Source organism: Equus asinus, chromosome 5 (genome assembly GCF_041296235.1).
Source record: "Equus asinus isolate D_3611 breed Donkey chromosome 5, EquAss-T2T_v2, whole genome shotgun sequence".
In the NCBI taxonomy this organism is placed as follows: Eukaryota; Metazoa; Chordata; class Mammalia; order Perissodactyla; family Equidae; genus Equus; species Equus asinus.
This window is the reverse complement of record NC_091794.1, coordinates 99,347,081-99,417,623: the sequence shown is the minus strand read 5'-3', so window position 1 is coordinate 99,417,623 and position 70,543 is coordinate 99,347,081. Positions and strand designations below refer to the sequence as shown.

Below are 70,543 nucleotides of genomic sequence, written 5' to 3'. Positions count from 1 at the left end.
ACCCATTACATAAACACTAACTTTGATTCACATAATCTTTATACTTTTACATTCAAATTTATCTATATGGGCATTTTCCATTGAATACTTTACGAGATTCCAGTGAAGACCTGTCACACGTGAAATCTCATTTTATCCTCACATTACACTTTGATGGTGAATAAGACAGGTATTGCCTAATTTGCTGAAGCCCAGAGAGAAAGCTGATCTGTAAATGGGCCTTTTGTGGCTCTTTCCTGTGTCCTGGGAAGCCTAGGTTGGGCCCCATGCTGTTCTACTCAATCTTTTTTTGTTTGGAGGAAGATTAGCCCTAAGCTAACATCTGCCAATCCTCCTCTTTTTGCTGAGGAAGACTGGCCCTGAGCTCACATCCGTGCCCATCTTCCTCTACTTTATATGTGGGATGCCTGCTACAGCATGGCTTGCCAAGCAGTGCCATGTCCGCACCAGGGATCTGAACCCGCGAACCCCGGGCAGCTGAAGCGGAACGTGTGTACTTAACTGCTGCGCCACTGGCCAGCCCTATCTACTCAATCTTGAGATTGGTTATCAGCACTTCCAGCCTCATGGTTTCTAGTGGCCTTAAAATTTGCAAGCATTTTGCTTCTCTAACTCTCATTCCTTTGATCTGCCTTGCTGTATGTATGTGAGACTACCCCACGCCCTGTTTCTGTCCCCCATCCATACTACATGCCTGGTGGTTATCCCCATCAGTTCTAATCTTCTCAACATGGGGACACTTCTGTTTCTTTGCTTCAACAACTAGTTCAGATCTAACAGACATATAATGAGCACCTGATGTGCGTCAGGCATCTTGCGAGGCATTCTCATATGCTACTTCATTTACTTTCATGTGGGAGGTATAACTATGCCTGATTTTTAGATGTGAAATCTAAGGTTCAGAAAGGTTAAGGAATGTGCCCAAGATCACCCAGCTAGGAAGCGGTGGAGAAAGGTTTAACATCTTCCCTTACTGGGTCTGAGTCTCTGTTCTGTGCCTGATCCCACTTGGTCTCCTTATACAGTTCCCAGGTTCTCCAACCATTTCCAAATAGAAAATAAGATCAGTGTTAAAAGAAAATCTATGCTGTATTTCTCTGAATTCCAGCTTGAATGTTAGTACCTGCCCTGATTTAAGTCACCCCAGAAGTAGGAACTCAGTTTTGCCTATGATCTTAGACAAACCGTTACAACAGCAGCCCGCATTCTTGCGGCTCAGTGTTCCAAAGTGAGTCCCACGGAACTGCTACGGCTTGGAATGTTTTGTGAACAAGGGGTTCCACTGGCAAACAAGTTTGGGAAATGGGATGTTAAGTAAAGTTAAATAGGATTGGCTTCTGCCTTTCTTCTTATACAAACAGGTGCCTATGAATTGCCAAGTGATGTATGGGGTGGATATAGACGACATTGTTTCCCAGACTTATCTGATCATGGAACCTCCTCTCCCCTTCCTAGGAGGACATCCTCCAGGACTAGGATTCAGCAGAGCATCGTTTCAGAAACTCAGCTGCAGTTTCATTCAGCTGAATACATTTCAGCTTCTCGCTACATGGGCCCTGACAACCACCGAAGTCATCCTGGTCTCCAAAAACAGCCAGAGGGAAACTGAGCTGATGTGCCTTCCCTAGCAGGCAAAGTCCCTTTCTTCATATGCCAACATGATGGAGGTGACAAGCCACCACTGGACACTGAGGATCAGAGCAAACGCTCGTCTCACAGAAGGGAAAGCTGAGCCCAGAGAGAGAAGCCAACTTGTCCTAATGCACCCAGCCAAGACTACAATCCCTACAATTAACCGAGGGGTTAAACTTTATTGAGTACCAGGCACTTTACAGACTTTATCTTTAGGTTTTAAGAAAGATATGTGCACAGACTTTGTATACCTTCATTTTATGGCACTTGTAACTGCCTGTACAAGGTCTGATTGCCGATCAAATTCAGGATGGCCAGTTTAGTTTGAACCTCGGATAAACAACAGATAATACTTCTCCAAAAAAACTATTCATTACTTAACTGTATTTTCATTTGATAAATCTTACAATCTTGCATGAGCCCAAAGCCCTTAGGGAGCTTTTAGCCATAGGTAGTAGAAGGCGTGGAAAGGTTTTGATATTAATTGCACCTCCTAATTTGGCCACCTACAGACTTGGTGACCTTGGACAAGTTACTTAACCTCTCTGAGCTGCAAAGAGCTGTAGTAACAATTAATCAAAAAAATATATAGGAAAGCTCCTAGCACAGTGCCCGGCATGTAGTTGGCACTCAAAAATGGCAATTATTATTACTATCATTTGCTTAGAATAACACTCTTTCTGAGGCCCTTGTCCTCACCGAAAAAGCATAAATGTAGATCCTGAGGGAATTCGTTGAAAATGTGTACTTGACTTGGGAAACCCAAGCACACCATCACCCACTATGACCAGAAAGACTCAGTGATAAGCAGAATGTGGCTCTGGCACGTGTGACGGGCACTGCTAGACGCCTACCAGGGGTAGATCTGAAGTTTATGCTGTTTTGGGGGGTGTTAAGAAAAGGAACATAAGATTAGGTGTAGGGCATTGGAAGGGGACTGATAAATGAGATATCCTGAAGCTTAATTAGATGTTCGGTAAATCTATTCTGATGTCTACCCAATATCCATTCTCCACTTCTTAATTTTTTTTTTTTAAAGATTGGCACCTGAGCTAACAACTGTTGCCAATCTTCCTTTTTTTTTTTTTTTTTTGAGGATTGGCAGCTGGGCTAACAACTGTTGCCAATCTTTTTTTTTTTTTTTCTGCTTTTATCTCCCCAAAACGCCCCCCCTCCCGTACACAGTTGTATATCTTAGTTGCAGGTCCTTCTAGTTGTGGGATGTGGGACGCCACCTCAACGTGGCCTGACGAGCAGTGCCATGTCCGCGCCCAGGATCCGAACCCTGGGCCGCTGGAGCAGAGTGCACGAACTTAACCACTCTGCCATGGAGCCGGCCCCTCCACTTTCTTAATTTTTAACAGAAACCAGATTTTATTTTGGTGGTGCCGTGAGCTGATGGCTTACATCCCTCCAAAATTCATATGTTGAAACCTAATCCCCAAAGTGATGGTACAAGGAGGAGGGGCCTTTGGGAGGTGATTAGGTCATGAGGGTGGAGTCCTCATGAAGGAGATAAGTGCCCTTATAAAATAGGCCCCAGGGAGCTGCCCTGGACTGCTTCTGTGAACTAGGAAGCAGGCTCTTGCCAGATACAGAATCTATTGGCACCTTGATCTTGCACTTCCCAGCTTCCAGAACTGTAAGAAATGAATTTCTGTTGTTTATAAGTCACCAGTTTATGGTATCTTGTTACAGGTGGCAATAGCCCCAGCTGAAAAAATAACAAACAGCCTCCATTTTCCAGATTCTCTTGCAGCTAGGCACGTCCATGTGACCTACTTCTTTCCAAGGAGATGTTAGTGGAAATCTATTGGATAACTTGTAGGAAAATAACTGTTTTCCTGATTAAAAGGCACAGATTCAGCCGACACACTCTTTTGCCTTTGCTGTTTCTCTTTCCCCTTCTTCCTTCTGGAACTGAGGACAGATTCTAGGAGGTGCAGCAGCCATCTTGTAACCAGGAAGACAAAAGCTGATCAGAAAGACAGAAGGCTTCTGGATCCTTGGTGGCATCATGGAGCCACTATACCTATACTGGATGACCTATCGCTAGAATTCTTAGTATCTGAGAAAAATAAACCCCTTTGTTTCAGCCACTGTAGTCTGGTTTCTCTTATATGGAGCCAAATACAGTCATAACTGGTACAGCATCAGACACACTTGGGTTCAAATCCTAACTCTGACACTTACTATTTGGGTGACTTTGGGCCGTTTACCAAATTCTCTGCAATTTAATCATCCTATTTATAAAACAAAGGTATTGGTGACAATTAAATTTCAGAATAGAGAACTCAGAAACAGACTGCATATATGTGATGTTGATATATGATAGAAATGGCTTCACAAATGAGTAGAGAAAGGACAGATTATTTAGTAGATGGTGTTGGGGAAAACAGCTCTGTCTACCCCCCAAAAATGTTGGATCCCTATTTCCTGCAATATGAAAAAAGAATCCTCCAATGGGCTTAAGATCTACCTATGAAAGACAAAAACTGTAAAGCTAATAGAAGAAAAGTGTAAGATTATACCTTGGACACACTGGCCTGTGTATAGATTTCAAAAACAAGAGCCTGAAACACAAATTTTAGGGGGCAAAATAATGGACTTAGTTACACATAAATTAACATTTTTTTAAACAAAGGACATCATAAACAAAGCTAAAAGGTAGATGGACCAGAGGAAGAGTTTTTTCAACCCAAACCAACAAGGAATAATTACACAGAGTCTAGATACTAGGCCTGCACTATTCAATATACCACTAGGCACATGTGGCTATTGAAAACTTTATATGTGACTAGTACAAATTGAGATGCACTGTAAGTGTAAAATACATATGAGATTTCAAAGACTTAGCATGCACAAAGGAATGTAATGTATTTCAATCATTTTTATGTGGATTATATGTTGAAATTATAATATTTTAGATATATTGGATTAAATATATTGTCAAAATTAATTTCACTTTTTTCACTTTTTTAATGTGGCTATTAGACAATTTTTAATCACACTTGTGGCTCACGCTGTATTTCTATTGGACAGCGCTGTTCTCGACTATCCAAGAAACTCTTCTATATCTGCAGGAAAAAAGAGTGGAAACCCAAGAGAAAAATGGGCAACAGGGCAAATTTACAGAAGGAAAGGGAAACCCAAATGGCTAAAAAGTGTGTGAAGAAATGTTCAGCCTCATAACCAGTGAAATACAAATAAGTACCACAATGAGAGTGACTCGACACCAATCAAGTTAGCAAAAATTAAAAGTTGGTTTCCAATGGTGACAATATGAGAAAAAAGAGGATCTTCATGCACTGCTAGTGGGAGTGTAGACTGGTAGAGCCATTCCTGAGTAAATCTAGTTGCACTAATGAAACTATATGTGTGCACGTGTAAGGCAGACATCCAGTTTGTGCATACCAACATGGCGCATGGGCAGTGTCTGTACTGTGTGGTCAGTGCCTGTGTCTTAATGACTGTTAAATATTTTGAATATCATACATGTGTATAGTCTATGAACAAGCTATCCTACTCCTAATAAGCCTCACACACATCTGTAAGATAACCAGAGAAACACAAATAAACACAACAAGATTGACTTGACTCCCATAACATGTGCACATAGTTTGACCCTGAATTGTTTGTGGAACCAGGAGTTGAAAGCTACCTACATGTCTACCACTGGGGAACTGGTGGGCAAAACGTGGTCTATGCATTCAACAAGTTATTATATAGAATCCAGAACTCATGATTCAGACGTATATATAGCAACATGGACAGATCTCAAGAAGAACATGTTGAGGAGAAAAGTAGGAACAGAATGAGATTTATAGTACATTCCATTTTTGTGAATTAAAAAAATCAATATGATACAGTTTCAAATTTAAGTACATGTAAAAATAAACACATGGGAGGTAAATTAGATGGACACATTAAGTACAGTCAATTTGGGTGGAAATCGAGGACGAAGGGGAGGGAAAAAAAGAACCAAAGGGAGGCCTTTTATTAGGGTTGCCATATTTAGCAAAGGAAAATACAGGACACCCAGTTAAATCTGAATTTCAGGTAAACAATGAGTAATTTTTTTAGTGTAGATATGTGCCAAATATGCCCAGTTAAGTTTCAGTTTCAGATAAAGAACAGATAGCATTTTAGTGCAAGCATGTCTCCATACTTAGACATATACCTATAATGTTGACAGTGGTTACATAAATGGCTAAATTCTAATTTAACTGGACATCTTGGATTTTGTCTGACAATCCTAGACTCCAGACGTGGGTAAATTCTCTCCTCTACCTGGCTCAAATAGCCAGGTGGTCATAAAAGTGATATTTGTTAGATTAGAGTTCTCAGTAACTCAGTCTGTGCCTCCCACAGTGGCAGCCCTGGATGGACCCTGACACTGTCCACGCCTTTCCAGTTGGGTCACTGGATAACAGAAAGCTATCTCCTTGGCAAAAGGGTGGTACGAATCAAGGGTCTCTTTGGCCATTTACAGCAATAACCACACCTTACACGTGTTTAACCCTTGTACTGTGTTGAAGGTCTGTCTTTAGGACCCCCTGGGAAGAGACAGCCCGTCGTTCCTCACGCACATCCCATAGTGAAGAACACCTGGGAAACAGAGAGAGCAGGTGATAGATGAAACCATGGGCATTATTGCCAGTCCAATGTTGGTTCAAATCCCAGCTCCATTATTTATTAGCTCTATGACTTTAGGCAACTTACCTCCTGAGCCTCAGTGATTTCATCTGTAAGATGGGAGAAAAAACCAGATACCTCCTAAATTTGCTGTGAGGATTATAAGAAATAACAGTGAGAGGAAGGATAATAAGAAAACATATGTAAAGGGCTTAGCACAACTATTGGAAATATTATGTATCATGTATAGAAAAAAACCTGTAAGGAAATCTGAAATACTGACAGTGGTTAAGTAAATGACTAAAAGAGACAAAGGATGTAAAGTGATTAGCACATGATAATCGCTCAGTAAATGTTAGTTACCATTTCCTGTTACTATTTCTTGGTGATGGGGTCATGAATGATGGTTATTTTTTTCTTTATACTCTTTGGTGTTTTTTCCCTATATTTCCTAAAATGAAAGCATAATTGTGTTTGAACCAACAAGTATTTGTGGCCCCGTATTGGATGCTTGGTGTAGATTCAGAACAGATGAGGCCACAGTGGGAAATCCAGGCTGACATGACAGGGTGATATCTCTACTGGTGCCATTCTCCCTCTTGCTCTTTGTGTTACATGATCTGTAGATTAGATACAATGCATGTGATGAGCAACATAGCCCTCATGGGCTCAGCATCTTCTTTTAGGCTTTCGGACCACTCCTCACCATCACATACCCTCTTTCTTGTCTCTTTACTACTCTTCCATCATAGAGCACTAGAAAGGGGCATTAAAAATCATCTAGCACTGCCCATCAATTTTAGAGATGGAGCACCAACCTGCGGCTTCTCTCCTCTCCCATCCTCTTTCTTCTCTCTTTTCCTTTCTTTCCCTGCCACTCCACTTCCACGTTCACCTAATTGTATGTGCTCTTGGTGAGCTTATGACAAGGGAGAAGTGTCCGGTTGGTGCTGTTCCTCTTGCTGGCTTGCTGTGTGCTCTGTGCCCTCAGGCTGCATGGAGGTATTTACTATCTCTCCATCAGTGTTCCTGCTCTTAAAGAGACAGAATTGGGTGGTATTAAAATATTCTAGACCAAATATTAAGAGTCTCTAAGTTCGAGTCTCCAAACACCAATAATAGCAGTTGCAATATATTCTGTGCTTACTGTGCCAGACTCTGTGCTGAGCTCTTTCAACATGTTTTCTTGCTAATGCTGAGACACCCAGAAAGGTGTTTGAAGAAAGACAGCTTCACAAAGTAGTTTATTCTAAAGTGTGAATGAATGCTAGCAGGGCCAATCACCTGAATTCAGTGGTTTAAAAAATTGTTCAGGTGCAAAAGCAACTTTAGTCACAGTGCTCTTTGTGGAGCATCACAAAACTTATTTATACTCCCCTTAAAAAACAAGTTAACGCAATTATGTTATATGTACAACTCAGTTGAAAAAGGGAGAGAAGTTTGCTGAAGCATGGCTTTCTTTAAGCTTTCTCTCTAATTTTAGGCTGCTACTTGTTTATTTGCTTAGTCATTTTTGAGCATTCATTAGATAGTAAATAGATACTATATTAATTGGGGGCCTTTTACGGGTGAGACTCTCAGCAGACAAATCGTAGAAAGTTCCAAAAGTCTGGGGAAAAAATCTTTGTATGAAACAAAATTAAGATGGACAAAAATTCAGAACCCCTTCTGGGAATGATTACATTTTGAAAGAGGTTTCATTTCTTTTTTACCCAAAAGGACAGCTCTTACGGTGAAATTTCAGCCGGTGTGACATGTCACGATAGGAGATCTATCTGGGGGCAGAGACACCCTTCTGAAGCCATTCAACCCATGCACTTGAGGCAGCACTTTCCTTGCCCAGGCAGAGGCCATTCCAGTGGGTGAGCCTCAGTGCCAAAACGTTCTCCAAGGTTTATCCTAAGATAAGATGGGGATAAGGATCCTTGGGAATCCCCTTGATGGGGCTTGATCTTTGTACAACTCTGCAGAGATGCGAAGAGAAGAACAACGGAAAGAGCATGACCCAGTGGCACCTGCCTCATCAGGCCTTCCAGGCGGTGGAGCAGGTATTTCCAGGTGTGTCCAGATTGCTGTGTCGATAAGCATGTCAGTCTGCACCCACCCTGCTGTTTTCAGAGGAACCCTCTCCTCTTCCTGGTGTCCTTTGCTCTGGGGTTCAGCTTCCTTGGCCACGACTCTGAGTGACCCTGGACCCCAGGGAAGCCCTCTGTCCCCGCTCTGGCTCTCGGTATCTAGAAACATGTCTGTAGGCGGAGAAGAAAAGGCAGCAGAGGACCACTGACTTCAGAGTGTCAAACCATAGACCTGCTGCTTCCTAACTCGGTGGGCACAGCAGGCGTCATAACCTCCCTGGCTCAGTTTCCTAATCTGAAAGTGGGGACAATGATAGAATCTTCATTCGAGGGTTGTGCGAAGATTAAATAAAATAATACATGAAAGTGCTTCAGCACAGTGGTGAATGCTCAGTTAATAGTAACTTGGATGGTTATTAATGTCCTGAAAATTCGAGATATGGGATCAGCCGATCCTTCGAGAGACTCACGGACCTGGCACGCACCTATCTCCTATCGCCCTCTCTCTGGAGGCCCAGCGTCTACTTTGCATATTTCTCAGAAGAGACTTGGCTTTCTCCGTGGGGTAAAGTCCCGCAGTGCAGGAGAGAATTCAGGGAAGCGGAACAAACCAGGCGATCTCTGCGGGTGACTCAGCTGCTTTGGTTTGGAACCGAAGCAGGAACCTGCCTTTGTGAAATGGGGACAATAAAAACATTTCCCCCTTCACTGCCCCACCCTTGGCTCTCCACTTACGAGGCTGGCGGGAGCGCTCATTAGCCTGTAAACTACTTCTGGTCTTCCTTGGAGAGTGACATCTGATGGAGGTGAGGAGGATGGTTGCAGTTTACAGAACTGAAGGTCTGTTTTCAAAGCAACCCTTCCCGATACCTAGAACTGATGACTTTGTTCTGTCTAGACTCAGGCTGGTGAAGGTAGAAATAGCGTGAAGCTCAGTCTTGGAGAACGAGTGGTCCTGGGATCGATATTTGTGCCTGAATCCACGAGGTAGGATACATGATTCTCAGACCCGTGGCAAGAGGAAAGTTTTGTTTAAAACTTTGTGATTTGAGCACAGGATCTGGAGTTGGACTGTCAGGTTTGAACCCCACCCAGTTCAACTTTTGCTGGCTGGTGACTTTGGGCTAGTTTACTTAATCTCTCTGTGCCTCACTCAGTGTCCTATCTTTAAAATGGGAATAGTGATAGCACCTAACTCATAAGATTGTTGTGAAGACTGAATGAGTTAAAAAACCTAAAGCTTTTTTTTTTTTTGAGGAAGATTAGCCCTGAGCTAACATCTGCTGCCAATCCTCCTCTTTTTGCTGAGGAAGACTGGCCCTGAGTTAACATCGTGCCCATCTTCCTCTAGTTTATATGTGGGATGGCTACCACAGCATGATGTGCCAAGTGTTGCCATGTCTGCTCCCGGGATCCGAACCGGTGAACCCTGGGCCACTGAAGCGGAACATGCACACTTAACCACTGTGCCACAAGGCCAGCCCCTAAAGCTTTTAAAACAGAGTGCCTGACAGAGTAGGGGCTTGATAAGAGTTAGCTTTTATCTATCTGTCTGTCTATGTGTCTATCTACCTACCTACCTACCTATCATCTGTCTATCTATATCATCATCATCTGGACCAAGCAGTGCAATGGAGAAGAAAGAATCTGGGATTGTAAATAGATCTGCATCATTCCAATCCTGCCTGTCGTATTCAGAGGCTCTGTGATCTCTGGGAGCATACTGTTGTTAAGTTTCTGTATTCAGTAGTGACTGAAAGCTGAAGATACTTAAATGAACTTTATAAAATGCAAAACCATCTTAAAAGTATCAAAGAGCTAACAAGAAAGTGAGGAGTACCGGCTAAGATCTGGGAACAGATAGGATCCCAGAGAGATGAGCCCTACACTCAGGACCACTTTTGCTCAGGAACATTTGTTAATATTGAATAGGCAGCTGAAAGATTGAGCTGTACTTTCGGCAGTCTCTCAGAGCTGGGGGAACTACAGTAGGGTTTTGAATTCCATCAAGCATAGGGATCCTGGTAAACCATTTCCATTTTTAGCCGAGACTCAAAAGAACCGTGCCCTTGGAGAAAGGATGAAATGGAAGTAAACCAGCTGTAGCTCAGACTGTAGGCAGGCTTCGAGTCATCAAGGTGGCCCAGAAAACCTCAATCTTTTGAATTTGATAAAATTGTCCTAGACAGTTAATACCCTGAGTTGTTTGATAGATGCTAGTGAAAATCCCCTTTGGAAGAACATAACATCATCTTAGGTAACAAAGTATTTGAACGATTATGTTTAAAAAAATACAATATCCAAGAAGTAATTAAAGATAACTAGGCACACTAAAAGGTAAAACACCATGATCAAGAGTCAACAGAAACAACAGACAACAGAAACAGACCCATAGGGACTACCGTTGTTCGAATGATCAGAAAACAACAATAAAACAACTACACCCATGAGGTTTGAGGAGATACAAGCTAAGCCAGAAAATTTTGTCAGGAAACAGGAAGTGATAACAAGTGATGTAACAAATTGAGAAAGAATCAAATAGAAATTCTAGAGCTGAAAAATACAAAAAAGAAAACTAAGAATGCAGCGAATGATTTTAACATCAGATTAGACACAGCTAAAGAAAGAACAGCAGTGAATTATAAGACAGAAAATCTCCAGAAAAAAACATGGGGAGTCAAAAAGATGTGAACTATGTAAGAGAGGTAAGTGGCGTAGAATGTCTATTTTAGGGCTAATTAGAGTCCCAGAAAGAAGCACAGAATGGAGCACAGGTTATATTTGAAGAAAAATTTCCAGAAATGAGGATACTTCTCTTCACAGACACAAGAAGCCCAACAATTCCCAGACTAAATAGAAAATCCACAGAATAAAGAGAAAGAAATCCACCCTGGACATCTCACGGGGAAGCTGCCCCAGTAAGGTCCCTGTTTCTGGAACATTCTTCCACAACGCCCAGTGTGTAAATCCTATCCAGAAGTCACATCTTGTTTTGTAACTAATGTAAATTAAAATACTTCATGTCCCCTCCTTCTGTCCCCAATTCTGGGTTAGGTGGCCCCTCTTCTTTGCTTACTCATAGCATCCTGGGCTTGCTCAGATTTTTTAACTTATTATACCTGAAATTACCTCTTTATCTGGCTGTGTCTCACACCAGACTGTGAGTTCCATGAGAGCAAGGAATGTGTCTGTATCGCTTCTTGTTGATTCCCAGCCCCCCAACACAGAGCCTGGCACACAGAAAAGTACTAAAAAAATGTTTGTTGAAGAAGGAAAGTTGTCTAAATTCGTTGAGCCACAGTTTTCTTGTCTGGAAAATGTGTACAATAAGACCAGTCCCATGCATTCCATAGATGGTTGTGAGAATTAAATCAGATAAAATACGTACCAGATTCTATCAACACAATAGTGATACATATTTGACCTCCCCGAGCCTCTGTTTTCTTATTTGTCCAGTTAGGAAAAATAATACCAGTTGGGTGATTTTTAGTAAAGGCTAAGACAAGCTATCAATCACGTCATAGTTGACAGTGAGCTAGCAGGAGTTAAATGAGCTAAAGGGAGGCCAGGCCCCATTGTCAGATTCCTACTATGTGCCATTTGCTGTGCTAGGAGCTTTGTATGCAACATCTCATTTTAAAGTGGATGAAAACATGAGGTGTATGGTTCTCTTCTTCTTTCTCAGATGCTTGGGAACTAAAAGCCTTGTAGGGACCTCATGACAGAAGAACTCGCCTGGAGGAAGAGCAGGGAGAAAGAGGAAAAAGGTTTTATATCCTGGGGGAAGCTCCTGATTTTCAAACCCCGCTGCAAACTCTGAGCTCCAGGAGGAGAGACTACTGTGTTGAGCAAGATTCTCTCCCCCTCTATCCCCAGGCAATTAGACATTTTTTTTTTGGTAACACAAGTCTGCAATGTCCTAGGTGCCTAATATTTCCCTTCCTATAGAAACTAACCTTCGCAGAAATAAACATCAAGTATGGTAAAAAAAAAAAACAACCCCTTCTGAAAAGATGAGAAGGGACGGGGGTCAAAATGTTGTGAAGTTGATTTGAAAGCCTCAAAGCCCTGTGCCCGGTTAGGCTCAGTCACCTTGAGCAGGCACTGCGCAACACACTAATTCATTTTCCACAAGACTTTAAGGTTGTAGGGTTAGCGTAATGATGCTAGATGCTATAACACATAGACCCTAAAATTTCAGAGGTTTAATACGATCAAAGTTTTTTTTTTCTCAAACTCAACAGTCCAATGAGGTTGTTCCAGGCCTGGAAGGGACGCACAAGACTTCTGTTCACATCTCAGTGGCAAAAATTCATCTTTGGCTACATCTGGGCATAGGAGGCGCTGGAAAAAGGAATGCATGTTTGAGCAGCTGTCTTTTATCAACAACTTCACACTGTGGAAGAGGAAACATGATTTTTGGTGGGCCGATAGCCATCTCTTTTGTAAAAGTATCATCATCATCATCCCCATTTTTGGATGGGGAAACTGAGGCTCCAGTGCTGAAGTAACTCACCCAAGGTCTGTAGCTGGTAAGTAGTGGAGGCAGGATTTGAACCCAGGTAGTCCAGCTGCAAATCCCACGTGCTTGCCACTGCATCCAGCTAGCTCACAGCGACGAGTAAGGCGCTATACCTTCCACTGTCAAGAAAAAGACGATGTCAGACACGTCCTTGACATTTTATTTTCAAGAATATAGCACTTGAAACAAGCTAAATAAGCACTTGAAAGCAGTGCTTTCACAGTCCTTCAAAGTCAGAGCTCAATTGCCACCTTTTCAGCGGGGCCTTCTCTGCTCCCCTTGTCTTCTAGCCACCCCGCACTCCAGGTGCTCCATTTCATGTAACCTTGTGTATTTTCTTCATAGAGCCATCGCCGTCTGAAATCAGGCGCATGTTTGTTTCCTTGTGGATCTGCTATCTCCCTGACTAGAACATAAACTCTCTGAAAGCAGGGAGCTGGTCAGTCTTGCTCACTTTGTATCCCAGTGCACACTGCAGAGCCGGGTACATAGTAAATCCTCAATAAATTTTTGTGAAATGAATGAGTAGGCATATTTACAAAGTGCTGTGGGAGCAGATACATTCATTTATTCATTCTCATATTCATTCACTCACATATTAGTTACCCATTTGTTCATTCATTCATTCATAGACTTTCTCAAATGCCTGATCTGAGGATAGAGGGATGATAGTCTATGGTCTAAGGGTAGCTTGTGAAACCCTGGAAGACTTCCTGTAGGTGGTGATGTTAGAGTTGGAGGGAGTATTGAATTGTGAGTTGGGGAAGAGGTTGTCACGTTACGTCTTTTGACACTTTTACATCTTCACTTGACCTGTACCAAGCGCATTGCTGCCACTGGCTTTGTAAATGACCATCGGTCAGTAAGGAGACCAGCCTGGCTGCCACTTTATGACTGCAAACCTCCTGAACTGCATAAACAGGAGAATAAAGAGCAGAGAATGGACTCACAGCGGGACAAGGTGGGTTTGTCCTTTCTGTCCCACTTGGAGGGGGCCAAGGTCAGGTTCTAGGGTCATAGGAAAGGGCTGGCGGCTGTCTTTAGCCTATAAATAAGATGACCCAGCCATCCATGTGATGGTCAGCTCATCCCAAATTCCTGATGCCACAGCAATGCCAATGTTACAGCTGTAAGCATGAGCGTCCCTAAGGAGAGGTGCTCAATGTTTTTCTCAAAAATCTGAATTCTTACTCTTCAATTTTCTTTTTGGGCAAGTCAAACCAATAGGTATGGCAGCTACCCCATTTCTGATACTGATGAATATGCTCAGATAACGTCACAAGTGGCATGCCTGGCATGATCAAAATGAGAGTCAGCTGCTGGAGGAATGAAGTATTTGACCTTTCCCCAGAAGAGGCTGCTCCAGTCCCGGCATTGTGAGTTCTGGCGCTCAGGGAGCTTTAGGAAATAGGTCCAGGTGTTCCAGGGCTGTTCACATCTTTTTGGGGACATTTTTCTTATTACCATTGTAGTAAAATTTCAGTGTCTGAAAACTACAAAAATACAAACGTGCAACAATGCAAACAAAAGAAAATAAAAATCACCTCCATTTTTCAAGGGCCCGGAGGTGATCAACTTAGCATTTTGACATGTTCTTTCATTCTTTCTGTGCATGTATGTGTGTGTCTTTTTATACAGAAATGGCACCCCTACCTCTTTACAAACTGCTTTTTTCACCTAATAACACACTGTATACATTATTCCAATCCATTTCTTTGTTTGTTTGTTTGTTTGTTTTTTGAGGAAGATCAGCCCTGAGCTAACATCTGCTGCCAATCCTCCTCTTTTTGCTGAGGAAGACTGGCCCTGAGCCAACATCCGTGCCCATCCTCCCCTGCTTTATATGTGGGACACCTACCACAACATGGCTTGCCAAGTGGTGGCATGTCCACACCCAGGATCCGAACTGGCAAACCCTAGGCCACTGAGAAGTGGAACGTCCACACTTAACCACTGCGCCACTGGGCCGGCCCCCCAATCCATTTCATTTGATGCATGGCCCTCCATGAGGCTATTTGGAATGGCTACATATCATTCTGTGGTATGACAACATCCTAGTTTATTTGCAAAACCCCTGATCGGTGGACATTTGGGTTGTGTACCACTTTTCCCATGATAACAAATGCCATAATGATTATTTTTGAGCTTACAGTTGGGTCAACCGGCATGCACATTTTTAAAGTGTGACTTATTTTCCACCAGCAAAATGGAGAAATCCCAGCAGGTCTAGCTGTGCAAATTAAAATAAAGTTTAATTAAAATAAAGTTAAGTGTTTATTTCTTTGAGTAGATTTACTTTAAGGGAGTCATTCTGACTTCAAGTCCTTTTTCTTCTAACTGAAAAAAAAAAAGAGATGTTTGCCTGGGGAGGAATAGCTATGGTGGAACCACCAGATTCTCCTTTTTCAGGATGCTTTTGAGTTTGTGATTTTGCGTCTAGAGATTTCACAGGGGACTCAGGTGGACTTGGGAACATTCGACTTTTTTTGAGAGATCCTCTCTCTAGATCAGGGTCTCTCCTGAACTTTGCTGATACATATCCTTTTATTCCCTCCATCTTCTCCGAGAAGAGAAATGGACACGGAACCAAAGGCAGCTTCCTGGGATGTCAAAGATGCAGCTTTTTCAAGGGACAGACATGTTCTTGAAGACGGCTGAGAACAATGGTTCCCGGCTGCCATCCAGGACCAGCGGCTTGCAGCAGCAGTGACACTGAGATTCTGGGTTTTCAGATCTGTGAGCAGTTTTCATTCTCTCTTAACGGCCGTGTCCAGCATCAGTAGTCAAAGGCAGTTCTGTGCCAACCCAGCCTGCTAACAAAAGTTGCTCCCCTTTGTAGGATGCGCACCATAGACCAAGCAGTTTATACCCGTCAACTTGCAAAGTGGGTATTAGTATCTCTATTCTGCCGGCAAAGAGACAGAAATTGAATGAGGTTAGCTAACTCTCCTGGGGTCACACATTCAGGCAGTGGAAGTCAGGATTCTTAATCGGCTCTGTCTGATTCCAGAGCCTCTGAACTCTTGCCACGGTGCCTCATTGCTTCTGCGGTTTATTGTTATCCCTGTGTTTTACAGTTCAGTTTATAGGTAAACTTTAAACTCATCATGGTTAGGAAGATTTTGACTACTAAAGGAATTTTTTTTGGTTGTCTGTGTTTTAAGGCTCCAGTGATGCCGTTTCCTACCAATCATAAATTTTAATTGTCCGAAAAACTTGGAGATAAGGTAACCAGAGAATCCTGAGAACGTGTCCGTGCATTTACCTGAAAATGGGAGCTTTTGGTTGCCATGGTGAAAGGGACCTCCCCTCTTTCAGGAATGGGCTCAGGACCCACTGGCAGCTTTTCCTGATGCTTCCACCCGTCCCCTGCAGTTCTGGATGGGACATTCTAGCACCCTGAGTCTGGCACCAGAGAGGTGACATCATAGCGCAATGTTCAGCTTCTATGTCTGCCTTTCCCAGACACAAGAGCCTTCTTGTCATCAGTGATCTCCGCCTTGGGTACCACCAAGGAGTCTGGGCTTGACTTGCTAGCACAATGTTTTTCACTCTTTCACCTCCTGCATTTGTCTGTTCCACTCAACACCCATTTATGGGGCTGTCAAGCCACACAGAGCTAAGACAGAGTCTCAGCCCGGAGGAGCCCAGAACAGTGGAGAGAGGTAGAGAGCAAAAAAAAAAATGAAAGCATATGAACACAAGCTACATGTATCAATATGGATAAATTTTTAAAAATATAATGTTTAGTAAGCAATAAAAGTCACAGAATGACATATCCACTTTGGTGTCATTTATATCAAGCTAAAAATGCTAAACAATCCTGCATATTGTCGGTGATACAAATCTGTGTATGATAAACGCCAAATTTATGAGAATGGTTACCCCCAGGAGATGAGGAGGCGGTGATTGTTGGGGAAGGGCGTGTGTGGGGCTTCAGTTGTATATATGATATTTTATTTCTCAAGGGAGCAGCGTTAGATCTGCTGGCGTACACTGCATTAAACTCTACACATATCATTAATATTTCATTTAAAAAGGCGGGCTTTAAAGATACACATATGCACATATAACCCCATCTTGATTTTGTACTTAAACATGCATTTATATTCATCACAGAGAAAAGATGAGAGGAAATGTTAGGTTAAGCCACAAGAAATTGTCATTTTTGTTGGTTAAAAATGGTCGATTATCAGCAATCTCATATGATTCAGCCTAATACCCCAAAATGGCAACAATCACTATTTCTGAGAGGGAGATTGTGGATGATTCTTTTCTTTTTTATTCTTTAAAGTCTTTTAAAATTTTCTCCCATGAACATTTTTATGTTTTTCATAGAAAAATTTCGATGAGTGTCTTTTGAGAGGCGAGAGAAAGCCGTGTTTCTGCCGCCCCCTGCTGAGCCCTACAGCACACGGCTCCTCTGCCCGTCCCTGAGCTTTAGTTAATCTGGGCCATAGGGTGGGCTCCTGGTCCAGGTGTCACTGGTGCAACTGCAGGCGACTCGTGCAGGATGACTATAATGACAGACCCTGTGGGCGATGAGGATCTCTGGCACAGACACATCAGACAGAGAAATTGTTAGGGAGCTGTGAAGATAGATCCAGCAGCTCGAGGACTAGCAAAGTCATTGAATGAGGATGCGCATCCAGAATCGAGCCCAGGGATAGGAGCCCCCATTCCCACAGCTCACGACCTTTTCCCCCATCCAAGGCCATTGAGGAAATGCAGAAACGAAGTGAGAGTCACATGAAAACAAAACCGATGTCTTTTGTTCCCCTCGGGAGCAGTGTAAAATGTTCTATTTCGTTGCTGGAAAAGAAACAATTGAGGATATTAAACAATTCATTTTGCATATATAAATAATTTAGTATATGTAATAGATTTTGATTTTATAGCCACTTAAGGGAAAGAGGAGAGAATGGGCAATGGCGAGGCAGAAAAAAAAGAGAAATAAAGGAGAGAGGAGGAAGGAAACTAATATTTATTGGATCAGGTACTTTGTTAGAATTATGATTTTAATACCTCAGAACAACTCTGGGAAGAGGCCATGACTGCTCTCATTTTCCAGATGAGGAAACTAGAGCTTGGAAAGATTCTGGGAAATACCACTGGTCGCACAGGTTGTAAACAGCAGAAATGGGATTTGGACTTAATTCAATCTGACCACTCCCAAACTCCTTTCTTTCTGGTCCATCATATGCTGAGTGGGCAAGACAAAAGGGGCACTGGAAAGAGAAAGAGGATGAAGTCCGAGAGGGAAAATGGGACAGACAGAGGCATGCAGTGGGACCAACCACCACTAAGAGCAAGAGCCACAATGGAAAGAGCCAAAGGAGTGACAAAACTCCACTGGTGTGCCTGCACATGTGCAAACACACACGCACGCAACACACACAAAACATGCAGAAACAAAGAATGACTGAGAGAGAGAAAAGAAAGACTTTTGTTGAATAACATTCTTCCCTGTGGCCTAGTATGGGACTGCCACAGAAGACAATCAAATGGTGTTGCATTTTTGCAACGTTAGGTACAAATGATGAAATTAAAGACCTGGCCTTGGTGCCAGAGACTCCCTGCCCTGAATTTGTCCTTCTCAGAGTCTCTGCTCTGCACAGAGCACTCATCCTGGCCATGGTCACTTGTGGAGTGGGTCTGAGTGGTGGGGTGAAGCGATGCTCTTTGTCCTGAGTATTTGATGTTTGTGTATGTCCTGTATGCCCATCAAATAAAGTGACATATCATTAATTCAAATTCTAGTGCTACATAATCTGTGATAGTGTGATGGTCTGGACATGGCTGAGTTGATATTTAATTTTGCTTATAAAGTTCTGTCCTCACAGAAAGAGCAAATTGGCAGTAGAACAAGACTGACCTGAGGGTGATACGGGGAAAGAGGCAAGAGAGTAAGATGCCAAGAACTCTTACAGACCAGACATACCCCCTTCTTGGGCAAAGCAATATGCTTGTTACAAATTCATGCTAGTGGAGCCGGGTACCTGAGGGGCACTGTAGGTATTAAACCAATTTGCTCTTTTTCCTGTTTAACCTGAGGGGCGACTCAGGGGTCTGGAGGATCTGTGAGCTTGTTTTGCAGAAGAAAGAGAATGCCTGTGGGGAGATTGCGATCACCGATGGTGATGGCGGATGGCCGGCCAGCCCTCAGCAGCCGTTGAAGTCCAGAAGTCAGATTGCCCAGGGGCTTATCAGGAATGACCCCTTTGTTTCCCCAAAGGCCCTCCTGCCAAGGCCCTCAGCTCCATAAAACCCCCCTGCTTTCTGTTCTTGGGGAGGCGGATTTGAGCAAACCCAGGCTCCCACCTACTCGTTTTGGCCGATGGGAATAAATTCTCCTCCATCTCCATGCACCGATGTCTCAGCGCCTGGCTCGCTGCGCACTGGGCATGCGAACTTGAGATTAAGAGGGTCTGTACCATTAGCTGACAAAGCAGGTCCCCAAGAGAACTCTATAGGGCTTCAATCTGAAGGAAAGAATAGATTTTGTTAGTCCAGTAAAGATCATTTTATTAATTTAATTCTATACATAATACACAATTACATTGCCCTCATTAAAAAAAGTACATATAAAGATAAGGTCACTTTTACTCTTTTTTTCTCTCCTCACTCTTATCAATTTGGTATTTATCTTTCCAGACCATATTCTACATATTTAAGTATACATATATACCTCCAGAAAACATACAGTTCTTTTTTTTTGGTGAGGAAGATTGACATTGAGCTAACATCTGTGCCAATCTTCCTCTATTTTATGTGGGATGCTGCCACAGCATGGCTTGATGAGCAGTGTGTAGGTCCACACCTGGGATCCAAACCCATGAACCCCCGGTCACCAAAGTGGAGTGTGCGAACTTAACCACTATGCCACCGGGCCAGCCCCTATAGCTCTTCTGTTTCATTTTCTGTTGTTGTTGGTCTGTTTCACATAAAGGCTACGTGGAATGCATCACTATGCCACATATTTTTTCATTCAACCACACGTCCAGGAGAGCTGTCCACGTGAGTTCATCCAGATTACCTCATTTCCCCTCCACCTCATCTTTTTAAACTGTTATGTAGTATTTAATAAGTGGCTGTTTCATAATTTAAGAAGCCATTTTCCTATTGACGGATATTTGCATTGTCCCTAATTATTTGCCTTTACACACCATTATGCCTTAGACACCCTTGGACATAGCTCCTAGGGCATGTGTGCAAGATATGTCTTAGGAGAGATGATGAGATGTGGCATTTCTGGGTTGTCGGCCTTTTAGGATGATACCACAGACTGCCCAACTGCCAGACTAGTTGACCTCCCAACAGCAGCGTGCGGAGCTCTCATTTCCCCACTCCCTTGATGGTGTGTTCTTACAGGACCTAAAGCTGCATTTCTTCACTAAAATTCTACTAGTCACACTGTTTTACTAATTTGTGCTACATGCCACCCAATGAGGTTTGATGATTCTTTTAATTAACTCTGGTGAAGTTGGCATCCATTTAATTTAAGAACATCCATTGAATTCACAAGTACTCCTTCCCTTTGGCCGTTAGATATAATTTATAAGTGGTACTGATTTGCACTCAAAAGGAGACATTGTTTAACACAGGCCTCTGCTGTGAGAAGAGAAATTAGCTCAGCCAAAATTCTAGGCATGGGCTGACCGGCCAAGGGCTTATGCAAGCAAAGATTTTTACAAGAAAGGCAAGTGTTTGCATTTATGTCAATATTTCCACACGTTTTGGGGTGACAAACCTTTCTTCCCTGGCTTCTGAAGTTTGCAATGTCAAGTCTTTGCTCCTGAGCCCACCAGCTTCCCACAATCAGAAGAATGATTCAAACAACTTCATTAAGCTGGTACTTAGCGCGGGCCCGGGGCTTCACATTTTTATTGAATCTTTACAACTCCCTCTCATTCTTACGTTATCGTTGTCATTTTACAGAATAGAAAGCGAGGTTCAGAAGTGAAAGAGCTCATCTAAGGGGAAACCAGGATGGAAACCCTGGCTTCTCTGGCTCTAAATCTTTGTGATCTGCTTTAATGCAGAGAAAATCAGACAACAGTGACATGTGACAACAGAGATGGTGGAAAGACTATATCAGCAACAAATGTGGGATGTGTAACAGAGTTAACGATGAAATAAATTCATGTATGATGTAGAGTTCTTTGCAGTTTATGAAAAGTCATACGTGTAGCATCATATAGTAGTTAAGAGCATGTACTCTAGAGCCAGATGGCCTGGCTTCAAATCCTGGCTCCGCCACTTACTAGCTGCGTGACTTTGGGCAAATTGCTTAACTTCTCTATGCCTCAGTTTTCTCATCTCTAAAGTAGAGATTAAAAATAGTACATATTTCATTGGGTCGTTGTAATGATTAAATCAGATGGTATTTATAAAGCAATTAGAATAGTGCCTTTCACACAGTAAACACCATAAAAATTTGTCATTATTACCACTATTATTTCATTTGGTCTTCACTGTTGTTCTCACCATTTTACAGATGAGGAAAGGGAGACTAGGGAGGTTAAGCAACTCACTCAAGATCACGGAGTCAGTCAGTGATAGACCTGGACCGGAATCTGGGTCTCTCCATCCTGTCCAGGGGGTTCTCCATTCCTAACACTGCCTCCAACTTTACCAAATACAAGCAGAGGGGCCACAGCAGGCCTTGGAATGTCTGTGCAAGAAAAGTCAGGGCCGGGCACAATTCATGCTCTTTCTTTCCGCGAATGAAAGAAGGATCTGCAGAGCAAGAACTTGAGGAACTACGTTCCATAACAACTCAGTCCAATTCCATTTCATGAACTTTTTTTTTGGTGAGGAAGATTGCCACTGAGCTAACATCCGTGCCAATCTTCCTCTATTTTGTATGTGGGATGCCGCCACAGCAAGGCTTGATGAGCGGTGTGCAGGTCCACGCCTGGGATCTGAACCCACAAGCCCCAGGCCACCAAAGCAGAGTGTGTCAACTTAACCACTACACCTCTGGGCTGTCCCCCCATTTCATGAACTTTTACTAGCACGTGAATCTATCTTTCCAATCTGCTTCTCTTCCCTTCCATCTCAGACGCAGCATCACCAACACCATCATCTGTCTTGGGACATCTGCAGCAGCTTCCTACCTCTTCAACCTATTCTCCTCACTATAACCAAAGACATATTTCTAAACATAAGCCTCATCATGTCGGTCCCCTAATTAAAACCCTTCAATGGCTCTGCGTGGCTCTAAGGACTTGGGCTAGAACCCTTCATATGGCCTAAGAGATTGGGCGAGAGCTGGGCCTTCCTCCCACTTCCTGCCTCATGGCTCAAGCCCTGTGCTCCTGTCAGACTGCACTTCCTTCCGTTCCTCAAAACCACGTTCTGGTGTTGGATACACAAGCCTCTCTCTGAACTTTCTTCGTCTGGCCAAGTCCTACTCGCCCTTCAAGCTTCAGCTTAGAACTCAGCTCTCCTGGGAGGCCTTTTTGCAATTCCCCCCACAGCACCCTGTACCTCCCCCCCAGGAGTGCTTGTCATCCAGCATTGTCATTTCCGTGTCCTTGCCTATAGGTCCCACTGGAATCGGGTTTCTGAGGACAACCACCACGTCTCTTTGGTTCACTGTCACACCTCGCACCTAGCACAGGGCCTGAAATGAGAGTTACATATGGAAGATAAATACAGATGCTGGTTGAAACTGAGGAAGCAGAGACTATTACCAAAGGGGAACTTGTAGGGAGAGCGAGACAATAAATCAACAAGGGCAGAAACATTAGGCACATTCGCAGGGATGGTGAAAGAGATTGCTTAGAGGGCCAAGAGGAGGAGAAGCCAGTGGCATCACCACGGGAAGAGAGAGGGTTAAGAAAGAGGAGCCAGGATGCGGGAGAAGAGGGTGTTGAGGTAACTAAGCGACGAGGCCATCAGACTGGGGGGCTCTGATGCCTTGTAGCCTAGGTAAGCGAACCAAACCCAAGCCAGAGTCAATGCACTCGAATCTGAGAAGATGAAGTCTAATAACAACCAATCACAAACAACTAGGTTCTCCAAATAAGGCAACTGCTTAAGCTATAGCCAATCAAATCATTTCCTTGCTTTGCTTCTGTCTTCTCTTTGAAAACCTCTACCCCAGCTCCCGTTGGTGCACTGCTCCTAGCCACGTCTGGCTTGGCACTGCCTGATTCCAATCGATGTAGGCTCAAATAAACTCCTGAAAATGTTACTGTGCCTCAGTTTGCCTTTTAACAAGGGGGTTATTGCAGAAGAGAGGGGATTACTGACCAGGCAGGTACCAGAGTAGCGGGGTATGGATTACAGTGACCAACTATCCTGGCTTGCCTGGGACTCACTCAGTTTTCACACTGAAAGTCCTGTATCCCAGAAAACTCGAAGTCCAGGCAAACCTAGGTTGGTCACCCTAGGGTAGACTCAAGATGACCAGAGGAGCCAGAAGTTTTGGACAAAGGCTACCTCTCCCCCGAGTTACGCGGGTTGGGAGAGAGGTAAAGCAGAGCAGGATTAAACAAGGTGTAAGGGCTTTGGAACCAGGGAAAAACTTTGCTTCTGAGCTGTGTGATCTTCTTAAAATTACTTAACCTCTCAGATTCAACTTCCCGTAATTTGGCATAATTAAACAAGAACGAGCGACGTGAAAGCGCCTATTCCAACTGTAGGCTCACAACTAGAGCTAAAATGCTGTTTCCTTTGTTTCCCCACTCTTGCCGCTGCTCCCCTCTCCCACTTTCCTATCACTCTCCGCTTCCCTCCTTTATCTTTTTCTGCTGTTTCTCTCGTCTCGCCGGCTCCTCACTTTGGGTACCACCCACCGCTAGGTGGCTGACCGGAACAAACGAAGATGGGTGCCTCTCTAGCTCCCGCAGGTGAGCTCTCTATGGTGCCTACCCCCCGCCCCCCAGCCCGTGCCGGGGGAGAAGGGGGTGGGGCCGGGGTCCCGTCACGTGAGCGGGGTGCCCGGCTCCGGCGCAGGCGCGGTGGTCACCTCGCCGTCGCCGGGCTCTGTCGCCCGCGCGGCTTCGCCTTCTCGGCGTGCGAGGCGGCCGCCCGGCGGTCCTGCGGGGTTCCGTGTTGCCGCTGCGGGCCGTGGGGCCGCGGCCATGTCCCGAAAGCAGGCGGCCAAGAGCCGGCCGGGCAGCGGCAGCCGGAAAGCCGAGGCCGAGCGCAAGCGGGACGAGCGGGCGGCGCGCCGGGCCCTGGCCAAGGAGCGGCGGAACCGGCCGGAGCCCGGCGGCGGCTGCGAGGAGGAGTTCGTCAGCTTCGCCAACCAGCTGCAGGCCCTGGGGCTGAAGCTGCGGGAGGTGCCGGGGGACGGGTGAGGCGGGCCGGGAGCGCGGGGGCTGCGCCGGGGGCGCGCCGGGCCGGGGACCGTCGCCCGCTCGCGTCCCCATTCATTCCGGCCGCTGCCCGGTGCAGGGCTCCGGCGGCGGGCGAGGCGGCGAGCCCCCCCTCTGGACGCCCGAGTATCCCCCTTGCCCTGATGCTGGCAGAGGCCGCTCGGGACTGGCCAGTGGTCCACAGATAGGATGCTGGAGCTGGTGTCCTTTAGACGGGTGCCCAGGGAGGCCTCTCCGCAAGGTGACGCTTGAGCCGAGCCCCGAAGGGACGGGATGGGGCCAGCCCTTCCAAGACCAGGACGCACGTAGAGCAGTCCTAACGACCATCACACGAGTAGACAGAGGCGGAGGCCCCGCCGGGGACCGAGCTCTGCCTCCTTCCTGCTGGGTCCTGCCCTCCGTTTACACTTGGGATGTTGGGGCCGTGAGGGCCTGTTGTTTACCGAGCTGCAGCCAGCTTCTCTCATCCTTACTTCCCTGGGCCTCAGTTTCTCTTTTGCAAGTAAGGGTGCTTACCCAAGCTTGCTTGGGGCTTAGACTGGAATCCAGGTTCAGCTTTTTTAGGGAACACGAGGTAAAGAAATGGGGTGGGAGGGAGAGGATGGGGGAAGGGAAGGAAAAATGGCCTCAGGAAAGGTGATGTGGATGCAGGAGGACGCAGGGAAGAAGGAAAAGGTAGGGGCCAGGGGCGGAGAACGGTTAGCATCCCCATTGCAGGGTGGGTCAGAGGGCATCTGGTGGCTGGGATGTCACTCCGGAGGAGGCAGAAGTAATAACTGCCTGGCTGCTGTTCCTCCCTTCCATTGAGGACTCAGATAGGGTGGAGGGAGGAATAAGATGAAGCTAAGGACCATACGGAGTTGCCTTAGCTATTAAGCTTGGAAAAGAGGGAGGAAAAAGTGTTTTCTGTAATTTCACATTACATCGCAGCTTATCAATGAAGACTTTGTGAACTGGCCCTAATTTACCTTTCCCACCTTTCCTACATATATTTGCCCAATGCCCCAGGCGCATTGGATTTAGAGCATGATTGCATTTTATTCACCACCACCTAGTACAGTGCCTGGTATGTTGAAGGCATTCAGTCCATTTTTGTTGAATGAATGAATGACAAAAATATCACAGAGGGAGGCCAATTAGACCCTTAGCAGGGCTTCTCAAAGGGACATTTTCTTGGTGGAGTCACTCCAGATAAAGGCTTTCTTTGCTAGGTCTTGCTTTAGTGCCTTGATTTCGTCAAATATAGTTTATTAACTATTCAGGGCCTCACTGATCCTAATCAAACTCACAAGCACAAGAAGCTGCTGTATAAACCAGTTGGACACTTTACAGTGAGATTAAGGTGGGGTTGTCCCTGCAAATGATGGGATTGCATGTGTCTGCTCTACCGGGCATGGTATTGTCAACGTCGGGGGGTCCGGGAAGCTGCAGGACTCAACAGGACGTTGCTTACGGGCAGGAATCGCAGCACAAGGAGTTGTAAAATCTTGAGGGAGCGTTCCTAATGCTGTGGGAAGCTTTCAGGGTACTACCTGTGTTCTCCCCTCAAAGACAGCATGCTTCTTCAGTTGTTCAGCAAACGCTGGTTGGTTGAGCAGGGTGCCGGGAGCTCACTGATGACTAAGACGCTTACAGACTTCGTAGCCTAGTGAGAGAGACATACAACAGCGGGGCTCAGACACTGGTCTTAGGAGTCTTTACGCTCTCAGAAATTACTGAGGACTCCAAAGACCTTTTGTTTATGTAGGTTATAGTTACCAGTGTTTACTGTATTAGAAAGTAAAACAGAAAGATTTAAAACACAAGAAAATGCACACACGTTCCATTAGCTCTCAGAGCGATAACCTCAGGTATCAGGTAGCTTCTGGAAGACTCCACTGGACACTTGTGAGAGAATGAGTGAGAAAGAACGAACATCTTAGTTTTGAGCTCACAGATGCCCTGAAAGGGTCTCAGAGACATTCCTCCCCCAAACTGGGCCACACTCTGAGAATGGATTATATAGATAATTAAAATACAGTTTGATGTATTCTTCACGGTGCCTGATTATAGTGGTGCTGTTGAGAAGGAAGTGGCTGACTCTCCTGAAGTGGTCAGGGCGGCCTTCTCCTCCGTTCAGCAGATGCTCATGGGAACGTGCGCTGTGCTGATGCCCCTCAGAGGAGGTCTTACTCAGACCGGGTCATGAAGGCGCAGTGGGAATATGCCAAGAGGACCGTCTAGGCTGAGGAGTAGTATGTGGAAAGACACAGGAGCACGTTGTTTTTGAGAGATCTACAGGTTGTTTAGGATGACAGGAGTATAGAGTAGAAGGGTAGAGGTCAGGGGCCCCGTTGACTGGAATGCTCATGTCTCTCACTCCTGAGGTCTCCATTCTTTGGACAATGTTAGATAAAACGACAATGGTAATTCCTCTTGTACGAGCTCCACGAAGCTAACCTCCTGTTCACGAGGTCTTGCCGTGGGTACCAGGAGATGGACGGGGTTCAGCCCTCTTTACTATCGTGGCGCTTTTGGATATGGTGATGATGGGCGTCATCACTGCAGTGGATGGCGTTTCCTGTGTATGTGATCAGTTGGCAGGTATCAGCAGATTCTTTTATTAATATTTATTGAGTACTCTTGGTGGAATCTAATAAAGTTATGGTAGTATAAAAGAATTGTTGACAGTCTCCGCTCTTCTGTCTTTCCATTCTGGTCTGATTACAATATTGAGTAGCCTGAGAGAGCATCTTGCTGTATAGGTGTATTCCTTGTTGGCAGGATGGGTTCTTGTAGCATTCTGGAACCTCTGGGTGCTTGGGGATAAATTAGCTGGTATCCTCTAATGTAGCCTTTCCATGAATGAGTCAGTTTAGCATAGATTAATCAGGGAGCTACTATGGGGTTTTGTGATGCGTCATGGGTCGCCTTCATATTTGTCGTGTTGTCTGGAGGGTGGACCCACATAAATTGGATTCAATTTCAAAACAAGAAAGATGTTTTACCCTTGATATTGTCCTTAAAAACATGATTGGCTATAGGGTGAAAAGAATCGCTAATAGGATTAGGCAATACAATATTAGCATCTCTGAACTGTATTTAGTTGTATCTTGCGAAATGTAGCCCTAAATTACATTACTAATTAGTAGTGTTCTAAAATTAAAACATTAAAGAATGCTTAATTTTAGCCATTTGTCTCTAAAAAAGTTGTTTTATTTTTTAATTTTGTGTTTGTGGTCATAGGATCTTAGCGATGGAAGGGCATTCATACATTGTCTTATCGAATTATCCATTAGTTACCTGCATCAGCGGTACGGCAGCCTCATGTTTTGTGTCTAGCTCAGTAGTTTTCAACGCTGAGGGCACGACAGAGTCGTTGGGGAACTTGGAAAGAAGTACAGTGCCTAGGCTCTCTCCTAGATCAGCTAGCACCAGAACCCCAGGCAGCCGGGCCTGGTTATTGACCATGTTGTAAAAGGTTCACAGGTGATTCTAATGTGCACCCATAATTGAAAACCACTGATTTCGAGTCTAGGTTCTCAACTAGTGTTTCTCAAACTTGAGCATGTAAGGGACCCACCTGGAGGGAGTAGATTGCTGGGCTCCAACCCCAGGGTGTCTGATTCATCAGGCCTGGGGTGGTCCCAAAATGTTCAATGTGAACAAGTTCTCAGGTGATGCTAGTCAGGGCTTATGCTTGAGAATTAGTGATCTAGACCAGCGCTGTCCAATAGAAATAAAATGGGAGCCACATACGTAATTTAACGTTTTTCCGGTGGTGAGGGAACCATAAAGAAACAGGTGAAACTAATTTTAATATATATTTTAAGCCACTTTATCTAAAATACTATTTGAGTATATAATCAATACAAAAGTTTTTAATGAGATATTTTACATTTTTAAAAATACTATTCAAAATCCAGTATTTTACACTTACAACACACCTCAGTTTGGATTAACCACATTTCAAGTGCTCACTAGTCACACGTGGCTAGTGGCTACTATAATTTACAGCACAGATGTTGACAATTCCTGAGGATGGCCAATAGAAATTTACAAAACCCTGAGTCTGTACAGTCTGTAGTGCTAAAATAAAATTTCCTTTTATTTGCCAAAATCTTTGTCTCAGTAGGTCTCATGTTTTAGTTTTAGTTTCGTTGTATAACATGCCTTTCACCATAACAAATTGTTGGAGGCAACTGTCGTGTCCCCCTGAGCCGCCTTTAGGCTAAACGTCACTATTGTTTATGTTCTTCATGTTATGCATTTTAAAACCACGTCATCTCTTCTGAACACGTCTCTCTTCAAGTACAGTAACCAGGATGGTACCCAGTGCTTTAGCTGATGTGATCTCAGAATAGAACGAAACATGTCCCCCTCCTTTTCCTGCACATTTACTACTGTTACTGCAGCCTGGGGGCCCTTTCATTTTGTTATGTCTGTGTGTAATATTGTCTCATACTGAATGGTCGGGCACTGAAAACCATTAGATGCTGCTTATGTAACGTGTTGTTTTTGTGAACTCAAATGCAAGACCTTATATACATCCCTGTAGCACAGTGGTTCTTAAGTAGGGATGATTTGCTCCCCAGGGGACATTTGGTAGTGCCTGGAGACATTTTGGTTATCACAACTGGCAGGGAAGGACGTCGTGGTGGTGCTACTGGCATCTTTTGGCTAGAGGCCAAGGATGCTCCTGAACATCCTGCAGTGCACGGGACGGCTCCGACAACAAAGAGTTATCCCCAAAGGTCCACAGTGTGGGCATTGAGAAGCCCTGCTGTAGTGTGATGGGTGAGGCTGTGGCCTCAGGAAATAGCCTGATCCCTTAGAGGTCCTTTGGGCAATGGTTGCTCTGTTCTCCATGGGTGCTCTTGCTGGGCTCCCTGCGGGAACCCAGGTCGGCTGTTTGTTCACATTTCCTTTGTCACTACCTTGTAACTCTGTCAGAAGAGGAAGGGATTTGTCTATCTTGATATTTCATTTTGACTGTTTATTTTTGGTGAGCTCAAGGAAAGTTTGGTAAGTATAGAAAAGTATATTAGAGTAGGTTTAATAGTTACTCCTAACTCCACTCCCTAGAGATAACTATGGCTAAAGTTTTGGTGCCTGGGTTTGCATCCTGGGTCCACCACCTACTAGTTTTGTGACCTTGGGCAAGTTCCCTTACAGGGATTGTAATAGTACCTATCTCACGGAGTTGTGAGGACTAAACATGTTTAATACATGTGAAGTGTTTAGAACAGTCCCTGGCACATTCTAAGAGCTGTCTAAGTGCTGGTTTCAGTGTTTTTTCTTTGCATACATTTGTGTATCTCTCTGTATGTATATACTGCACAGATGAACATGGTTGAGCTCATGCAGTGTACACAGTTTTCTATCAGTTTTTGGCTTGTATAGAGAGCATTTGCCCGTGTTACTACAAGTTTTTTAGAAAGCATGGTACTTTCTGTAAAACACCCTGAGTTTTGATATATTAAATGTAAAATAACTAAATACATAATTTTGGGCTAAACCACACCTCCCCTTAAACTAGATTAAAGAATAGACTAGTGGTGGCAGATGCAAAAGGCTTAAGAAAAGTTTGAGAGAAAAATTGAGAATGCTTTATCTTTTAGCTGACTTTTTTTCCTGTGGTTGAAAAAAAGACTGCCATTGTTAGATTTTAGCAACAGACATCTCAGTCTAGTGTATAGAACTGCTATATTCCAATCCCTTCTAGAATCTTGCCCCAGATTGAGGCAAAGCTTCTTAGTTTCTAGTTTATAGAAAATTAATCTTTAAATTCTTCCTTGCCCCTGCAAAAAAAAAAAAGTGTAAATCTTTGTATGTTTGGAGAGCTTCCTGCCTCTCTATAAATTCCTGTTGAAAACTCACTTTTCTCAGTTGAAAAACAAAAAACCTCTTTCTCCTACACATTTAGGTCTGAAGTCTTTCTGGAAGTGATGAGTTTATATTTTGGAATTAGAGTATCAGATTTTCATGTGGAAGAGCAAACAGTTTGCTGTGAAACTGGGCTACTGTTTGCCTTCAGAATGGCGTATTTCCTTGGTTTAAGGATACTGATACCAGACTGTGTTTGTATGTTTCGTTCTCTGTGTATCTGGGTTCTGTGTCTGTGATATAGTTTGGATTTTTAGAAGCTTTTGAGGGGTTTGAAAGTAAAGATAACTCTTAAATTTTATTGCCAGTATTTAATTTTAGAAACAAAACAAAAAATGGTGTTTCATTTGGCAGGAGTAAAAATAGCATTGTGGTTCCCTGGGTGAGAGGTTAGGAGCCAAGGAGGGGAAGTGTCATTGCAAGTATCACTCCATGTTGTCCAAGTGCCCTCCTTCTCATGGCCTTCTCCACTGTGTTCTTAGGACTCAAACTGTATGTCGAGTTCAGTTGTTTGTATTGGGAGCTTGACAAATTGCTCTCTTTTGGGTATTGTTTGTTACATGAATGATTAGTTAGCTGGGCAGCTATAGTGAAACTTGTTTCAGAAAAGAGGCAGGAGATAGATTTATCATTTTGGAAGGGAATCTGGAAATCATAGCCCTTAGGTGTGCAATGGCCTATAAGGTCTGGACCCTGTGTTCCGGTGGATAACGTGTCACAGCTTCACTTGTTGAGGCAGCTGAGGCCCAGGGAAGTTTAATAACTTTCTGAGTCAGCCAGCTGGTAAGTGGGAGGTAGGATCCTTGTTTATTGCTCTCGTGAAGGTGATGTGCTTGGACATCTGCCCTAGTGCTCTCCCCTAAGTGTCTGGGAAGAATTCTGGACTGGAAAAGTGCAGACTTTCTGTCTGCTCTGTGAAAGATTTCCCGTGGAGGGCCTAGCGTGAAGCATCATTGTTTTGTATGAACTAAGTTCACTTTTAAATGGTCTTGACCAACATTTTTGTTTTGATAGCAATTGCCTGTTCAGAGCTCTTGGTGATCAGTTGGAGGGACACTCACGAAATCATCTCAAGCACCGACAAGAGACCGTGGACTACATGATACAGCAGCGGGAAGATTTTGAGCCCTTTGTAGAAGATGACATTCCTTTTGAGAAACATGGTAGGTTCACCGTGGAACACTGGATCCTCCAGGAGGAATGCATTGGGTAATTAAATCCATCAGAACCCCTACTCTCCCAGCCAGGGGTTTGATTACACAAATTATGGCATTCATTTATTCAACAATATTTATTTGCTTGCTCTGTAATAGGCAGCATGCTAGGCACTTAGGAATCAATAGGTTTAGATGTGTATGCCCTTAATAAAGTTGGTAATGTTAATTGATCTGAAAAGCTATTCATGACTTCTTATTTAGTGGGAGGAAAAGCAGGCTATGAAATAGTGTATATAGGCTGGTCCTATATTTAAAAGGTAGACACACACAGAAGCACAGTAGGGAAATTTTGGAATGATACTAACATTTTATGGTGGTTAATTCTTGTCTCCACTTATTTTTCAGAAACCACTCATTCTCTTTAAACTTCTTCTATAAAGGGGAAATAGTAAGAGCACATATTTCACAGGGTTTTTAAATGAAGATTAAATTAAGTAACACAAGTTAAATAAGCTCTTAATAAGTATTAACCCTCTGGGGATAGTGGGACCTTGAGTATTTAAATTATCTTCTGCAGATTTTTCTGATTTTAAATGACCATGTATTACTTTTGTAATCAGATCAATAGAGTCATTTTAATTTCTCATCAAAAACCCAAACACAACCTGTTTTCTTTGAGGTTAGTCAGTTAGTGATTTTAATTAGTTTCTTAATAGGCACAAATCTAGTAAGAAAATATAGATGAGCTTTTAAACTTTAATATTGACAAATATTCACTGAGGATCTACTATGCTAGGTGCTGATACATTTATGTTTTGCAATAGCATTTTCATCACAGGGCTCACAGTCTTATCTGTCTGTTATCAGGAAAGAGACTATTTCCTGTGTTTTAGAGAGCTAACTCTGGAAACTGTCAAGAACGCATGGGGAGAGAGACTGAGAAGGGAGCCGAGTTAGAAGGCTCTCCACATTGGCCATATGAAAGAATGAGATGTTCTCCACCAAGGCAGCTACTAGGGATAATGAATAGGGTCCAGCCCAGGACACAGTTTGGCAGTATAATTGACAGGACTCGTTGAAGGTGGGGAGGAGGGGAGAGTGAGGAGACAAAGGTGATTCTGAAGTTTCTGTTCGGGGAAAGGCTAGGTGGCTGTACAGTCATGCGTCACTTAACGATGGGGATAGGTTCTGAGAAATGTGTTGTTAGGTGATTTTGTTGTTGTGTGAACATCATAGAGGGCACTTACACACACCTAGATGGCATAGCCTACCACACACCTAGGCTGTATGGTACTAATCTTATGGGACCACCGTCGTATATGCGGTCTGTCGTTGACTGAACTGTGATGATGCGTTGTGTGACTGTGCTGTGAGCAAAATAGGGGGCAGCAGGAGGAAGACGTTTGGGAGGGGATCTATCAGTGATCCCAGAGCCTTTCTCATTCCTCACTGTGAAAGAACTCATTCATTAGGCCTCAGCAGCAGAAGAGACACAGCAGCAGAACTCTCCATGAGTACTTTATACGAGTCCCTGAGTTCTGATGGTCCCTCCTCCTGGATCACTTTCTGTCTAGTGGATAGACACAGTTTACCAGACGGTCAGCAGTTCACAAATTAAATGTGGGTATATGAGGCAAGTTTTCTAGTTTAGTGCTATGTAAATCATTAAAATATGATTCTGGATGAAGTAAGTTTTTAGTTGGTGACGTGAAATTCCGCTTTGAACATCTTCACTGACAGTCTTGTGGCAGATCTGGGGGTATGGCAGGACAAGGAGCTCACCCATCAGTCGCCAGTGTGCCAGTCACTTTAGAGGTACTATGGGAAGGTGCTTTCTTGAAACGTCTCTGTGCACTCCTGATGGTTGGTTGGTGCTACGTGAGAAGTGGAGCATCACAGAAGGAGAAGTGGCGCTGACTGCCATAGCAGAAGTGAAAAGAATCCTAGAAGGCGGCACATTCTCTTTGTGTGTCAGTGGAAGGCTAGACTTACCACATTTATCATTCTTAGAGTTATGTGTTTTTAGTCCCTGTCTGCCTTGTTACACTGAGATTCTTGAGCACAGGGCCTATGGCTGTTCCCCAACACGGCAATGCCTGGCACATTGTAGGCAATGATGTTTGTTGAATGAATAAATGAATGGCTCACTTAACTCTTCGGGACCTGATTACCTGTGCATCTGGCTGTCTTTTAGGATTATTCTTTTCCTTTAGACTGTGGCTTTGGAGAATCAGCAACCTCTTTCCCCCCAACTATACAGATATCCAGATCAGAAAGCTGAATGTTCTTAAGGCCGCCTCAAACCCAGGCATTCATTAAGTGTCGTCGCTTCTACTTCAATATTTTTTCTTTCACTGCTACCACCTTGTAAAATCAGGCCTCTGTGGCGGTTTGCCTAGATTTCTTGCATATTCTTTGGACTGACCGCATTGCCTCTTGACCCGTTCAGTTTGTTTTCCATGTTGCAGCCAGAGTGGTGAATGTAAACGCACGTCTAATACTCTGTTCCCCTATCTGAAACCTGTTGGCAGCTCCCCATTGACCTCAGGATAAAGTTCAAACTCTAGCCCTTTGTGATCTGTGATTGTCTTATTTCTCTATCCTCATCTCTGGTCATTTCCCACTACGTTTTCTTGCTCCCCCACCCTGCCATCTCAGGATTCTGAGTTCCTGCCGCACTGTTTAGTCCACAAGCTCAGCCTTCTCTCTCTCTCTCTCACCTCTGCTTGGAAGGTCATTTATTCCTCTTCTATCTGGCTGTTCCTACTTGTCCTTTGGGAATCAGCTTAGTTGTTTCAGCTCAAGTTTATCTGATACACCTTACCTCCCCTCCCCTCTACCAAACTGCCTTATGTTCCTGACCTGGAGTCAGCCAAAGTGTAAGGTTGGAGGGCACCAGTCTTCTACAAGACTCCCTCACTTCTTACACCAACTGTAAATTTGGGGTTTCCCAAAGCCACTCTCAGGTTTGCTAATTTGCTAGAAGGACTCAGAGAACTCACTGAAGGCTGTTATGCTCACAGTTATAGTTGATTACAAGGAAAGGATACAGATCAAAATAAACGAAAAGGTGGAGTCTGGGAAGAGTTAGACAGTACACAAGGAAGCTTAGCTGAACTTCAGTGTCTGAAGTTTTTATTGGGGCTTCATAATGTAGATGTTATGAATTGGTCGCCTGAGTGGTTGAACTCAGTCTCTGGCCCTGCAGCCCCCTAGTCCTTCCGACAGCAGAGGGCCAGAGAGACCCACCAGGAGTCACCTCATTAGCGTGAACTGTCAGGTCTGGCTGAGAGGCCCACCACGAATAACGAAGACACTGCTGTCACTTGGGAAATTCCAAGAGTTTTGAGATTATCTCTGAGGAGCAGCGACAAAGGCCAGACCTCTCTTTGAGCAAGGCCAAATTCTTTACTCCACATTCCTTTCCTGCAGCACTTGTGTCTGTTTTCTTGTCATTTGTCCCCCACCAGTTGTAAACTCCTTGAGGACAGACTGACTGGCAGTCTAATGGAGTGGCCACGAGCCATTCTGGGAGCCAGGTTGCCTGGGATGAAATCGCAGCTCTGCTGTGTACTGGCTCTGTGACCTTGGGCACAGTTATAAACTGCTCTGTACCTCTGTTTACTCATCTGTAAGATGGTGTGCATAATACCTCTTTCAAGATGTTATTTTGAAGATTAAAAGTGATAATCTGTGAGAAGTGAGTAGAGCAGTGCTTGACACATAAGCGTTCATTAATGCACACTATTATGATTACTGTGGTTATTGTTACATTTCCAGTGTCTTTTATAGAGTTAGTCATTTAGGAAGCATTCAGTAAATATTTATTGAAAGAGTAAATAAATGAATCCTTTATTAATGATGGATTTATTAATCCTTCATTAATAATTCTGAGTAGCAGTCTATGTACTGTTCACCCAGCTAAATTCCTAGACTCTGACAAAGCTAATGGACTTTTCAAATGTATGCCCTCAGTTCTCATTATTTGGAACAAAATAAATACTAATTTTTGCATTTGCTTTTTGCATTTGGATTTTTCCATTGTAAAGACTTCATTTCACTCTCTCTCCCATTTCCTTGCAGTGGCCAGTTTGGCAAAGTCTGGTACATTTGCTGGCAATGATGCAATTGTCGCCTTTGCAAGAAATCATCAATTGAATGTGGTGATTCATCAACTTAACGCCCCTTTGTGGCAGGTAGGTCACTTATTCAAGAATTTCTCTCAAGCTCTTGTTTGTAAACTATCTTTGGGGATGTCCTAAGATGATGGGGCTTGACCTGTGATATTGAACTCTAACACAGTAACTAGGACTACAAGCCTAACCAAAGACCGGAAGCTTATGGGGGCTTGGAATTCAACCCTGCACTGTGTACAAATGGAGTCTGAAGTATAATACAGAAACCTTTAAAGGGCCAGAAATATTATTCAACAGTCAGTTAGTTGGATAATTTGGAGGCAGAGAGCCTAATCTGGAAATATTTTAGGTAATTCTGTAAAAATATCTGAGTGAGAATTTAAAAGATTAGTGCATACAATTCCAGTTTGAAGTATGCACTGTTCCCTTGGTGTTCATATGTGTTTTTTAGGTGGAGGGAAACAAAGACCAAATTCACTATAACCTGTTGAATTTTCCCTTACAGGGCACAGTGAGCAGGAGGGAAACAATATCTGTGCGTGGTGTTCTTTGGGGCCATGTTATTGGGTGCAGTGACGCTGGGGAGAGCTATCATATTTTTAGTGAGGCTTTTTCTTTCCATCGGTGGGCACTGAGCCAAGAATAGTGGTTACCTCCTTCACTGTCCCAAATTTTTGTCGTTAAATTTTCACTTTTTACCAGAAGTCATCAAAATCATTTGAATATGCAGCATACTGACCCTATTCTTGAAGGAAAATACTCGATGCCAGCTTAGTAATCATAGCCTGCCTTTTCCTCCATCGATAACTTTTTTTTTAGTTTATTAATTATCTAGGTAGTTGTGGAAGATAATTCTGCATAGTTAAAATTTTTTTTTTCAAATACTTTTCTGTAGTATTCTCTTTCATGGTTAGCTAAACACTGAAAGTATGTTTTTAACCTAAACGTATTTACTTTGTAATGGAACTGTCCCCTGGATCTTCCCCATCTCCCCTCACCCCAATGAAGCATCTTAGAAAGTTTGAGAATTGAAACTGCATTGGTTGCTACTGTCATGGGTAAGAGCGTTTTCGTGAATAATGAGTAGGCTTATACTCACAACGTGGAGATAGTGAAACCTACATTTTTTTCCTGGTTGGAAATAGAATATATGCTTCTGTGAACAATACAGACGTGTAACATAGAAAGTGCAAGTCCTCTCTAATCTCCCTTGCTATGAACATCGCAGTTAACCATATGGTGACAGTTGTTCCAGTTATTTTTTCCTATTCATAATGTGTGTGTAGATGATTATTACTTAAACATGTAAGAGCTTTAGGGATTCTGTCATTCAGAGTCTAATCAGCTAGTTTCCTTTTCCAGTACCCTTCCTGGGAGCTAAGTGGTGATGCCATCTCTATTTTGTATGTCAAAACCGGACTCTCTGCACTTTGAGACCCAGATATTCTACCTGGGGAAAACTTACACGGTTCTCACTTCTAGACCTGTGTGGTTCCTGTTTGTTCCATTGACTTTTGCTGTGTTTTTAGACCACAGATATTGTTTAAATTAATAGTTGTATCTTACCACCTATGACTTTCAATAAAAACAAGAAGGAGGTACTGATGTTTTGGGGTTTTAACAAATAGATAGATAGTTCCCGGGCTTTCTAAGGGACAGATTCGGAATTACGTTCGTGTTTCGTGGAGGTAGCGGTCTTTTGGGAGTAGATGCAGGCTGGAGCTTAGGGCTGCTGTGTTGCAGGACTGTGGAGCCCCATTCCTGGAGGGTTGTGCTCCAGGGGCACTGTTCACGTAGAATGCCTTGTGAGTAATGCCTCCAGGGTTGTAAAAAGCAGTAGTACTGCGAGACTACGTATAATTTTGTTTTGAAATTGATTAAAGTGGGAGATTTTGAGTTTGTGGTTCATGCTTCTCAGTAGGTGGTTGATGGAGAATGCTGTTTTCTTTTAACAGCAGAGGTAGGTTTACTGTGGAGCACAGCTGTCAGGGCCCTCATTTTTATGGCCTCCTTTCGAGGTCTTGGGAGGCAGTCTAGCAATATTATAATGGTAATTTTGTGTTCTTTTTCTCAAAGAGGGCTCCATGATTGTTTGAGTTTCAAGCCCAACAAACCTGCATCTGGCCCTGGGCTTTGCCTCTTGGAAGGGGCCTGTGCGTTTGAGGGGCTGAAAGGTACTAGCGCCCCTGAAGCTTAAGCTCATTTAAGTTCATTGTAAGTTTTCATTATAAAACTTCACTGTAAATCTGCCCCTCGTTTTTGAATATGTGTTTTCAAATGGATTTATTTCCATATCGTTACATATTAGTAAGCACAAAGAATTGTGCATACATGGGTGGGAGAAAGATAATTCAGAACTTGCCTAAGCAGTTTTTTTTTAAAGAAAAAACGCCTTTCCTTTATTTTTTCCTGCAAATTAACGCAGAAGCTAAGAACACAGGACCCAGTGCCCAGGGTGCGGCACCATGGCTCTTGTTGCAGCGGCTGCTTCTCAGACACCTTGTCTTCCAGCCCAGCCCTCTGGCACGCCCCAGTCATATTCCCAGTCTGTGTCTGTGTAGAGCCTGTTGACGGGGCTTCCTGGGCATTTCTCGGACAAAGTTGACAGCGTCCAAGTCCTCACTGGCATCTCTCCTTCTCTTGCCTGCAGATCCGTGGTACAGACAAAAGCAACGTGCGGGAGTTACACATTGCCTATCGGTATGGAGAGCACTATGACAGTGTGCGGAGGATCAACGACAACTCAGAAGCACCTGCACATCTCCAGACCGATGTGAGTGTGGCCTCTGGTTTCTTCTGTGCTCTCAGCCCTGGAGGAACCAGGGCAAGTGCCAAATGCCCTGGAGCTGAAAACTAGTAACGTTTTATGGAAAGGTGCCTTTAAGAATCTGTGGCGTGATTGTTTACTGTTTTTAGCTCAGGTGAGAGTGACGGATAAAATTTCTTGTCATTCTTTTGCTTTCCCTAATAGCTGATAGCTATGATTACATGAATATAATTTATATAAAAATTTTAAATTTCTTTTTTGTTTTAAAATTACTCCATGCTTTGTATCTAAAGTTTGGAAACTATAGAAAAAATAAAGAAAATGAAAAGTCCACAAAGTCAACTACCTGGACAGAATTTTTGTTATTGCTTTGGTATTTATATAGCTTTGTTTCCTGCTTTTATCAAGTAACGTTATTTGAAAAGCCTTTTCTCGCATTATTATGTGCTTTCTTTGTAATTTAAAAAAATAAAGTGAAGTCACTCTCCCAACCTTGTTTCCCTTCCTGGATGTGACCATTGTCATCAGTATATCATAAAATCTCCTAGAGATATTTTACATAGCAAGCAAATGTGTGCGTTTGTGCATGTATTCCACTTTTGCTGTTTTACACTCTCCCTACCCCCACTCGTAGCATCCTGCACATGCTGTTCTGCCCTGTGCTTGTCAGATTGAACATGTCGTGGAGTTTAATTTGTAGCAGTCCGGAAGGAACTTCGCGCACCTCTTCAAATGGCTGCATGGTCTTGTGTTGTATGGACGCATTAGGCTGTGTGTGACCAGTCCCTTCTGGGGACCTTTAGGGGCTTTCGAAGTTTTGCTTTTACAAACAGCGTGTGTTGCTGTATCTCTGCGTCTTTTCACACACGTGTGAGTGTACCTGTGGCAGCAGTTCCTAGAAGGGCCTTACTGCCTGTATGATTTTGACAGGTGTTGCCAAATTGCTCTTTAGAGAGTTTTTCCCAGTCTACACCGCTACTCGAAATATATGTCACTGCCTGCACCTTTGCCAGCTCAGCGTGCTGTCAGATTTTCTAATCTTTTTCGATGTTAGGGGAAAAATTGTTAACGTAGTTTTAATTTGTATTTCTCTTACTAGTGCCTTTATGCATCTTTTCCTGCGTTTGACTTATTTTTATTTCCTTTTTTGTGAGCTGTATTCATTTTCTTTGCCTATTTTTTTTCTATTAAGTTTTCTTAGTGATTTTTAGGAGACCATGTATTAGGGAAATTATTAACCTCTGTCTGTGGTATGAGTTGCAAATATTTTTTCACAGCCTATTATTTGTGTTTTTATTCTGTGCTCTGAAGGAATTTTAGATTTTTATGTGGTTAAATTTATCAAGCTTTCTTACGTCTTTGGGGTTTGGGGTCATAATTAGGAAGGCCTTTCCCACTCTTGAGGTTAGAAAGAATTCTCCCATCGTTTATTTTAGCACTTTTATGGTTTCATTTTTTTTAAAGAAAATGAAATCTTGTCTCTATTTGGAATTTATATTCATATAAAGGTATGAGGGTTTGGATCCAACTCTGTATTTTTCCTTGTGGTTACCTAGTTGTACTCAAAACATTTATTAATTATACAGCTTTTCTCTACTGATTCAAAATGCCACCTTTTTTCATACACTAAATTCCCATATGCGTGTGGTTCTATTTCTAGACATTGATTTTGCTTCACTGGTTTCTGTTCATGTGTTAATGTGTTCATTATGTTAATTAAGTAAGCGTCTATTTTAAAATCTGGTAGAATTTTTCACTCATTACTTTTTTTATACTTTCCTGTATATTCTTTTTTTGTTTGATATATGAATGTTAGAATGTCTAGTTAAAAAGAAGTTCTGTTGATATTTGTTTTTATTGGGATCTCATTAAATTAATAGATTAACTTAAGGAAAAATTGACATCTTTATGATGTTGAATCTTCCTAGCCAAGAACCTGATAAGCTTTTTTATTTGTTTAATCAACTTTTTTGGTGATCTGGAGGAGCGTTTTCTTCATGTAGGTCTTTCCCATTTTTTGCTGAGTTTATTCTTAGATGTTTGTGTTTCTTGATCCTATTGTGAGGAAAGGATCTTTTCCCTTTACATTTCCCAGCTTGTTATCTAGCTGTATGTATGAGAGTTGTTAACAAAATGTTAATTATGTGTGTACCAGCTATCCTACAGAATTCTTTTTTTAATGGAGGTAAAATTCACATAACATAAAATTAACCGTTTTAAAGTGTACAATTCAGTGGCCCTGAGTACTGCCGAACCCAAAGCTGTGCAGCCACTTCTTCCATCCAGTTCCAAAACGTTTTCATCGTCCCAAAAGGAAACCTCGTGCCCAATAAGCACTCACTCCCCCTTTCCTTTCTCCTCCAGCCATGACCAGTCTACTTTCTGTCTGTATGGATTGACCTATTCTAGGCATTTTATAGAAATGGAATCATACAGTCTGTGGCCTTTTGTGTCTGGCTTTCACTTAGCGTAATGTTTTCAAGGTTCGTTCGTGTTGCAGCATATCTGAGTACTTGGTTCTTTTTTAAGGCTGAATAATATTCCATTGTATGGCTATCCCACGTTTCGTTTATCATTCATCTGTTGATGGGCATTTGGGTTGTTTCCACGTTTTGGCTATTATGAAGAGTGCTGCTGTGAATATTTGTGTATAGTATTTGAGTACCTGTTTCACTCTTTCGGGTATATACCTAGGAATAGAATTGCTGGCTCATATGGTAATTATTTGTTTAACTGTTTGAGGAACTGCCACACTGTTTTCCACAGTAGCTGCACTGTTTTACATTCCCAGCAGCAATCTGTTGAGGATTCCACTTTCTCCACATCCTCACCAATACTGTTTTTCTTTCTTCCCTTTTAAAATTATGGCCATCCTACTAGGTACGAAGTGGTGTCTCATGGTTTTGATTTGCGTTTCCCTAATGACTAATGATGTTGAGCATCTTTTCATGTGCTTGTTGGCCATTTGTATATCTTTGGAGAGGTGTCTATTCAAGTCCTTTGCCCATGTTTTAACTGGGGTATTTGTGCTTTTGTTGGTGAGTTGTAAGAGTTTTTTGTATATCCTGGATACCAGATTCTTATAGATACGTGATTTGCCAGAATTCTTCTTGTTTGTCGTAGTGTTTTAGTTGACTCTGTTTTTTGGGTATAGAATTATATCATCTGCAAATAGTGATAACTTTTCTCCTTCCTTGTCAATGTTATTTTTTTAGAGATTGGCGCCTGAGCCAACAACTGTTGCTAATCTTTTTTTTTTTCCCTGCTTTTTCTCCCCAAATCCCCCCAGTACATAGTTGTATATTTTAGTTGTGGGTCCTTCTAGTTGTGCTATGTGGGACGCTGCCTCAGTGTGGCCTGATGAGCAGTGCCATGTCCGCGCCCAGGATCTAAACCGGTGAAACCCTGGGCCACCGAAGGCCGCCGAAGCAGAGCGTGCAAACCCAACCACTCGGCCCTGGGGCCGGCCCCACCTTTTCAATTTTATACTTCGTTTTTTTCTTTTTGGTTAATTGCATTAGCTGTTACCTCCAAAACCTTGTTAAATAATAACAGTAGTAGTGAAAATCTTTATTGTGTTCCTCACTTTAATGGGAATGAAGCATCATTCTACGGATTTACCGTGGTTGTTTAACGCTCCCCACACTCTGGAAGCTTTAGCATGTTCCCAGTCCTTCACCACTTGGATAGCACTGTGATGTGCACTTTTACATGAATCTTTTCTATGCTTGACACATTTCCTTTGGATAAATTTCAAAGACTCTTGGTTCACATTGCCAAACTGTCAGGGTATTATTTTATAATAGGTTGCTTTTTATTAGCATTTTAAGGAATATACTACACATTACTGGATTCCACTTACACTTTTACATGCAAAAAATAGAAGTGTCCTTGCGCGTTTACCATCTCCCTGCGTTAATAGGAAGCAGAGGGAGAAGGCACCTGAGCAGCCAGAGGGATGATTTTACCTTTTCTGCTTTAGGCTTGGCTTGTAAAGGCCTCATGGACGCCAAGTGAACTGCTCTTTGTGGTTTTAGAATTTGGATTGACAGGTTCCCGTGAGTGTGGTGGTGTGCACACGAGGTTAAATGAGTCCTGCTCACCTGTGCCTGTCCATTGGCACAGGAGCTTCGCACTGAAGGTTGCTGATGATCAAATGGAGCCTGGCGAACCAGATGAGAAGCGTATGTATGTTTCTTCAAGATGAGTTGTCCTGCTGCAAAAGCTTGGCGGGTGCTAGTGTAGAGGATCTCTGCTGTCATTAAGCTCACAGCTCTGGAAATCACTTGAGACAGATGTGTGCTGCACGAGTTAGCAGTCACTCCCAAAATCTTGGTATCTAGAAACTGTAGTTCTAATGCCATTCTTGCTGAATAGTTTATCCCGTATCTTGGGACTTTCTTTCTTTTTTCTTTTTTGGTGACTAAAAAAATCTCAGGATGTTTATTAGAGCTAGAAGGAATCTTTTTTTTTTATTGCAGTAATATTGGTTTATAACATTATATAAATTTCAGATGTGCATCATTATATTTCAATTTCTGTGTAGATTACACATGTTCACCACCCAAAGACTAATTACAATCCATCACCACACACGTGTGCCTGAACACCCCTTTCACCCTCCTCCCTCCCCCCTTCCCCATGGTAACCACCAATCCAATCTCTGTCTCTATGTGTTTGTTTGTTGTTGCTCTTATCTTCTATTTATTCGTGAGATCATATGGTATTTGACTTTCTCATTTAGGATAATACATTATCCTCAAGGTCCATCCACATTGTCACAAATGGCCAGGTTTCATCCTTTTTTATGGCTGAGTAGTAGTCCATTGTGTATGTACACCACATCTTCTTTATGCATTCTTCCCTTAATGGGCACCTAGGTTGCTTCCAAGTCTTGGCTATTGTGAGTAATGCTGCAACGAACATAGGGGGAGCATATATCTTTATGCATTCATGTTCTTTGGATAAATACCTAGCAGTGGAATAGCTAGATTGTATGGTAGTTCTATTCTTAATTTTTTGAGGAATCTCCATACTGTTTTCCATAGTGACTGCACGAGTTTGCACTCCCACCAGCAGTGTATGAGAGTTCCCTTCTCTCCACATCCTCTCCAACACTTGTTATTCCCTGTCTTGTTAATTATAGCCATTCTGATGGGTGTGAGGTGGTATCTCATTGTAGTTTTGATTTTGATTTCCCCAATAATTAGTAATGTTGAACATCCTTTCTTCTGCCTGTTGGCTATCTGTATATACTCTTTGGAGAAATGTCTGTTCAGCTCTTTTGCCCATTTTTTAATTGGGTTGTTAGTTTTTTTGTTGTTGAAATGTGTGAGTTCTTCATATATTTTAGATATTAACCCCTTATCAGATACATGGTTTGCGGATATCTTCTCCCAATTGTTAGGTTGTCGTCTTGTTTTGTTGATGGTTTCCTTTGCTGTGTGGAACCTTTTTAGTTTGATATAGCCCCATTTGTTTATTTTTTCTATTTCCCTTGCCTGGTCAGACACAGTAGTGGAAAATGTGCTACTAAGACTGATGTCGAAGAGCATACTATGTTTTCTTCTAGAAGTTTCGTGGTTTCAGGTCTTACATTCAAATCTTTAATGCATTTTGAGTTAATTTTTGTGTATGGTGTAAGATAAGGGTCTACTTTCATTCTTTTGCATGTAGCTCTCCAGTTTTCCTAACACCATTTATTGAGGAGATGTTCCTTTCTCTATTGCATGCTCTTGGCTCCCTTATTGAAAATTAGCTGTCCATAGATGTTTGGGTTTATTTCTGGGCTCCCGATTCTCTACCATTGATCTGTGTGTCTGTTTTTGTGACAGTACCATGCTATTTTGATTACTATAGTTTTGTAGTATATTTTGAAATCAGGGAGTATGATACCTCCACCTTTGTTCTTTTTTCTCAGGATTACTGTGGCTATTTGTGGTCTTTTGTTATTCCATATAAATTTTAGGATTCTTTGTTCCATGAAAAATGTCATTGGAACTTTGATAGGGATTGCATTGAACCTGTAGATTGTTTTAGGAAGTATGGACGTTTTAACTATGTTAATTTTTCCAATCCAAGAGCATGGAATATTTTTCTTCTGTTTCTTTCAACAGTGTTTTGTAGTTTTTGGTGTATAGGTCTTTACCTCTTTGGTTAGGTTTATTCCTAGGTATTTTATTCTTTTTGTTGCAATTGTAAATGGAATTGTATTCTGGGCCTTTCTTTGTAATACTTCTCTTGTGGCCTGGAATCTCAATGTCTGGATCAAATTTAGCCTAGTCATTGCTATTCCCTTAAGGTTGTTCTTAGAGTCTTTTCCCCATATATTTGAATGTTTTTGAGATTAGGGCGTCTTCCTATGTTGAGGATTCTAAACATAGTTTGCTCAAGTTCCATGATTATTACTTTTTATAATTCCTTTAGTTTCAGATGCTTCATCAAGATGAATCAAATAAAAGAGAAAAGATCAAGACAAAAGGAGTGGACTTTGAAGATGACCTGAGAGATGAAGTAGAAGATGCTGTCCAGAAAGTGTGCAGCGCAACTGGATGTTCAGTTAGTGTTTCTGTCCTGCAGTGGTAATGATTTGTAACGAGCGGTGCTGTGCCCAGCTTACCTGCTGGTTCTGTAGCTCCGCTCTAGTGTGCCAACACCTGCTGGACCACAAAAGGTCCATGACGTTTGTAGTTTGATTAGGTTATGCGATGTGACTTAATGAGAGCTGTTTATTCATTTCCCTCTCGTTTGCTAGACTTTACCCAATACTGCTCAAAATCCTAAGGAAGTCTGTGCATTTATTTTTTTCTCATCAGTGCTGTTTTATAAAGAATGTATTTATTTTAAATAGTTATTTCAGATAACCAACGTTACTGAAAATTAAGACATTTTCTAAATGGAAAGGGTCTTGAAACCTTGCCTGAGTTCTCACTATTGCATCTTTTTATTTATCAAATTGTTGAAGTGTAGTGATAGGTAGAAAAATATACCCAGTCTTGAAGTGTTCCTTTGTTTCTTGGATAGGATTTTGATTTGATAGTCCAGAACCTGGAAGCTGAAAACTATAATATTGAATCTGCAATAATTGCCATGCTTCAGATGAACCAGGGGAAAAGAAATAGTAAGTCTGTGATGGATATTTATGAGCTTTCAAAATGATTGTATTGGCCATTTTCCAAATATTTATTTTTAATCGAGTCACGGGTAGTAATTATACTGTCGTTTATTCATCCAGCAGAATGCGGGTTATCATCTAGGGCAGTGGAGACAGATAAGTAAACAGATACAACAATACTTAATGGAGTCGGGGGCAGGGTGCTGGGGGAGCACATGAAAAGGCCACCTCACCCAGTTTGGGAAGGGGTGGAGAGTGTCAGGGAAGACTTTGTCCTTTGAGAGTTAAGACTCCTTTATAAAACCAAAATGATAACCAAAATTTATGGAGAGAAAAATACCTTATTTTTCTGATGGAAATATTTAAATTACTAGAACCTATCAACTGCTGATAATTCAGACTTTTTTTACTTGAACTGAGTTTAATTTTGTGTCTTGGAGGGAGAAAGATGTGACATCTTACTGTTTTTTATTTACTGTCATTTATTTAAAATGATTTCAGTACTTGCACTGCCAGATATTATGTGCCAGATACTGTTCCTGGCATGATAGATTTCTATGTGATTGGGTATTTTACCATCCTCTTTATATGTTTGCTAAGCCTTCTTAGAAAACTGTAAGTAGTGTGGTCTTTGTGACTTTAAAGTGGCACTGCCCAGTATCCGTGCTGTCCAGTGTGGTGGGTACTTGACATGTGGCTAAGTGAGACTGAGGAACTAAATTTTAAATTTTATTTCGCTGTAATTAATTTGCATTTAAATAGCCATATGTGGCCAGTGGCGACTGTATTGGACATCATAGCTTCAGAGCCTATTTCTTTTCTGGTTTTTGGGTGCGAAGGAAAGATCCCCCCCTAAAAATTCATGGTCGAAAGTGCTTTAATCTAATAAGAGACTCTGCTGGTGGGAAGCTGATGATGATGCTGGTAAACACGTTGCTTTAAATTTCTCTTCCCAATTTTACCAGTGGTTTTTTCCCTATCTTGCCTGCTGTATTGACTTGGTGTTAGAATTTTGCCTCAAGGAAACCTGCTTTCCAAATGACAGTGATCTAGGGACCCAGGTGTTTTTGGAGTCATTTAACAACGATCACATTGTGTAACTGTCTTAGGTTCGCAATTCTAATAAAATATCTTTCTTTGGAAGATGCAGAGGAGAACCTCGAGTCCAGTGGCCGACTACTGAAACAGTATGGCCCTTTATGGGAGGAGGGTGGCAGTGGCACCAGAGGCTTTGGAAACCAGGGCTTAAATGAAGGCAGGACTGAAAACAATAAGGCGCGGGCCAGCCCAAGTGAAGAAAACAAAGCAAATAAAAACCAGCTCCCAAAGGTATGAAAGATGGGGTGGAGGGGACATGGTTGCTGCTGTAATGTGGTGGTGGTGGTGGTGGGAACTTGGAGCTCATTTTAGTGCGTCATTTTCTTTTGGTCTGTATAAGTAGTTACTGTAGAAGATACGGGGAGTGCATGAGGGTATATCAAGAAGCAGAATGAAGACCTTGCCCGTCCTGTTTGGCGTAGGAAGGTCACCTACGCCAAAGGAAGGAAGAACGCCCTGTGCTCTGTGTGCACACGTAGTCTCCTTTGCCCGCCTGAGGTTACTGCATGTCTGGGTGCTTCCCGGTTAGTCCACGTGCTAAACTCCTATTTCTCATTAATGCCGTCATCCACAGTGAACAACTTTGTGTACAAATCTTTGTATTTTGCATTATTTTCTTGGCTGGAGTCCCAGAAGAAAAATTGACAGGTTAAAGGGCATGGATCTTTGAATCTTTTCCAGGCTTTTTGGTAAATTGTCAAGTGCTTCCCCAAAATGTTGTATGTCTCCCCTCTCCACCCCCGACTCCCACAAGTAGTATATGACACCGTTCATTTTACTGAATTTGGAGTTCATTTTAAAGTCTTGACCAAGAAATTCTCAGCTCAAAATGCAATATAATAAAAGCCACAGGCAGAGGCAAAGATGCAGGAAGCTTCTGAGGACTGTGTTAGGATTCCCTGGGCCACTAAATTATGTAGAGAAAGGTGTCCTCTGGCCTGTTTGAGTGTTATCTCTTGCTGGACTGGGTTAATGTTTCTTCAGTTCATTTTGAATTGGTTTATGAGGAGAATGGAGTTGATTTTGTTTGCTAGCTGAGCAAGGGGATAGAAATTTAAGTGTAAATTTGAGCAGTGATGGAAAATAATTTTTGGTCAGTTGGGTGGGTTTCCTCTGCGGTTGTTGAAAGGCAGCGTGTGCCCTTTGCCTCTGTCAGCCCCACGTCTTTCTTCAGCAGGCGGCAGCCTGAGTCAGCCGTGCTGGCGCCTCACCAGCTATCTTCTCTTTCAGGTCACAAACAAACAGAGGAAAGAGCAGCAGCGACTAGAGAAGAAGAAACGACAGGAGGAGAGGCACCGTCACAAAGCCCTGGAGAGCAGGATCAACCATAGGGACAACAGAAGTGAAGCAGATGCGAACACGCAGGTCACCTTGGTGAAGACCTTCGCTGCTCTCAACATCTGACTCTGGCCCTCTGGGAGTCACAGGAGTGGATGGAAAATGGACCGCTGCGTACCAGGCTTTCCAGTGAGGCCGTCCTCGACGGGATGAGACACAGCCCGCGGAATCCACACGGAGGCTTGCACTCTGAGTTAATTTCCTTCAAGCTGCCTCTTTTTTGTTCAAAGTTTTGTTAGTGATGTGTTTTATTTTATGAAAGTGCAGTGAAGCCATTCATGTTCTGAAATTAAAATACCGAGTTTTAGAGGTGGATAGTTGGGTCAGGAAAAACCTTTTAAGTGTGGTTTTATTTCCCCTAAACATCAGAGTTAAGTGACGCTGGAGCTTTCCTTAACACTTGTGGTGAGTTTTGTTGTAATTGTTCATGAAGTCGTTTAGATTAGTTGCTAGAAATTCAGAATGACAAGTTTCTCTTTCATTTTCAAATAGATATTGATACACAGGATGGTTTATAAGCAATCTCCAACTCAGGAACCTGTTTAGATTTAATTTTCTTCTAAACCAAGTTAATCAGAAAATAATTCAGAAAGTGTTTTCCCAAAGTGATATGATATGAGGCTGTGGCCTGTAGTCAGGGGGGAAACTAAACAACTGTGTTCCTCTCCTTACTGATTCTGATGTTATTTCAGGTAGGATGCAGGTGCTGTTGGTCCGTTGCCCTCAAGCCATGTGATAAATGCGCCTGACTGTTAATTAGGCCTGGGCTTTGCTGGAAAATAGAGAGTGTTGTTGAGTTTTTGGTAGTTGTTTTTGACAGTGAGGAGACGGTATGTTACTGCTCACATGGTTCTGGGATTCTGATAGAATGGAGAGCAGAAGGCCTAGTTGCAAAGGGAGGAAGCAAGGGATTTCTGAGTTTTTGCCTAGGAAGAGTCTGAAGAGTTACTGGATTTTGTAGGGGAAGGATGTCTGGAAGAATATCTCAGGTGTTTCATGTCCGCATGTGAAGTAACTATTTTCTTCCCTACTATCCTAGACTTAGAAAGATGCCTTCGGAGAAGTAAAAGGTAACGTGGTCTGTTGTTAAATTTTCTTACTATTGTGAAAATGAAAACTCATAAAATGCTGTGTTTATTTCTTGTTTTTGAGCTGCTGTTTGGGATTTTGATGTTGGAAAAACTCTCCAGCATCTGACAGTTGTCGATGACTGAGGTCAGACCTACAGGGCAGAGAACATGCTTGGGCTGACTCCGCTCTGCAGTTCTGAAACGGACAGATGTGGGCAGTGGAGAGATGTTGTTCCTGAAACCGAGTTAGCGGATGTGCCGTCTCCTGAGTGAAGTGGCCAGTCTGGAACAGTCTTTGCTGTTTGGGGACCTGATATGTGGATGATTAATATATGCTGAATCAAAAGGCAAATTCTCTCTCCCGCCACTCAAGTTTCAAAATTATGAAAGTTCTGAGGTGAAGGGAAAACTATGAAAAAGTTTTGACTTGTAGACGTGTCGTTGTCTGGGCTGGCCCTGGATCATTGGGTTGTCTCTATTAGCAGGCACTTTGCTTTCTTCTGTTTTGATAATGTACTTTAATTTTTGTCTGTTTGAATTGGTGACTTTTTGTGGTTGGATTATCAGTAGTCTCTTGGAATTGCTCCCAGGACATGGTGCTTTGGGCTTCTTCCTGGTACAGTACATTGTAATAGTTAGCAGATTTGGAAACTGCGCAGCACTTTTTCTTTGCACATCCCAGAGTTCTGAGTTTGAGGCTCGAGCAGTCAGTCCAAACGTGGGAAGGGTCCGCGTTGCCTTGCTGTCTCCGAAGGAGTGAGGGCCACTGCCTCAGGATCTCCTGTTCTCTTGGCTTTCAGCTCTGGGCAGATCCTGTGGCTGAGCTTCTCTAAGGAACACTCTTTCTTGTCTGTCTGTGCCGCGAGAGTGCAGCAGCCCAGATCCTCTCAGAAAGATCAAGATTGTGCATCAGAAATTGAGCAGAATTAGGTGTCAGAAATAGCTTAAGGGAGTCCCATTGTCAGAAATAGTAGAATTGCTTTAGTTACTTGGTGAATGAAGGTGGCCTTAGGCCCTTTTGGGTTTTAGAAGTTTTATAAGTTGTTAAAGTTATTAAAGAATATTGGGCACATTTATTTATAAATTACCTAATTCTGATAACAGACCAGCATTTCTGGGGTAAAATAATAGTGGTTTTAAAAACTAATCAAATAGCTTCAGTAATTTTCTTTTGTTTCCATTTCATGGTTTTCTAGTTACAATTGATCTGTGTTCAGTATGTTAATTATTAGAAATGGGGTGTATGTGTCCAACTTTAGTGCTGTCTTCTAGGTAGGGTTGAGTTTAGACTTCACTGCCTCAGTCTCAGCGAAGTAGGAGGTAGATGGAATCCATATACTTGGCTGCCTTGGTAAGCACTTGAAAAGTAGTCCACTGGCAGCCACAGTGGGGGCCCCGTGCATTTAGTTCTGGGATGGCTGTTGTCAGTGCCTGTCCCCTAGTGCAGGCGCTCATGTGACTCCACGTTAGGAAGCGAATCTTCCTTCCCCTCTGTGTTGTTCCTTGGCTGTTAGAGGTTTGTGTTACATGGGATTGTCTTGGTATCTTTCAGTGAGGCCGGGAGGAAAGGGCTGGGGCAGTGGTCCTAGCTGCTTACTAGTCTCGTAAACTGTATATAGAGGTTTTATGGATTTTAAAAAAAGATTTTTTAAATGTCCAAATAAGAAATAAAAGTTTAGTGGCAACAGCTTTGTACTAGAGAGGTAGATGTATTAAAACAACGTAGAATCACAACTTCTAAATAGTATAGTTGCCACCAATTAGAGAATAGAATGTGTATGTATATTTAATTTTTCAATAACATGAACATGTCTTTTCAGGAGCGAAGTCTGGTTGAGGAATTGTGGCAGAAAGAAGGATTTTAGTTTAGTTGAGGTTGTCTCTCGTTTCTTTTATGAACTGTAAGAATGCTTCCAAACCCGTTTTGATTCCGAGGGCTTGCGAAGTGGGCTCTCCCTGTGGGGCAGCTCGAGCTGGACTCGGAGGGAACATTTGTGTCGGAAATTTATAATGCCCTGCCCCGCGTCCCTGGGGAGCTTTCACTGTGTGAGGTGGGAGGGGCCGTGTTAAGTGGGGGTTGCTCACATGTTAAGTAGGTAGGTATCACGTGGACTTTGGCCTTGACCTGTACTCGCAGTGAGTCCCTGTCGACAATGTGCACTTTCTCTCGTTCTGAGAAACTACACACTCTGCCTGGGTTTTACTGGGTCAACAGAGAATGCTGTCCGTTTACCTCTGTGGAACGTTCACCTTGAGTATGCAGTCGGTTAAAGGAAGCTGGGATTCCTAGTCAGAGCTGCCCAAGTCACCCTGACCTGCGGCGTCCTGGTGGGCGGGCTGGGAATGGAGCGTCTCGGTTTCAGTGTGTCACATCTGTGGCCCTCCCCGACTCCCGTTTTGGGTAGATGCATAGCTCTTCACCTTTTTACCTCCAGGCTCTGTCTGTCTGTGGCAAACCGTTAGACTCGGAGTCTCATGCCATCTTTCTGTCCTGCTGGCCTCATTGTTCGCTGTCCATCTCAGCTTTCAGAACAGGTGCTGCTAAAACTCTGGGGCCTTCCAGCAGTTGTTCTGAGGTGATTTAATGATGGCTCTTTTTGCAAGGTGTGTGTTCCTGACTGAAGCAAATTGTGTTTTTCCACTGGTATCGTAGAGGATCTAGATGGCATATTTAAATGATAACACATCTTCTGCCGTCACAGATTAGAGGGGGATGTGGATAACTGGCTTGGAGTGGAGATAGCGAGCCCCAGTCTGAAAGCACTTGTGCAATGTGGAACTTGAAACATGTGCCGCAGAGCCTGGCCCTGGGGAAGAGCTGGGCCTTGTGTACTGCCTGGCCCTGTTGTGTCCCAAGGTCCAGTCCCTGTGAAACCCTCAGGCTCTTAACCATTTCTTCCAAGGGATTACTTTCCGGAGTCTCTCTATCCTAATTAGGATGACTTTGTAGCTTGATTAAAATGCTTAGCATCCTTGCCAAGTTACTTGAGAAGGGGCTGATACCAGTAAAGAGTATATTTCTGTAAAAGCAGGAGCTTCTGCGTGGTGTCTTTATTGGAAGCAGGACATACCAGTGATACAGAACTTCCATTCACTGTGCTGACGGTCATGGAGTGTAATGATCACTGTATGAAACTTCTGTGGTCTGCCCCTAGTCCTTTGCATGTCAGCCTCCAGCAGGTTGCTGTTGCCAGCCGTCCATGACAATCATTTGAGCTCATTCAGAGACCTTAGCCTGTGATTTGATCCCCTGGCAGGTCCTTCGACCAAAACTTGGGGAATGCTGGTGTGGGGCTCCTCATATCTTCTCACTCTCACTTTTCATTTTCCATAGTGGAAAGGGCCCTTGGCCTCCCTGGCTGCCCTTCCAGCATCCTCCACCAGCACTGAGCTCAGTGGGAAGAAGAAAAGAGCCAGGAGTTGGACTTGAAACCTATGTGTTCCTCTTGCTGATGTACAAGTGCTGGTGGGCGTCAGCCGCCTTTATGAAGGAGGGCAGGTGTGGCTGTGGAGAACATAGGGGCCTTCACAGGCTCAGGAACCTTCTCTTTTTTTTTTTCTAATTGCACTATACTTGTTCTAGCTTCAGTCTGGAGATATTTCAGACCTCCATGGGCTCATGATCCATAGACTTAGCAAGTCTTGCCTTATCTGTGGAGCTCGATGGGGAGAAATGTGGCCGTCGTTGATGTCCGTAGGTCATTTCCTCTAGCGTGTTTCTTTCCACAGAGTGTGTTGATCTGAACCATTTTGTTTTTTATTTACCAAAGTACTGTACTTGGCTATTTGCAGTGTTTTCAAAACCAAATGTTTCTTTTTTTGTGTTTTTAACCTTCAATACTTGGTGCAATAGAAGCTGCAAAGATGTGCCACTTTATCTATGAAATGGAGTTTTGTATGACAATAAATTCTAGTTTAAAGACAGAGTTTCGGGTGGTTTTTGTCACTCTCCGACCACTGTTTGCACGCACGAGTCTGAGAGAGCATGCCGGGAAGCATCCTCCTGGGAGACCTGTGCGTGGAAGAGGTGTGAATGTCGATCCATTGTTTAATTGTTTGGAATCTCGCTGAGCTTAAAACCGCTGCTTGTAGCTTTAGCACGGGCGAGCACAGCCACCACACACAGGCAGAGCCATCCAGAGGACTGAGCGCTGAAGATCTCTGTTTAATGTCTGAGAACATCTCTGACAATTCGAAGTTGTCTGAATATGGAGCAGCTGTCTGTTGGCTGCCAGCTTGGGGTTTCTCCAGAACTCCGAAGGTTGGTTTGACCCCATTCTAGGAGGGGGCACAGTCCCCCAGACACACGGGGACAGAAGTGATGGGAGCATGGACTCAGCTAGAACAGGTCCTCCGAAGAGGAGGAGGAGGGTGGCCACTGGAAACCAGAGGGAGGAGACCCGCTCAGCGCGTGCAGTAGGGCCAGCCCCCACCGGCCTCTGGGCCGTCGCACCAGGCCTCGCTGTGTCCTTGTGAGTTCGGCCTGGAGACTCCCACTCTCTCTGGTTCTAACTCATACTTATCAGGCAGCTTTTAGTTGGCTCCACAGTACCTTGATACAAAAGGTATCTGGTATACCCTGGATGAAAGAAAAGAATCCTTGTGTGATTTTTACCCTGGTCCACTACTGAGGACCTCTGGGTGCACACACTCTCCAGTTCCTGAGCCCATGAGGCACCCATTCTGATCCCTGTTAGCCCAGCTGAGTCCTTCTGAAGGATCTGCCAGGACTAAAGTGATGCCCCGATTTAGGCGCACCTCCCCGCCGCTGGGAACTCCTGGCTCCTTAGTGCCATCTCCACAGTGGTTCAGCGGGGGCCAGGCCAAGGGGCCACTGGTAAGTCGGGTGGTATTTGAGGGGCTTCCTGCCTGGGTCTAGAGGACCTGTGAGGCTCTGTCTGTGAGGTTGGATGCCTCTGTAAGGACAGAAATGTTCTCAGGCCAGGTAGGGAATAATTAGAGAACACATGGTTTATTATTTCTATTTTCCTCTAAGGCTATAGCATTGCTCACTCTGAGGGAGTGACAATTTATGAGCTAAAGATTGAAATACCATAACGGGGAAAGTGGCTGTTTCATGTCCCTTCTTGGAAACGAATTGCCCATGGTTGCCTAGGAGAAAGCCGGGTTGAAAACCCAGGTTCAAGTTACCTGTTCACCAGATGCCACAGCAAAGCCCTGTCCCCGGCATGCAGAGGCGTAAGCGTGCCTTGAAACACTGTCAAAGTTTGTCACGATGTGCTCTGCGCCAAGGTGGCTTTGCTGGACTGCAGCACAAGCGGGTGCTCAGACCACCGTGAGGCCGAGGCTCAGAACTGTTTTAAAGTAAACTGTTGTAAAGGATCAAGACCAATCCAGTCACTTCAAAGATGCTGGCTTGGCAGAAGGAAAAATTGTCCACCTGGGAGAAACTTGTCTGAACCTACCTGTGGTAGAGGGACTTCGATATCTCAAGATAGTCAGTTTTTAGTCACTTATTCACCCATCTAAACATCCAGGAATCTGTCTAACATTTCCTGAAATCTGTGCTGTGTGTGGGTCTTTATTTCTGGGCATTCAATCAGAAGTGGACGTTGTCCTCAAGAAGTTTCCAGTCCAGGAGGGAAAATGGACACATCATATGACCCAAGAGAACACAGACCATTAAGGGAGGTAGTGACAGGAGGGCTGTGAGCTCAGAAGGGAAATCAAGGAGGGCTGTGAACACAGAAGGGAAATCAAGGAAGGCTTATCGGAGGAAGTGACTTTTGGACTAGGCAGGAAAGGGGAGACAGAATATGGAAATAGGGAGTGAAGGCATCTTGGACTGAAGCACCAGCATAAGCAAAACCTAGAGTGGGATGTCCCTCGTGTTTAGGACAGAGTTTATGAAGGATATACAACTGGTTTGGAGAAAGATTGGAAACTTGTTTCTTCGAACACTTGTCATATGCCTTTTGCTACTGGAAGGGAAATGCTGTGCTTGCTGCATGAACTCTAAAGACGGGGTGTACCGCATCCATCCTGACTGTTTTAGTGTCAGGAGTTGGCCCCGGTGTGCATTTTGACCTTGGAACACATCTCAGGCAGCAGCCCTCCAGGAGGAGCGCTGCGCAACGTCTCTCCAGCCAATCTTGCCCCATTGCCTCGGTGAGATGTCGGTTCAGGGCACTGAAGGTTGATGATTTTCAAACGCGTGTCCACGTAAGATAAATGAGCACTCAGAGGAGTGAGCTGAGGGGCTGTTCAAATCAGTGAGTAACGCGTTTATCATACACATGATGCCGCCTCCCCAAAGTACTTCCAATGATCAGGTTTCTGGGGCATCTAGCGAACAGATTTATTTAGCATCTCCTGTGGGATGGAGGCAATAGGGGAAGCAAAAATCCTGAAGTGACCCAGCATGGCTGGAGCTTCTCCGAGGCTCCAGGCACTTTGAATACATTGCCTCGTTTAAACCCTGCAACCACTCTGGCTGACGGTTCTGTCCCCGTCTGACACACAAGAGAATACATAAGTGGCCCAGGATCAGATTGGTAGCAGAGGCAGGAACTGAACCCAGGCCAATCTGCCTCCACCCGATAGGTACCCCAAACAAGAACCCAAATACCTGGGGTAAACAACACCAGGAAAGGCATGAACACACTGCTTGGCATTCAGAGGAGGGCGAAATCTGCTCCAGGTGGACAAGCATCGTGGAAAAGGTTGCGTTGGGGAGGCACCTTAAAGCACGTGGATTTTAACATGGTGGTGTGTGAACAGGGAAGCTTCTAGGTTGAAGGAAGCTACTGCACAGAGGTGTGAAGGCAGGAAGGCAATGGGCATGTTCTGGGAGCGGTGAGGAGCATAGAGAAATACATATGGCTGGATAAATGAGACTGAAAAAGCAGATGATACCAAACTTGAATGCCAAGTGCTGGTGGACAATGGGGAGCCATTGATGGTTCAGGAGTTGAGGAGTAACGTGATGGAAATCAAGCTGTGGGAAGATGCAGCTGGCATTGATGGACAGGATGGAGGATGGAAAGCTGAAGAAACTTTGGTCCTGCTAATCCGATCGTAGCTCTGTGACAGCACTTAGTAGTGTAGAACAATTGTCTGTCCGCCGGTTGGCCACATCTGATTTGTCTCCATCTCCAGCATTCAGGAAGGGGCAAGGAGCATAGTTTGTATAAAAGCATATTGGAGGAAAGAATAAACTTTAATACAGTGTCCAGTTCTCCAGCAGCGACACTGCAGAAAACCCCCCAGAGAAGCAGATGGACGTCCTGATATCATAATCAGACTCTTGAGTTAACTCGGGAATTCCAGTGTGATTTCTAAGCACTTACTGAGTGAGTTATTTAATTGAGTGCTTCATTAGCTCAATTAGCTTCATTAGCTTTTGTTAGGGGCTAAGTGAGAACAAAAGCAAAAACAATCCAAATCCTGTCGTCAGAATTGGAGAGGGAAGCTGTGAAACATCCGGGGAACGAAATCTCTTCTCCAGGCTTGCTGTAGCCCCCATGCCTCATTTGTTCGTTCATTCATTCATTCAATGAATTAAGAAACGTGAAGTACTTAAAACAGTCCCTAGTCAATGCCAAATGCTTAATAAATGTTAGCTATTATTGTTATTATGACTACATTCATTCATTTATAGAATACAAATGTTTATTATGTGGCCAGGCATTATTTTGTGTACTTTCACACAAGCTAACTTAAACCTTACCACAATGAACCTGCCAGGGAAATGTCCTTGTTCCATTTTCCAAATGCAGAAACTGAAGCTGTGCCTGTGTATCGGTGTTTCTTAGATTTTAACGTGCCCACGAATCACCTGTGGGTCATCTTAACCTGCAGATTCTGACTCAGCGGGTCTGGGGTCCGATCCAAGATTCTGCATTTCTAACAAGCTCCCTGACGATGTTGCTGCTGCTGTCCTCAGACCACATCGAGCGGCGAGCTCTGCAACAGATGCTAACTGCTAACTGGCAGAGCAGAGGTTTCTACCTGAACCTCTGAGCTCAAGTTTGGGGCTCTCCTCTCCTTTTTTTAGTCCTTTCCACAGGTCTGCAGCTGGAAACCAAGTGTGTGTAGTGTAGACACGCACACGCAAATGGAATTTAGACAGAGCTCTCGATTCATTCACCAAACGTTTATTGATCCCTGGGAAAACAAAGGATAAGACTTGGTCTCTGGCCCAAAGGTCACAGCAGGCTGCTCTGAGGTCTCCTTCTTAAGTTCTGAGTTTCGCTTTGTTGGATTGTTACACAGCTATGAGGTTATGAGGTCCTCGTCCATGGGAACCTTAAATCCATCACCCAGGGCACAGCTTCTCTCCGCCTCCCCAAGTCAGTTCCCCCTTCCCGCGATTCTTCATTATGCAGTGGCACCATCATTCTGAGATGGTTGTAAGGACTTAGGTGGTTATGTCCCTGCATGTTTATTATTTACAATGCGGAGCGACCGATTTCACTAGCCCAGAAGCACGCTTTGCCCACCTGATAAAGGGGAAATCTAGGTTTAAGCCAAACTTAGGTTTCCCCCATTAGCCTGAATAAAGTGGACACCAGAGGGCGCCCCAGGACCACTTTCCCCGGCAGAGACGGCCGGCTTTCTTCCCCACGCGACCCATTTTTGCTTTGAGATCTGGTCTTCTGGTGATTCTTGACGGAGGATCTGAGTCAGTTACAGCAGCAAAGCGTGCACACCTGCTCTCCCTCCTTCTGCTAGCACAGAACTTCTTCACCTTTCACAGTTTGTGGTGATCATCCCTTTTATTTCTTCACGCTCTCTCCTGCCCTCAAAGTCCTGAATGGTGTACACATGGCATGAAAAGGACAAAGGGAGTGAACATTTATTGCGTGTCCCCTGTGAGCTCTGCCCCGTGCAATGCCTTCTTACGTGCTTTATCTCATTGAATAGGCTCATCTCAATCCTGGAAACTTTTATCATAGTATAGATATGATATATCTATATCATATTATAGATATATATGATATTTATCATGTGATATATATATGACCATTTATCATTTATATATGGTATTTGTCACATATATAAAATCATATATCATTTATATACAATATCGTATATTATAGATATATATATTTATCATATCATATTATAGATAGTGGATATATTACATCTATGTTTAAGAGTAGAATCTGCTGAAGTATATTGTTCCCAGGGTAGGCTGGGGATCCTTTGGTGCATTAAAACCTTTATGGTGCCAGAGTTGGCCCCACCATGTTGGATGTTGGAATGTCTCCACTTCCCTCTCTGTATCAGGAACCTGACCCGGCCTGGGCACCCTCACTGCTGTCCTGCGCTGGCCACCCTGGTCTGTCTGAGATGACAATCAGAGGGTCAGAGTGTCAGTGGCTGATACCAACTCATGAAGAAGTGAAGACACACTGGCCTGGGAGTGAGGAGCCGCCCTCAGGTAGAACTTCCCCTCTCTGGCCCCCATCTGTCAAAGCAGGGGTTTGGATAAGATGATTCTAGAACTTCCTTTCATTCTTAACCAGTCTTTGCTCATGAGAGGGATTTGACACCTGATGACATAGTGGGGACAATAGTTTTAGGTTGGTATTTTTCATGCTTCTCACATTATGTGACACGGCCAGAAATATTCCTTCTGGAGACTGCCATTATTGTCTTAAGTAAGATTGTAGAATTTTAGAAAAAGAGAATCACAAAAACTTGCCATAGTGGAAAATTAAAAGGACAGAATGTTGAAACTGCATGTTGGGGCCACCCAGGTCAGATTTGTTCCTGCCGAATCCCGGTGCTTAGCATATTGCTGGCACATAGTAGGTGCTCAGAAAATGAATGAATGAATGAAACTGGAGACTAATTAAATCCTACAGTGATGGAATCTGAGAATATTAGAATTATGGGAAAACATTATTCACTTGTTCAGAAGAGGGACCTGAGGTCCCAGGGGTGGGGTATAGAGTCTTCTGGATGCGGAAGGTCCCAGGGCTCGTGGGCTCAGCTCTTCCTAAGGGGAAGATGTGGTCTGGGAGGTCAGCGATGGTCCAGGCCAGGGTCTGGGAGCTCTCAGGGAGGGATGGCTTTGCAGGAAAGGAATTTTCCAGAGGGAGGGCCTTTGGTGCCCATGTTCCCCAGGGCCGGGGCTACAGCAGCAGGAGGCGGGGGCCTGGGAGGCGGAGTACAGCCTCAGCAGGGCGGGGTGGGTCCGGTGCACAGCTTGTTGGGGTAACGGGCATATTTGCGGTTGTAGGTGCCCAGGTTGTCGCGAAAGCAGAGTGCAGCTCTCTTGTCACACTCGCAGGTCTGTTGCTGGCAGGTGGTTCTGCCAGCTGAATGGGACAAGGCAAGTCAGGGACCCGGCTGCTCAGGCCTCCTGCTCTCAGACACACGTGGGACTGCTCTGGGGTCCGCGTTCTCACCCCCGTTCTGCTGGAAGCCCTTTCTCGTGGAGGATGTTCCAGGATGGGTGAGAGAAAGGGCAGGGCCTGAGGGGGGGCCTGCTGGGGCCCGGGAGGCTGGGAAGGCTGGAAATTGGTCCTAGCCGTTCTTCCTTCCTCCCCCAAGCCCACTCCCCCAGGGAGACCATCTGGCCCACTAACTCTCGTCGGCCCAGCCAGGGGCTCTCTAGGCAGCTCCTTTGTCTGTGTGATGCATGGCTGACGGTGGATGGCAGCCGTCAAGCCGAGAGGAGAGCTATGAAATGACAGCAATCCAATCCCAGGTGGCCTGCGCAGGCCCCAGAGCAGCCCCCGTCCAGACTGGAGGTCACTGGGACCGAGGCTGGGGCCTGCTCGGGCCCTATGCCTGCCTCCATGAGTGGACGGACCCTATTTTCTGACATTTGCCTTAGCCCCCCACCCCCTTCTCCAAGTGTGTGCCCACACTCAGCCCAAAAGCCTCCCTTTGTCTCCGCTGCCTCTGTTTGCCCGCGGGACTCTGGCTCCTTCTTGTCCCCACGAATACATCTCACAGCTCAGAAGTGCCCGGGGCTCTCCTTTCCCCCTTCAAGGTCGGCCTCCATTTCGCGTCAGGGTTCTGCCCACACCTGCTGTTTCAGCAACACTCAGAGATGGAGGGGGCTTGACCACCACGGCCGTTCTCTCAGGTGATTCTCGGAGGAGTGGGCCTCAGCCAGGGATGTGAGAGTGCTCATCTTGATTTTTTACAGACGAGGAGGCAGAGGCTTTCCAGGGCCGCTAGCCCAAAGTCACGCATCGGGTAGAAAGCAAATCCCTGAGCCTGTGTCCCTATTCCCCTGACATCCCCTCACTCATCCTCTCAGTGCCATCCCTGATAGGTGGCCGTCCCCACCTTGCACAAACCCCCAGTGATGGGGAGCTCACTACCTGACAAAGCTGCCTTGCTGAGTGGATGGCTGCAGAAGCAAGAAACCCTGAGCCAAAACTGCCCCTGGGGGTTCTGGTTCTGGCTTCCCCCTCCCCCAGGACAGACCTTAGAGACCTGAGCTCAGTCTTCTTTGACTCTCCCAGGTCCTTCCACTGTGCCCCATGCTGGGCCTGCCCACCCTGCCCTGGCTGTGCAGGGGGAAGAAGACCTGGTTCTCTGACCTGGGCTCCCTCCGTGGGGCTGGGCTGCCTGAGGCCCTGCACGCTCACACTTGGTTCAGGCTGCTTCCCTGGGCCGGGGACCAGAGGAAAGCTAATTGGTCCAAGTGGGCACTGGACCCGGCAAAGCTGAGCAACAGGGCCCAACCTGGCAGCCCCCCTGGGGAGAATCAGCCTTTGGGGACAGGCTCTGCGGTCCCAAATCGAAGCACCCGCTCTCTCTGTCTGGGAGTGTGCTCTCGAGGCTCTGTCCTGGGGACCAGGCCTTTAGCTGCAGACCCCTGAGGAGGGCTGTGTGAGGACAGCTCCTTTGGGGCCTGGCTCAGTTCTGCCCTCTTTGCTCTGTTTCCCAGAGGCAGAAGCTAGGAGGCCTTGGGGTGGGGGGCAGTGCCTGGGGCCAGGGCAGGAGTTGATGGGTCCTGGGGTTCTGTAGACTGGATGCCAGGTGAGCGTCTGGGCAGAGGGACAGGCCTCTCCCCAATTCCGTGATGATGGAAGACCCCACCCCTCTTGGCCCTGACGAGGCCCAAGGGTCACCATCAGGAGGGGATTCCTGTCTGAAGCTGTCCCTGCTCCCTGGCGTCTGGGGTGCTTAGGGCTGTTTACTTACCACAGAGGATGCGGCGCCTGCTGGCAGAGAAAAGGTACTTTTCCAGCTTGGGTTCACAGCCCAGCTTCTCCAGACGCCCGTAGCAGCAGTCATGGGCGTGGCAGCACCTGTAAGGGTCACGGTCGACCTGGAGTGGACTGTGAGCCAGGCTAGGTTGGACTGGAGGCTGCCGGGGGCTCAGGGCCCAAAGGGCTCCAGGGAGAGGTCAGCCCCCACTTTTAGGTGTCCCCAGCTCCTCCGTTCCGCGGGGAGCTCTTCCGGCTGGGCTGCCTGCTCACCAGTCCGTCTGGTCCACAGGCCAGTGGGAGCCGCCGACGCCGCAGTAGCAGCCGTAGTCGTTGTACTGCAGCGCGGGCTTGCCCGTCATCCTCTCGATCATCACCCCAAACTGGACCAGGTTCCCGCCAGCCAGGGCCACTTCGAGGAGGGAGAGCAGAGGCCTCAGATCCTCAGGGCCCCACCCTCTGCCACCAGCTTCCCCTGAGGGCCCCTCCAATCTGAGTCCAGAGGCCTCTCTGATGGTTCAGCTAACTTCGCCTTGCCGAGCACCTCACTCGCAATAACAAGGATGCTAATCAGTAACAATATCTCTGAGCCCTCCATCCTGCCTTGATTCCTAGTCCTCACCCCCATTATGTCAGCGCACCCAGTCCCCCTGCCGCTCCTCCACCATCTCCCAGAATGCCCCCACTCATCTTCCCGGTTGCTCCCCGCTGTTCCTCAATGTTTCCCTGTGGGTCCTGATTGTCTCCCCAGGTGTCAGCCCCGGGCCCCCAGGAGCACTGTGTCCCCACCAGGTCTCCTCAGATGCCACGGGATAGGCTTTCTAACCACCTGGGCCCCCCCGGATTCCTCCAGGTCCTGCTGGTGCAATGATGGGGGACAGCCCGCCTGGGCAGGTGGCAGCCTAACATGGGAGCTGGGGTGGAGGATGGAGTGCGGGTGGCGGGAGCCTCGTGTGTGCAGTCTGGGATCCCCACCAGCCCCTTTCCCAGGCCCCCGAGGCCCCCCAGGCTGCACTCTTCACCTTCTCTCCCCTCTCGCTGGCCAGAGCTGGTTTGGGGAGAATTGGCCTCAGGATGACCCACCATGGCCTCCCCAGGGTCAGGCCAGGGGCCTCCGGGGAGCTTGGAGTGCCCAGCTGGGGTGGGGCAAAGTCAAGGGTCATGAAGATCACTTACCCAGGAGGCAAAGGAGGGTCAGAAGAGGGGGAGACTTCATCCTCGGGGGAGGGGAGGCAAGCAGGGGGCCAAGGAGCTGGGCTGTGGGAGAAGGAAGTGAGCAGGGGCACCTCTGATCTCAGGGCACCTCCCCAATTAGTTAAATACCCAGGTCCTGTCCACTCCCCGTCATTAACCCCCAAATGCCCAGTGATGCAATGACACTTCCAGGTCTGACACTTTGGCCAAGTCCCCAGGGGAGGGGCCAGCTGGGGGGCCCGTGGGCTCCCCTTCCAGGCAGTCTGGGGAGGGGGCCCATATGTGACTCTTTCTGCTCACTGCCATTCCCATCACCTACCCCTTTCTAAAAACCGTCACACCAGCTCCCACTGATGGAGCGTGACCCAGGGGCTACATCTGGTGCTTTTCATCCTTGGCATCTTCCCCGCATCCCCACGAGAGGCTGAGAAACGTAAGTTCACAAGGCCACGTCTGTCCTCTTTCTGTGTCCCTGGCTACTTGAGCGTGCCCTCTGCTCCCTGCCCCTCGCCCCATCCCCAGCCTCTGCGTTACCCAGAGGGAGAGCTCGACCACGCAGCAGGGCACCAGGAGTCTGGGGGGCCATCTGTCTAAGAACCTGAAGGCCACATAGGCTGGGACGTATAGGAAGGTATAAGCCAAGGGCTGGGCGCTCAGCCAGCTGTGCTTAAGGGTTTTTCTTTATTGTTCTTTCCCAGGCAGGTTCCTGCTTGTCTGACAAGGAAAATACTCCAAGATGTGACTTCTGTCTGCCCAGATCCTCATGCAGTGACGTAGTGTGGCTGCTGTAAAAATGGGCTCTGTCTGAGCCAGTTGGAAAACCCACATGCCTGCATAACCTGGAAACTTCTGTCCTTTTGATGCTATCTTAGGGGCTGGGTGGGGGAGGCAGTAGCCCCCAGGCCCAGCCTGTCCAGCAGGTCAGGTCAGGACATGGAGGCCAGGCTTCAGAGCGTGGCTGCTTGTCAGCGGGATGGATGAGAGGGCCCAGCTCAGTCGTGGTCAGAAATTTCAGTCCCACCAGCCGTGGACTCACAGTGGCCTCATTTGCTGGCTGCTGCTGGCTTCCGTGAGTCCCCTGAGGCAGAACTGGGGGCAAGATGCTGCTGTCCTGCCTGGGACTTCCTCCTGCCCCTGCCCTCCCTCCTTCTGGTCTGTGACTAGGATAACTTGACCAGCCACGTCCGTCGACCTCCAGGGCCTGGAAGCTGCTTGATCTGTGGCCTTGGAGTCCTGACTCCATGCTTATGATTATCCCTTGCTCCGGACCCTGGTTTTCCCGTCTATATTACAGGGATAGAGGCGTCCCGGGCTTGCCTCCTTCATGGGAGGGTGGCATGCAACTGAGCAGCTTGTTGCACCGAGAACTTACTACGAACCAGGACTGCGCCGAGCCTTCTCAAGCAAGACCTCAAGGAGCCCTCAAACAGGCCCATGATGCACGGGCCACCATCATCCCCATTTTACAGAGAGGCAAACTGAGGCACACGACTATGTAAATGGTGAGCCAGAATTTGGGCCCAGGTGGTTCAAAGAGGGTCCCGACAGCGGGTGTGGGGCCCAGCCTCCCTGATACCTTAGGGGCCTCCAAAATGTTCTAATTTCTTTAAAATCAGAATGACGACCATCCAGTCTGGATTATATTTGTCTTCATACCAATAGGGTCATAAGACTTGCTTTTTACTTTTTTTTCCTTTCTATGGAGAAAAGGGCCCATGGAAGCTAAAGCGCCCAGGGCCCACGACACTTTCACGCTGCAGCCTTGAGTTCAACCACTGGGCACGTGGCCTCCTCCCTCGGGAGCCGACTCGGCCCGGCACCGGCCTCCATTCCTGGGGAGGAGGCTGGGGCTCCCATCACGCCCAGGAAGGACTCCGATACAAATTCCCTGACCCCACCCCGGCAGGGAGAGTCCCTGGGAGTGTCACCCTGGAGCGGGGAATGGAGCCCTGGTGGCCGGGATCCTTGACAGTGATTTGAGACTAATGGTTTTTAACGCAAGAATAAAGCCGGGTAAACACTGACATGTATTTGGCTAAGGCCCTGCCTCCATCCCTCCCATTTCCTGCTAATAACCGGTCCTGGAACTCTGCATGCTGGGCTGTCCTCGTCCCACTTACAGAAGACTTGGGGGGTGAGGGGCCAGAGAGGTGACTCCACCTGGCCAGGGTCACCCAGCCGCCATGAGTCATGGTCTCAGACAGGTGAGCTCCCCTTTGCTCTATTGCCTTTTGATTTTTAATGAGGGCATCTCCTGGCATCGCCTGGCTCCTGGCCTGGGACACAAGAGCCCAAACAGTGAGTCACTGAGGAGCTACGTCCTAAACAACCGAAAATTAGCTTTGATTCCCTGGAGGTCTGGCCCACAGCCCTTCCTGTAGCCGCATAAGGGTGCATCCCAGGAAAGGCCAGGTTCTTGAGACAGTCCCATTGGTGAGCCATTTTGAACCCTGTCCCAGCCAGGATGGGGCCCCTGCAAGCCCCTGTCAGTGTGTATCTGCAGCAGAAAACCGAGGACTGTAGGACCAGAGCCAGGCAGGGAAATCCAGGCAGGCTTCCAGGCAGAGGTGTCCCTCACTGAGGTTCGAAGTGGGGACGTTGAGAGGACTTGAACCTGGAGGAGGGTGTCAGGCATTCAGGAAACGTGGTGGATTTCATGGTTTTCTCACCAGTGGCAGAATGTGGCTGAAAGCACCAGGTTTCTGCCTCAGCAAGACTAGGACTCAGGTGTTGGCTCTACCACTTAGAGGCTGTGTGGCCTTGGCCCATCCCGTCCCCTCTGGAGCCCAGCTCCATTATCCATGTCAGGGTGATGAGACCTGCCTTTCAGAGTCTGGGACCAGATGAAAAGAAAACGAAATGTGTAAAGCCCTTCGCAGGATGCCATGCCCCTTGGAGGAACCAGTACATACTGGGTCTCTCCTCTTGTCCCTTGTTACCTGGCCACAGGGGAGCCACCTGCTGTCCAAGAGCTCCCAACACTCACCCGGGCTGTGGTATAGCAGCTGGATGAGGGCCCCCGGCCTTTCAGTGGGATAACTGTCCCCCTCGACAGATCTTAACTTCCACGACGGAGGGTGGTTGGGGTGGAGGACAGGAGAGGGACGAGCCCGGCAATGTCTTCTTTCCGGGAGTAAACTTGTCCCTTGAGGTTCAGAAGTCTTTGTCGTCATCAGCATCATCAGCATCAGCATCAGCATCAGCATCATCAGCATCAGCATCAGCAGCATCAGCATCATCTGCAGCAGCAACAACACCTTAACAATAAAAATGGCAAACCAAGTACCATTTATTAAACTCCTACAGTGTTGCGGGCACTGTGCTGAGAGCTCTTCCTCTGCTCAATCTCATCTTCTGTTGCTTCTCTCAGAGCCTGAAGCATCTGATGGAGCCTGCCCAGCGAAGTGGGATGACCTCATTCCTCATGGGATGCATGGCCTGTCCAGTCAGGAAACTATACTGGGGGCTTACTATGTGCTGGGATACGCTGGAGAGCAGAGCCAGGTACGGTTCCTGCCTTCATGGAGCTGACAATCCAGCAGGGCACAAACGTTAGTAATTATATACTGAATGGAAACCTGTGCGTAGGGATGAGTAGCTTGACAGACTGTCCTGTGGGGTTATGAGAGCATTTAACAGGGGTGTGTCGTATGGGCAGGGGGTCAGTGAGGGCTTCTCTGTGGAAGAAATGGTTTAGCAGGGATCTCAAGAAGTTTATTGGATGAAGAGGGAAGTGGAGAGAGTTTAAATAGAGGGACAGCCCGTGCAAAGGCCCTGTGGTCTGAGGGGCACGGCACCCAGAAGGGGCTGAAAGGAGGCTGGGGTAACTGGGCTGGTGGTGGGTGGGCCTTGAAGGGCATGATTCCCTGGGAAGCTGAACCTGAGACTGTGACCTCTCATTTACCCCACAGTAAGTCTTTGCCTAGCCTAATGGGGAGGTGGCCTGGAGCTTGCAGTGCTGGAGAAGGCCTGGGAGTCCCCCATGAGAATGAGGCACCTCTCTGGAAGACCCAGTGGTATTTTCATCCAATGGGGAGCCTCCAAGGGCACCTGAAGGCCACGGAGGCTTGTCCCTCCAGTGGGAACAGGCTTGGTACAACTGTCACCACACATCTGGGTTCTCCTGCCTGTGATGGAGAGTAAAGAACAAGAATCCTTGGCGTGGGCCTGTTGTCGTCTTTTATAAGGTGGCCGACGTCCTTGTAAAATGGCCCGCCTTGTTGGTCTCCGTCCAGGGAACAATGGATGGCCAGTGAAGGGTGTGAAACAAGGAGGCGTCCTGCTCACATCTGTGTTTGGACCCAACGCTTCTGGCCGCTGAGAGGAGAATGAATAGGAGGGACACCAGCAAGGAAGAAAAGGCAGGTAGCGGGGTATCGCAGGCTCCAGAGGGGCACGGGCCACACACGTCAGGTGAGGGAGGGGCCGTGCTGGGAGCACTAGGTGGGTGGGGCCTGAGGAGGGGCGACGAGTGCAGCGGGCCACCACTCTCACTGAGCCTTCACGGGTACAGCGACCGGTCATGAGGAGGGAGGGGAAACAGAGGATGCTTGTCCCGCAAGAGCTCCACCGCCCCCGGCTGACCCACGAAGGGAGCGGGAGGAGGAGGACCCTGGGGTGCAGTGCTGCCCACGCAGGTGCAGGCAGGGGCCGTGCGCAGCACCAGCACTGTGCGTTTTGCTGGGGTGCGTGTGTCTGTAAGTTGCTGTGCGTGTGGGGGACAGGTAGGCCCCTCCCGCTGTGACGGCCCATTTGCTCTGAGTGCCACAGTGTCCTGGCTGAGGTGACTCTAGGGGCTCTGGGGTCAGGCTGCCTGGCTTCACCACCAGCTAACTGGGTCCTCTTAGGCAAAGGACCTCACTTCCCACGTCTCCGTTTCCTCGTCTGTACGGTGAGGGTAATAAAACTGTCTGTCCCATGACATTGTTGGGAGAGTTAACAGAACACTATGCGAAGGGCTTAGAGGAGGGCCCTGCAAGTACCATATCGTGGCTGCTAACAGCAGGGTTACTAGTCAACACAGATTTGGGGGCCTCCCCTACAAAGCCCCTTCCTACCCGTAACCCTCTTCTTTCCTCGAGGCCTTCAGAACCTGTTCTGGTTGGTGGTGTTCAGGATCATTCTTAACATTTTATGTTTTTGGGGTTTTTTTTGGTGAAGAAGATTGGCCCTGAGCTAGCATCTGTTGCCAATCTTACTTGTTTCCCCCTTCCCAAAGCTGCAGTGCATAGTTGTATATCTGAGTTGTGAGTCATTCTAGTTCTTTTATGTGGGATGCTGCCTCAGCATGGCTTGACGAGTGGTGCGTAAGTCCACCCCAGGATCCAAACTAGTGGACCCCCGGCCGCTGAAGTGGAGCACGTTAACCTAACCACTCAGCCACGGGGCCAGCCCCTCACCCTTAACATTTTAACATTTGTGGGGTCTGGGGATGCTCATGGTGTGTGCCTAAATACTTAGCTTACTAATCAAGCCGACAGACTGGGGAATAGAGTGTGTTCTATCCTTCTATCTCAATATACTTTTCTAACAACACATTAAAGGATATATGAAAAGCCACAGTTTTTGTAAGACTGAAAGTCAGAAATGTGTCTAAGCTGATTGGGTTAATTCTTATTGTGTGTGCTTGGGTGATCTGTCAATGGGCTGCCAATGTTCAAATGATATAAAACAAAGACTTACGTATTTCATAAATTATTATACATTTGTTCCATAAAACGTATTTTTCTTGCTTTCATTTCAGCAAAATCTCCATTTATGTTGTAATCAAATTTTTACATGATTTGTGTTCCCCTGACAGTAATGATCTAAAAGATTTTCAAAGTGTTATTGTATTTGAAGTGTATAAAATGTAATTGTTTCACAAAGAACAAAATAAGTCTAAAGAGAAAAGATTAAAATTATTTTAATATCTTTTCAGAAGTTTTTTCTTCGAAAATACTCTAAATTCTCTATTAAAATTAAAAGGCAAAATATAAATTATAGCTAATGAATATAAAACATTTTAAGTAAATTTATTTGACTAAAAGTTGGCTTTTTGAAAACTGTTTTGTTGAAATTGGATCACGTCTTGCCAAATATTTTAATAAAAATAAAACTATTTGCAATTCTAACATTCAATCTCATTTAGCTGCCAGTGTACAGAATTGCCATCATGACCCAAAGTTATGTGTAAACCTACATTTATGTAAGTTTATGAGTAACATGTATTGTCTGATATCGCCCAGTGTCCTTTAGTGCCCCCATGACCCTGTGGTCAATCCCGCACTAATTCAGGGGCACCTCTGGACCTGTGAGTTGGAAATGAAGGGGCACAGGAAAGTGGGTGTTTGGAGCTAGTGGCAGGCAATGTTTTGCTGGGCAAGAACTAGCTCCCTGGGAGGGAGCCTCTGAGCTGACCCTCCCGTCCTGCGCTCGCAGCCTCCCTTGGGAGCAGCGTCCGTCCACGATCCGGCAACAGCACAGCCCGCAGCCTCGGTGATGTTCTGAGGCAGCTGCCCTTTGTCTTGTGGGCCCGGGGCAAGAGATGCGAGGAAGCGGTTTGCTGGGCCAGAATGGTGATAGTTAGGAGAGCTGATGTTTAAGGCTGGGGATTGCAGTGTCCCAGTGCTGGTGCCCGTCAGAGGACAGAGGCACTCTGGACCTTTCAATAGATTTTGTGTGTGTGTGTGTGTGTGTGTCCGTCGGCGTGTGTACATTTATGTGTGTGCATATGTACGTATGAGTGTGTGTGTGTCTCTGTGTGCATGTGCATCTCTGTGTGCATGTATGTATGTGTGTGATTATGTGTCTCTGTGCCTCCGGGGGTATGTATGTGTGAACCTGTGAGTCTATGCCTATGTGTGTGCGTGTCTCTGTGTGTGTATGCATGTGTGCGTGTGTCTCTGTGTGTGTCTGTGCATATGTGTGTATGCATGTGTGTGCTCGTGCTTGTGTGTGTGTGATATGTGGGCGCCTTTCCCGCATGGGGCCCAGGGCGGCGCTGGGGGTGGTGACTCAGCTCCTCCTATGTTGTTCTAGGGGCTTTACATGTAACCGGCAGCACAGCCCTGTGAAGGGGGTATTGCTGTTTCTGTTTTACAGATGATGAAAGTCAGGCTCGATGTCCTGCTAGGGAAGGCCACAAAGTCACCCAGTTCCTGAATGGGTCAGCAGCCGGAGGCCAATGCTGTTGCTCCATGCTGCCTCCCAGTGGTGAGTTTAGGCACAGGCCTGCTGTCTCTTGCTCACTTAGATGTCCCGGGGCCCTGGGTTCCTGGAAGGTGACGAGGCCTAGAGAGGAGCAGGGATTTGCTGAAAGTCACTCAGAGAGTTAGTGGCCAAGTTGGCAGTAGAAGTTGGGTCTCCTGTCTTGCTGTTTCTTTGTTTCCCCCTCACACTGAGGGCACCTAGTAAATATGTTAATTTTCCTTGCTTCCAATAATGGCTGATGCACCTATGGTGGGTATATTCACGGGGGAGATATCCCAAGACCTTCATGAATCCCGAAATTTACGAAAAGTCAATAGCAGGAAGTAACATGCTGTGTGTTAACATACCATAATAATATGCATGGACTCTGGACAATCGGACTCAGTTCGAGTCCCAGTTCTGCCCCTGAGAAGTTCTGGGATCTGGAGTAAGTTACCTCTTCGAGACTAAGCCACATCCAGTGCCTGGGGCGTCCCACCCACACAAGGTACAACTGAAGATCGTAAGTAACCCATTAGGCCCTCAAAGAGAATAACCGCCTAGGTTGAAAGACAAATAGACGAGACAGTTGCTGCACTGCTGTAGATGCTGGGGACTGGCCCAGTGACTTGCCCGGCACAGGGCGTGACGTGTGCTAGCTGCAGGCTTTCTTTTAAACCCTTACCTGCACCACGCTCCTTCCTGTCCTGGGACACTTACCTGGAACGCTGCTCCTCACAGTCTCTTTAGCCAGGGATCTCCCTCCCATCTCAACGCTGAGGTCGCTTCATCCAAGAAGCCATGTTGGTTAAGATAATACTGGAGGCTATAACAAACAGCTCCCCAGATTTCAGTGACTTAGCGTAGCACACCTTTGTTTCTGTTTCATATGATGGTCCAGTGCAGGATGGCACGGGGAGGGAAGGGTGGGCGGCTCTGTCCCATGCAGCCTTTCAGGGATCCAGGTGGATGAAGACTTTTCCGTCTTCAGCACGTGGCTTCCAAAGTCGCCCTGAGCTTTGTCATCAGCCAGGAGAAGAGAGAAGAGGGGAAGACACACCCGTTTCTTAACCATTTTAGCCTGGAAGTGATAACCATCACTGCTGCTCACCTTCCCCTGGTGAGAGCTAAGCACACGACCTCATGCAGATGCAAAGGAGGCTGGGAAATGTAGTCCCTGACCGGGCTGCTGCCGTCATTCCAGCAATAATCTCCCAACAACCAAGGAAGCCTGAATTTTTGGTGTCTCTGCCACAGAAGTCTCTTTCATGCTTTTAAGGCATTCTATTCTTTTCCTTTG

At 45.4% G+C, this 70,543-nt stretch overlaps 2 protein-coding genes and 2 long non-coding RNA genes across 4 annotated transcripts; 3 read left to right on the top strand and 1 right to left on the bottom strand.

Annotated features, from left to right (window-relative positions):
• Positions 1–8,958: 8,958 nt before the first annotated feature.
• Positions 8,959–13,379, top strand: LOC139045458 (uncharacterized). The gene is made up of 3 exons (XR_011503787.1): positions 8,959–9,148; positions 9,241–9,329; positions 12,587–13,379. It is a non-coding gene; the product is annotated as an uncharacterized lncRNA (long non-coding RNA).
• A 10,425-nt stretch (positions 13,380–23,804) lies between these two features.
• OTUD3 (OTU deubiquitinase 3) lies at positions 23,805–52,661 on the top strand. The gene is made up of 8 exons (XM_044769858.2): positions 23,805–24,172; positions 31,074–31,222; positions 35,300–35,412; positions 38,003–38,125; positions 44,546–44,677; positions 45,143–45,239; positions 46,378–46,562; positions 47,562–52,661. The coding sequence occupies exons 1-8, from the start codon at positions 23,958–23,960 to the stop codon at positions 47,733–47,735; spliced, it is 1,188 nt and encodes a 395-aa protein (XP_044625793.1). The 5' UTR covers positions 23,805–23,957; the 3' UTR covers positions 47,736–52,661.
• A 5,215-nt stretch (positions 52,662–57,876) lies between these two features.
• Positions 57,877–62,173, bottom strand: PLA2G2E (phospholipase A2 group IIE). The gene is made up of 4 exons (XM_014854763.3): positions 62,056–62,173; positions 61,153–61,291; positions 60,875–60,981; positions 57,877–59,028 (listed from the first exon to the last, which is right to left on the bottom strand). Exons 1-4 carry the CDS (start codon positions 62,093–62,095, stop codon positions 58,886–58,888), a joined length of 429 nt encoding a protein of 142 aa, XP_014710249.2. The 5' UTR covers positions 62,096–62,173; the 3' UTR covers positions 57,877–58,885.
• Positions 62,174–63,444: 1,271 nt separating this feature from the next.
• LOC139045358 (uncharacterized) lies at positions 63,445–68,037 on the top strand. The gene is made up of 3 exons (XR_011503593.1): positions 63,445–63,575; positions 65,444–65,577; positions 66,309–68,037. It is a non-coding gene; the product is annotated as an uncharacterized lncRNA (long non-coding RNA).
• Positions 68,038–70,543: the final 2,506 nt, after the last annotated feature.

What these genes read in the sequence shown, in the direction of transcription:
- OTUD3 (XM_044769858.2), top strand. Translation starts at nt 23,958, where the DNA reads ATGTCCCGAAAGCAGGCGGCCAAGAGCCGGCCGGGCAGCGGCAGCCGG. An exon ending in CATTCCTTTTGAGAAACATG is followed by an intron (nt 31,223 to 35,299) that starts GTAGGTTCACCG and finishes ATTTCCTTGCAG; the next exon opens with TGGCCAGTTTGGCAAAGTCT. An exon ending in GCAGCGCAACTGGATGTTCA is followed by an intron (nt 44,678 to 45,142) that starts GTTAGTGTTTCT and finishes TTTCTTGGATAG; the next exon opens with GATTTTGATTTGATAGTCCA.
- PLA2G2E (XM_014854763.3), bottom strand. Translation starts at nt 62,095, where the DNA reads ATGAAGTCTCCCCCTCTTCTGACCCTCCTTTGCCTCCTGG. An exon ending in GACCCTCCTTTGCCTCCTGG is followed by an intron (nt 61,292 to 62,055) that starts GTAAGTGATCTT and finishes CCCTCCTCGAAG; the next exon opens with TGGCCCTGGCTGGCGGGAAC. An exon ending in CAGGCGCCGCATCCTCTGTG is followed by an intron (nt 59,029 to 60,874) that starts GTAAGTAAACAG and finishes TGTCCCATTCAG; the next exon opens with CTGGCAGAACCACCTGCCAG.